Source organism: Manacus vitellinus, unplaced genomic scaffold (genome assembly GCF_001715985.3).
Source record: "Manacus vitellinus isolate BGI_N305 unplaced genomic scaffold, ASM171598v3 scaffold_4_pilon, whole genome shotgun sequence".
In the NCBI taxonomy this organism is placed as follows: domain Eukaryota; kingdom Metazoa; phylum Chordata; class Aves; order Passeriformes; family Pipridae; genus Manacus; species Manacus vitellinus.
Genome location: NW_021940604.1, coordinates 19,087,223 through 19,157,775, shown reverse-complemented (window position 1 = coordinate 19,157,775; position 70,553 = coordinate 19,087,223). Strand labels below are relative to the sequence as shown.

Below are 70,553 nucleotides of genomic sequence, written 5' to 3'. Positions count from 1 at the left end.
TTCATGATATAGATGATCAAAGGAATGTTCCTGTGTCAACGGATTACTGACAGGAATCATGGTACCGATGTGGCATATAATTGGCATAGAATGCAATTTTACTTTTACGTACAAGACCAACAACATTTTAAGAGCTTTTTTAATTATAAGGAAAGATGAAAATAGAAATAGAGATGCAGAGAATTAACTGAGATTGACAAATAACCAGTTAACTCAGATTTTCAACGTTTGTGCCTCAGTGACGGGGTGGCACTTACTGCCATGGTCTAGTTTACAAGATGGCATTAGGTCAAAGGTTGGGCTCAGTGATCTCAGAGGCCTCTTCCAACCTAGTTCATTCTGTGATAAAAAAATCTAAAGAGTCAGAAAAGTTGCCTGCCCGGTTCAGCTATGCTCTTTCTGGAAATACAGAAAGAATGAGCATCTTAAAAAAGCATGTAAATATTTTGGTTTACAGGTTTGCAGGTTTTTTGCACAACAATCGAGAGAAAGCATAAGTAGGAAATTTTACAGATGCTTTGACAGTTATTTTTTACCATACTTACAGCTGTCTGTCTTAATACTGTTCATAACCATTTTCTGTCAGTGCCTGTTAGCCAAGAAAATTATGCAAACAAAATAATCTAGTCCAGTAAAAACCATAGTTCAAAAAAAAAAAGTCAAATCCTTCTGCACAATCCTGAGTGCATTCATGTGTTTAATTGAAGATCTGTGAGACAAATATCTCATTTAAAAAAAGAAAAAAAGAATGTTTAACTTCACTTACCAGAAGATGGGATCAAAGCTGAGAAGATGAACAGTTAAAACTCTGGAAATTCAGCAAATCAAAAAGCATACAGAGGTTTTCCTTACATACAAGTATAAATATGCCAAGTTTATTTGAGTTCTTTCAATGATGTTAAATATACAGAAATAAAAATTAAATGTAACTTTTTCCCACTTCCGCATGTGTTTTACTATTGCTGCAGTGTCCTAGACTGATGATTGTAATTTCTACATGGTTTATTAATGCATTTTGAATGCAAATAAATGCTTCCGTAGCAGAATGATGATATTACGATTTTTTTTTTAATCTTTTGATGTTTTTTCTCATCTGCTCATACTGCTGCTTACACGAACTAAGATGAAATCATATTTACAGAGTCATAGAATAGTCAAAGCTGGAATGTGTGTGCCTTCAGGAGCACACCACAATATCCACTGATTACAGGAGGACACTCTCTCATCTCAACTATTTAAAATTAATTTCTGTAATCAAAAATATATTGCAAAGAAAGTGAAAGAGGAGAACAAGCATAAAAGCAACTGATGATTGTTCAGTTTATCAAAGTTTATTTTTACTATGTATTCCTTCACATTTCCTTTTCTGTCAAACCATGGCCTGGAAGTACTGTAAGTACTGTAAAACTAAAGTCTTTGACACACAATATATGCTTGATTTAAGACAAATATTTCTTCTACACTACCTCCATTATGAATTTTCTTGGTATAAATTTACTGTTTTATGAAGTTCAGTGTAATCATTGGATACAAGCCAGTAGTTCCTAGAAAATAATTTTGAGTAGTGACAGCATTTTGTCTTTATCTTAGCATTAAAAAACCCACAGTGTTTATTAAATATGCTAATTCAAACTGTAGTTACGAAAGTAAATTTCATCTTCTCTGCTTTTACCTTGAATGCATTTGGGAAATGAGGAAACAGTATAATCAGTTATTTTATTATACTTGCTTTAAAGACAGCTTTAATCCCAGAGGCACCATTTATTAACAATTGTCTCGTCTGGAAAAGAAAACAGGTTTGTTACAGGAGGTTGTAGGAGTATAAACTATGGGATATTACTTTATCACAAAAATTATGTGAATCTTGCTCCAGATGAATAGATTCCATTGCTATACGTTCAGTATTCTACCTATCTTTTTCCTAGCAAAACCCAGTATATTTTTTTAATCTTTAATTTTTTAAAAAATGTTTAATTTTTAGTAACTTAATCTTTCTAATAAAATTAATGACCTATGAAGGTTAATGTTGTCCATACTTAGGATAGAAAGAAATTATCTTAGAGACTTGGTAAGTAGTTTACTAGGGTGCTAAAGTTCAACATGAATGGTCTACTTCAGAGACATTAAATCGTATACATATCTCAGTACAGTAAGGGAGAAAACTAAGTAGGTGAAACTCAATGAACCGGTGTCTTTCTTTCTTGACAGGCTAGTGAAGGATGCCCCGTGGGATGAGGTCCCTCTTGCTCACTCCTTGGTTGGTTTTGCCACTGCATATGACTTCTTGTACAGCTATCTTAGCAAGATTCAACAGGAGAGATTTCTTGAAGTAATTGCCAATGCCTCGGGATATATGTACGAAACATCCTACAGACGTGGATGGGGCTTCCAGTACCTTCACAACCACCAGCCTACCAACTGTGTGGCCCTGCTAGCTGGAAGCCTGGTTCTGATGAATCAAGGTATGTGCTAAACCATAGGAATGTTTTTTCTGAAGTGTATCAACTCAAATCAGTCAGTTATGCAGCAAAGGTCAGGATTTGATAAAAGTGCTTCTGAGTGTACAGCAGTATTGGGTTTGCTCTTTCACTGCTTAGTAAAATTTAATTTACTGAATAGAACAAAAGTTTGTGGGCAGATGTACAAGGCCTAATATGTGTGTATATAAATTCAGATATCTAAGTGATTTTGAAATTCTTATCTCACATTTTATAAGAATTAAAAATCCCCTTGTGTACAGTCTGTCCAGTCCAGATTTATAGACAGCATCTTTAAGGGTAGATTATCAGTAAAAAGGGATGCACTTGGTCTCCTAACACAATGCATTGAAAGGTCAGCGGTCAGAAACACCCCACACTTTGAGCTGGGAGCTAGAAAACAGGATAACCTGGAATTTTGTCCAAGACTTCTGTCTCCTGCGAGAGCTGCAAAAGTGTAACTTTACCAACACAAAGGCCACAGCTCAGGACCTTTCTTTCCATCAGTCTTTTCTATGGAGATAAGCAGGACTTTACTTTTTTTCCTCTGAATTCTACCTTTGCATTCCACAACCATCATCCAAGAGGTGTCTGTTCCAGGTGTCCTTTTCTTTTCTTTGGGGACTTAAAACCATCCTTCCCGCTTCCAACTTGAAGACCCTGACCAGTTGATTTGAATGCTCTTCATAGGGGCTATCCCTCTCCTCCTGTCTAAGTGATACACAGTGTAAATGAGAATGCAAGTCACAGAGTCAGTGAGAGAGAGCACGTAAGTGATCCTGACTTTAAACCCCATAGGTACTTCGGCTGAGAGGTGGAAGTCAGCTCCTGCTTTTATAAGAATGAATCAGTATTTTATCAGGTGGTTGTTTAATATGTGCTACAAGTATTTTGAAAACATGATTCCCAGGGGAACTACTTACTTGCTGCAAATCAAGGAAATTGTAGTTTCTGGATACTGATGATGTTGCCAGGCTGTTCAGCTCTGCCAGGCAAAGGCACATCTGCACATCGTTGGAGCTTTCAAATGCCCAAAGAAGTGTGACAAAAAATTGTGGCACCGACTGTATTTGCAGGGTCATCTTCTTGTCAAGTGCTTGTGGGAACAAGCACATTGACTGATATGTATATGCTGAGAAGCATCAAGAGCATGTGTGGAAGTTATTCCCTATCCTCCTGTCTTGCTGTCTACAGATTGAAGACTCAGGCCATGTTGATTCATTGGGTTTTGCTAAATTTCATAAAATTCCATCCTTCCCCAAGCCTTCATTAGTACAGAAAGCTGGCAGTTTGCAAGATGACTTTGCTTTTCATTAGAATATAGACCATAAGTATGCTTTGTGCCAAACAATAGTAACATCACAAAGTTGGGCAATATTTCTTTCACTAAAGATTGGTGAGGGTTATTTGGGGGGAAAATAGAAAGGAAAAAAGCAGCAAATTTATGAATTCTTGAGCAATTTGGAAAATAGTGGTAATATTTCAAATGAAAATAGGTCAATACAGACTGTATATTTCTAAACTAAAGTTCTATTGTTTTCAATATAGAGCAACTTTATTTTTTAAAAAATGGAAACATAAATGAAGTTTTTCTATTGGTCTAAGACAAAAGGAAGATTTTTTAAAAAACTATCATTCCAATATGAAAGGCTTAATCTGAAGAAATTTAAAAAAAGGAATGGGAGAAAGAGAATGAACATAATATACTTCCTGTATCAGGTACATAGCAATTGCAAATAATGTATCCCAGTGTTGACCTTTCTTACAAAAAGTTTAAATTCCAGTTAATAACTTTAAACACAGTTAAGCTATTGAAGCTTCCAGAGACTAAATAGCCAGACTTAATAGATAGACTAAATAGATACACTCATAAGCCTGTAAACATTGCCATAAGACTGAAAAAAAAGAATTTGAATGACTCCTAGCACATGCATGTATTGAAGACTTTATACTCAGACACTCAGATATTCAAAATAGAAACTTGAGTTAGGCCTTGATATATCTAGTAGATACATGGTTTATATCCTGCTAAGTTTAGGTGAGATTAGTTGTGGTTTGTTGTGTAGCCTGACAGAGCATTGAGTCTTTTACTTTTTTTCGTTTCAGGGTGTTCTTTTAGTATACTACGAGTATAGCACTACAGCATAGATGTACACTAAGTAAACAGAACATTAATGCATTGCAGTGGTAAATGCACTGTGCTGAACCCTGGCAAATAACATTCTTGCAGCAGTCAAAAACCAGCTTTTATGGCTGTTATGTCATAAGGGAAAACAAGAGCGAGAACATTCAGGATTTTATTCCAGTAGACTGATGTGCTGCCAACTCCATCAGAGTAATGAAGTAGTGTCATGATATCTGTAAGTAAAGTAAGCGGAAATAAGTAGTATCACCTGTCCCTGTTACTCAGGCCTTCCCCATCATAGTTTTCTTTTTAGCCAGCCAATAAAATTACCATGTTGGACTCAGGTTGTCTGTTTTGTTTAGATAGTGCTATTTTTTTTTTTACTCTGTTGACTGAGCAGGATTTGGCAGCCTTGACTAGCAGGATGTCGGAATTGCTCATCACTCTGCTGAGCAAAAATACAGTATTTGTGCCAATGAGAGGAAACACTTTGTAACAGGATTGAATGTAGGTCCTACTCCTGTAGCCTGGCACATGTGCTTCATTCAGCAGGCACTGCTTCACCACACCATGGGGTAGAATGTTTGCCAGCTGGGCTTTACTATAGGGTGGAATTAAGTCTGGTTAAATCTGTGTTCAGACACTGAGTTGGGAGAACACTAAGTTGCCACATAGAAGCACAAGGCAAATTATCTGTTTAGTCCTACTTTTCTTGCTACTCAATCCAAAAGAAAATAAGAGAAGGCACGTAGCCTTTCCTCTGCTGGGTTCCATGTGCTGACTTCTGCAATACATAAATGCAGTACTGAGGCTGTTGTGCTTGTGTTTAGTGAAGGCAGACAGGGCCTGAGAAGGTTTCTCGTGAACTCTTCCCATCTTTTGATTTGTGTAGAGCAGACCAAAATTGTAAAATTTGTGAAATGCTTTTCTTTAGAGAAACTATAACTGCTTAGGACTTGTATATTTGAAGGCTGAGAATTTACCTAGTTGGAAGATTTATTTTATTCTGGAATTGAGGAATCTGCTTTTGGAAGTAATCATGTAAAACTCTTCCAAAATAAATTATATTTGGATAACCCTTTGGATTGTACAGCAAACTGAAAATGTAACTAGAACAGAGAAGGTCTTAAAATAGAGCATGAGTTAGTAGAATATCAGTTAACTGTAGCTCAAGTGTGAACTTTTTTGCATTTTTAAACTCTAGGGATCTCCTTACCACACTGTCAATCCTGCCAGTAAAAATGACTGATTAGAATTGTTGCATTACTGGAGCCCTCTAGTGGGGCTATGGGTTTGTTTTCATAGGGCTTTAATTTGGAATGCAATAGTCTTGGCTTGGCTCTTCCTTTTTTCATGTCCTGAATTCATTAAAGAAATTTTCATTTTAAGTTGTAAAGCATAATCCTACATTATTAGCAAAAGATGTGTGGTAGATTTTACCCTGCTCATGTGACCTTGCTTTGCTGTGTTTAAGTACTGTGGTTTATATTTCACCCTAGAACTACAGGGATGCTGCAGCAGTAGGTTGTATTATAGAGCTCTAGATTGCAGATTCCTTGCTGTAAAGGACACTGTGGGAGTACAAATGGCACCTTCTATGACCCGTTGCGTTCTAATTAGTTTTGCCAATGTCTTTTTCTTTCAGGCTACCTTCAGGAAGCTTACTTGTGGACCAAGCAGGTGTTGGCAATCATGGAGAAGTCAGTAGTCCTGCTGCAGGAGGTCACAGATGGCTCCCTCTATGAAGGGGTGGCTTATGGCAGCTACACAACCAGATCGCTCTTTCAGTACATGTTTCTTGTCCAAAGGCATTTTGACATCAATCACTTCAGCCACCCTTGGCTCAAGCAGCACTTTGCATTTATGTACAGGACTGTCCTGCCAGGTAGGTCCTTTGGGTAAATGAAGATGAATCTTCTAATTTTTGAAGCATCAATATATTTCATACTTGAAATAGGCCATTTTAAAACAACCACTGTACTTGGATTTTTTAAAATAAACATTTCCTTGGATTTTACCTTCATCATTCATCAAAACAGTGACATCCTTGTTTATCACTGCTTATTAGAGATCAATTCTGTCTTTTAAAATTGGTGGAAATATCGAAACATCAGTTGGGAGAAAAAGCAATCCTTCAGAATTTGATTTCTGGTTTTCAAAGTTTGCTGGGGTTTTCTGTTTGAAAAATAATATTCTTTGAGATTCTTCTTGATTTTTTCCTTTGCCAAGAATTATTACACTGAAAGATTAGTTGAAAGAAATAGTAAATGATTAAGCCAACGTAAAAGTACTAGTAAAGTATAAAATTTTTTTACATGATAACCAGTTTTCCACTAAACAGTAAAATAGATTTTTATGTCACATTTATTAAAATATTTTTATTATACCTTGAAAAAGTTATTTACTCAAATGATAAATTTTTGTGCTCAGTCCAGGGGTACATGAACCATTTTCATTTGTCAGTGTGAGAGTTTAACATAAATATCTGACAATCACTGATGGGTAAATTTTGAAGACTTTTTAGTATTTCTCTTGCTGTATCTCTCCACTGTCTTGCAATGTGTTTCAGCATCTCTGATTTGAAGTCCAAGTTGTGACTGAAAGATGAAGATATGCAAATACAAAACCAGCTAGATTGCTGATTTCTTCTTTCAGAAGAGATTTAGTTTCAGGAAGTCTTGCAAGTTTTTGATGATGGTTTTATCATATAATCATAGGATGGTTTGGGTTGGAGAGGACCTTAAAGATCATCTAATTCCAAGTCCCCTACTGTAGTCAGGGACACCTTCCACTAGCCCAGGTTGCTCAAAACCCGGTCCAGCCTGACCTGAACACTTCTAGGGACAGGGCATCCAGAACTTCTCTGGGCAACCTGTTCCAGTTCCTCACCATCCTCACAGTAAAGAGCTTCTTCCTTATATCTAAACTAGGTCTACCCTCTTTCATTTTAAAGCTGTTACCCCTTGTGTTGCTTATTTTCAGGACAATTCATTAGGAACTTATGTTGCTCAAATTCCTGGTTAAAAAACTGTGATAACTTTCTTGGAACTTCAGATCTATCCATGTGTGGGGGGCTGAGTGCAGCTTTGGCATGCCAGTATAGGCACATAAGGAATTGTGCTGACTCCTTGTGAGACCTCAGGCATCCACTGTGGAGAGGTTCCAAAGAGCAAAATGAGCTCATGCTGACTGTTTCAAAGTGAAGCTGATTTTTTTTCCTTGAGGGCACCTCTGGTTTTTTGCTTTAGAGAGTATAGATTCACATAAGAAAAGTGAAAGCTGTAAAGACAAAGTTACCTCTGCCAGATTTGAGTGAGGAGAAGAAGTATATGGGACATTGTATCTTACATTTAGTGTAGTACATTTTGTGTAGTGACTAGCCCAAAGCCAAAGAAGAAAGGTAAATATGCAAGTCAGCTGCAGCAGAAGGAAACAGCTGCTGTGTAACCTATTTAAGGTTCATTTACAAGCAAGTCTATAAACATCTGAAAAGGGTGCTTCTGTTTTTACCACTTGGCTTGACTGTCATGCTTTACAATCGCATATTTTTTGTTTATTTGTTCTTTATTACATTCCTTTTCGCTTTTTCCCCAGGGTTTCAGAGAACTGTGGCCATCGCGGATTCCAACTATAACTGGTTCTATGGGCCAGAGAGCCAGCTGGTGTTTCTCGACAAATTTGTCATGCGCAATGGCAGTGGAAACTGGTTGGCAGAGCAGATCAGAAGGAACCGAGTGGTGGAGGGCCCAGGGACACCATCCAAAGGGCAGAGGTGGTGCACTCTCCACACTGAATTTCTCTGGTATGAAAGGGAATGAGTGGGCTCAAAAGGAACCTGACAGCTGTTTGCTGTTAGTGATAATTCATTATCTTTAGATTTGTACTGTAGAAGCTGAGATCAGGCTGTCCATGTGCCACCCAGAGTCATTAGGCACAGAAGAACTTCTTCACTTAGCACAGATGCACTGTATGGGTTGCTACAGGGAACACCTTGGTCTTGTCCTACGTCTGCTTTTATGGTTTCTTTCCATTGTCTAGTGCTTTTATAGAATTGCTTGTATTGAATACAGGCAGTTCCAAAGGAACTGAAAATATGCCTATATGTAGTCTTTTTTTTTTTTTATTTGGCCTGTTCTTATGTTTTTTAATCCTGTCGTGTTCTTTTATAATTAATTAGGTGAATATTTAAAGCATAGTTTTCTTTCAAAAGCCTTAAGAAATACTATGAACTTTCTTTTAAAAGCTAAAGTAATGTAAACAGTAAGGCTACTGTTAGCTGGTTTTGCACACTTACTTGCAAGTTATGCTTGAAAAAAAATGCCATGATAGATGACTAGATCCGTATTTTTCCATGTAATTTACAGCTCTGCTAACTTCTATGTCAATCTTCTAAAGGTAAGAAATTAAAAGATCCAAAAGGCCTTAGATACACATATGAATTCTCACAGTTTGTGGAGATAAGTACATTTTTGAGGAGTTAGTGTAGCTCTATTTCTCTCTCTTGCAAGAAAAATATTGTTGAATATCCGTTGTTCTGCATTTATGATATGCACATTAGAATGTGTTTGTTAGGCTTCAAGCAGCCTTCATCTTGTTATTTTCAAAATACAGAGTCTCTTCTCTGCAACCTCATTCCATAATTGTTTTCTCCTGCGTCTTCATGGAAATCCTGGGAATTTATGCTTAAAAAATTCATTTTGATGTAAAAAGGAAAGCAATTTTTAAGAGCACCTGAGTAAAAAAAAAAATTATCTGAGTATGCCAACAGTTGCCTTTGCCCTGTGCTGCAGTGTTGCTCTTGTGATGAGCGTGTCCATTTGCATTAGAGTTTCAGGGAAGACATCTGCTTTTAGAGGAATCTCCACCAAGGACTGGTACATACAGAGCAGGCTCACAGTGCTGGTTGGAATTACCCCAAGCCATATGCAGGACCTGAGCTGTGATGGTCTAGGGCCTGACAGAAGCTCCTGGTTAGATGTAGAGAATAAATCTGATGAGGAACCATCTAACAGAAATATTACTGGGCTTAATGATGAGTTTGTTTATTTTGATTGCTAAAAAACAATGGCAGAAGGTTAGGTTTTCTTTTCCATGATTGTTCTGATTTGTTTTGGTTTTTTGCTGTTTTAACTCCCATAGATGAAATAAAGCAAAAATTTTAAGCATTGTAGCCTTTTCTGGAGTTAAGACCTCTCTTTACACCAAATGTCTTACATCTTCCAACTTATACAAGAAAACTATGTAAATTTTGCTTCAGCCTAGTTTAGAGAAAGCAACTAACATAACTAACTGACATAAATAATAAACATGTATCCTTTTCATTAATTTTTAATTTACTGCTAATTCTGCTTGAAGACTACAGACTTCTGTAATCATCATTTTGGGGAAACAGATACTGTGCTTCTCTTCGTTAAGTAGTCGATAAATAGATGCAAATGTTGATGTCTAGCGGAGAATAGACAGTGTCTACAGCCTGCTTCTAATTTGCCTTTTTAAAAGATCTGTATTGCATTCAGTAGTTTTATGAATATATAAGACCAAACATGGCTAGTTTGAAATTAGTGGTACTCTTATTTTTGAACTGCAGAGAAACTGCTTGCTTTAAATGCAGAGCAGATGCTTTCAGCTGTTATTCTGTAAAAAGTGTACAACAAATTTGTGCAGGGATTAGTATGATAAATATCATTACAACTATATGATTAGGAAGCATAATGAGGGCTTTATATTGTTGGCTTGCTCCTTGATATAACTATTGAATCATTTTTTGAGTTTTGTACAGATTCTGCTAATGGAACTGGTCAAGTGGTTTTTAAACCCATTTTTCTAATCTTTTTGGCAGGTATGATGCAAGTTTGCGCTCCGTACCTCCACCAGACTATGGGGTTCCTAAGCTGCATTATTTTGAGGACTGGGGAGTAGTAACCTATGGAAGTGCTTTACCGGCTGAAATCAACAGGCCTTTCCTTTCCTTCAAGTCAGGAAAGCTGGGAGGACGTGCAGTATATGATATTGTTCATAAGAACAAGTACAAAGAGTGGATCAAGGGGTGGAGGAACTTTAACGCTGGCCATGAGCACCCGGACCAGAACTCCTTTACTTTCGCTCCCAATGGTGTACCTTTCATAACTGAAGCTCTGTATGGGCCAAAATATACTTTCTTTAATAATGTGTTGATGTTTTCCCCTGCTGTGTCTAAGAGCTGCTTCTCCCCATGGGAAGGGCAGATTACAGAAGACTGTTCCTCAAAGTGGCTTAAATATAAACATGACTTGGCTGGCGACTGTCAGGGACGAGTGGTTGCTGCCATGGAGAGAAGTGGGGTGGTTTTTATCAGGGGAGAAGGAGTGGGTGCATACAATCCGAAATTGAAGCTGAGAAAATTGCAACGAAACCTCATACTTCTCCATCCCCAGCTCCTCTTGCTAGTGGACCAAATCCACCTAGAAGATGACAGCCCTCTGGAGGCAGCGACCAGTTTCTTCCACAACGTGGATGTGCCTTTTGAAGAAACGGTTGTTGATGATGTCCACGGGGCCTTTATTAGGCACCGTGATGGGATATATAAGATGTACTGGATGGATGACACTGGCCACAGTGAGAAAGCCACCATTGCCTCAAGGATGTATCCCCGGGGCTACCCCTACAATGGAACAAACTATGTGAATGTAACGACCCTCTTGCGGCACCCGGTCACGAGGGCCATTTACCTTTTCATTGGGCCCTCTGTGGACGTGCAGAGCTTCACCGTCCGTGGGGATTCTCCACAGCTGGATGTTTTTGTTACCACTGGTGAGCATGCCTATGCGGTGTACCTATGGCCTGCCGAGGATGGGTCCCGCTCTGCCTTTGCACAGGTTATTGCAGACCGCCAGAAAATTGTCTTTGACCGAGCCTCTGCCATTAGGAGCTCCGCGGTGCCAGAAGTGAAGGACTACATGGGGATCGTGGAGAGGAACCTGCAGCATTTTAAGCCTGTTTTCCAGCAGCTTGAGAAGCAGATCCTGTCTCGTGTGCGCAACACGGCTAGCTTTAGGAAGACTGCTGAGCGCCTGCTGAGGTTTTCAGATAAGAGACAGACAGAGGAGGCCATTGACAGGATATTTGCAATCTCACAGAGGCAGCAGCAGCAGCAGCGTGGCAAAGCAAAGAAAAACAGAAAGGTAGCCAAAGGCTACAAATTTGTTGATGCCGTTCCTGACATTTTTGCACAAATTGAGGTAAATGAAAGAAAAGTGCGACAAAAGGCACAGACTCAAGCACAAAAAGAGATGCCTGTAGATGAAGACGAGGAAATGAAAGATCTTCTGGATTTTGCAGATATCACTTATGTGAAGCACAAAACTGGGTTGTCAATCAAAGGCCGATCAGGGCTGGCACAGATGGTGACGACTGCTCGAAGTAGTGCTCCATCAATATCAGCTTCTTATACCCGCCTATTTCTAATTCTCAACATTGCTATTTTTTTTGTCATGTTAGCAATGCAGCTCACATATTTTCAGAAGGCCAAGAGACTGCATGGCCAAAGGTGTCTGTATGCAATACTTTTAGTAGACAGCTGTATATTATTGTGGCTGTATTCTTCCTGTTCTCAGTCACAATGTTAGCAGAAGACCTCTACTAGTTGACCAGTTTATGGTCATATATGTCTATGCAAAAGCATTAACCCTAATAGGGCCAAAGTTTATCTTCTTTTTTTTTCTGAAACATTCCAAAAACAGCTGGGCAAAGATTGCTTTCAGAGCAGAAGGGATGAAAGAATAGGGCAAGCAATGAATATCTCAGAAAACTAAGTACTTAATAAGTACTCCTCCTTTGGGTTTTCAGTTGGGCCTCACTTCTGAGAGAATGTTGGACTTTGTTCATCAGAGTTCAGTAATGTAAGTCATAATTAATTTTTTGGTGAGAAGAGCCCTCTTAATAGATTTGTTTCTAAGGACTTTCTTTTTTATACAGAATTTGGTTTGCATGTAGTGAGTTTTCATTTCAGGCTGCTAGGGATGTCTCTGGACATTCTCTTAAGACAAGGACATTCAAACATAAGTGTACAAGTTGGATCTTAGCATTAGACTTCATTTCTCTCTGCCAAACCAAACAATGGTTCAATATGGTATAATTATTCACTCCTGTATAATTATTGCAGACCCTTATATCATGTTATTTCTTCCATGCTTTACAGTCTGGCACAGTGGGAAATGACAATCATGCCAGTACTTGCCAAGTGAGAGGCACAACACCTAGCAAGCAGTAGCAGAAGGTAAATACGGGGTTAACTCAAAGTAGAAAGGAACACAATTCTCAGGAAAAAAAAACCTTTATGTTTTAGCCAAGTCTAGACTGTAGAAAGCTGAATGCTGTAGGATCTGTTCTCCATTTTACAAAGTAGGGTTTCACGAAAGTTTTCTATAGTTTGAAGCATGTCTTAGTAGGGAAATAATGTCCTAGATCACTGCCCTTCCATATGCAATTGTAAAAATACAAACAAAGAACCAAAGCAATCCTGTGATAACCTCAGCAACTGTCAGTAAGGGGAAAAAAGTGTATTATGGAAGTATTTAATGTCTTTTTTCTGTTCACATGGCTAGAAAGAGGACAGTTAAAATTTTGTGTACAACCTGTTCTCTATAAAACACCAGCAAGGGTTCTGCAAGCTCTTGGTGGGTCCAGGTCAATTATTTGGGGATTAGTAGTAAATGGAATCATGCAGTTTATGACAAAAATAAGTTTGACATCTCCACATATATCCCCTTCTGTTCATTAAACTGATTTCAAGAATTCTTAGCTATTTGAGAGAATGGAAGGTCTATGGAATTGGGACATACCTGTATGTCTTTACAGAAAAACAATTCTTCCAGTACATTTGCTAAATAAAAGCTTTATGATTATGTCTATGGAAAAGTTGTTTGATTAAACTAATTTTCCTGGTAGTTACAGTAATGATGTTCATCAGCACTTGGTTCAAATCACAAACATGTTTCCTCTTCTTTACACCATTTAGATATATATTACCTACTTTACTCCTGTTAAGCCTTCTGCAAGTCTGTTTTGAAATGTGATAAGCTTTCCTTGTCTAAACAGCTTCAGTGAAGAGGTTCCAGCTACTGAGCCATTTCTGAGCAGTGTATTCATACATGTGCACATACTGCAGTCTTCAATGCCTGGATTTATTCAATGAAATTTGGTACCTTTGGTCTGAGCAAAGATTTAGGACGCCAGTTAATTTCTGATCCATGCAGTCATTGGAGTATGAAAGCCTACAGATAGTAACTTGGTCCATCTAGGACCTTGAAACACCTTGGAGACATACCTTCCCCTTTTCCCTAAGTGCAAAAGGCATATAAGGTGGTTAATTGTCTATTCCAACTCACCCACTTAATTGCTTAAGGCAAAGGGAGCTGAGCCTGGGAGCACTACCCAGTATAGCTCCACGTCTGTAGTGGTGCTTGCTGAAACAACTAACCTATGACAGGCTGTGGATTGCTGGAAATGTTAATTCTGCCTTTGCACTGTGATGACATGAAGACATGCAAAAATAGATGTTCTTATGTTCAATTTCAAAGACCCTGTTAGTTTCTCAATATTATTGACCACGAAACACTGAAAAGTCAGGATTTTATTTCATGTATTTATTTCATGTCAAGATTTCATTTCACATTTATGCTGTGTCAGTTTGCTATTGCTTTGAACAATCAGCTATAGAAAGCCAACCTGTAGTCCAGAAGACTTTTGAGAAATACCTGCATTTCTTTGCTTTGTAGTGCGGCATTTGAATTCTAGTATGGGATTTGTGTAGCTGTCAAATGAAACTGCAGAATCACAGTCAAAATTACAGCTGTCAAATGAAACTGCAGAGACTAGAAAGTAGTCATAATGGTCATACCCATTAGCTCTCATTTACACTACATTTCTCTGCACTGTTCCAGCAGTGCAAAGGGGAAGAAGTGGTTGCAAGAGCTGCCAATGCTCACAGCCAGGTGTTAAAGCAGCTTTTAAAGTGGACCAGCATTCAAATGAATGGTGTAAGTTCAGTGATACAGTGAAGGGAAATCAAGTGCACTGGTCTGTCCTCCTGAATGAGAGACTAGACCCATTTCAGCATAAAGTGTGCATTCAGGGGTTTTCCAGTCTCTGCCTGGTTTGCATCTAATACCTTTCTGTTGAGGATTTAGGAGTTATGTGTATATAACTGTCATTGCTTGCAGCTCTGAACTCCATTTGCAGAGATGTAACTGCAAATTAAGCCTTAATTGTGCTGAGTGTATTTTGGATACAAAAAGTATCCTGGGTACTTTCTTATTCTTTTCCAGGCTGGAACCTTTAAAAAGTCCCTCTGCAGTGGTTATGTAAGTTTTGTTTCCATTCATTTCCATTCTTGTCCCTCTCATTCATTACCAAGGATTGTAACCTTTTAATAAAATTTGAAACAAATAGAAGAACAGATGGTTCCATGCCGTCAGCAACCAGCAACTTGGACTGTTGGGTCACAGTAAAGCAGCAGTTCAAAGCCTCAGAGCATCAGATGACACTGTACATTGAAAAATCCAAGCTGCCCATGCTTCACTAGGAAGTGTGGTGAGGAAGAGCAGGTAAATGAGATCAGCCCAGGTAGCTCTACTGGCTTGTGGGGGGGGTTGGAGAAAGTTGGTGTTGCTCAACACCTGCTTATACTGGAGAGAATGCTGTCCTTGCCTTTGCATCCTTCATCTGAAATGCAGGAGAGAAGCAGTCTCAGTGAGTTCTGTGTTGATGGCAGAGGCACTTAGCACTAGTTTTATCTGGCTGGGTATACTAAACAGGTTTTGAAATGTCACTGTATGGTACCCAGTAGCAAAGGTATTTTTCACTCCCTATTTTAAATTGAGTCACAAGACTGAAATGTTTCTGGCAGATGCCTCTGCTCACATTCCTATTCTGCTTCTTTTTCCTGTCTAAAAGTGTTAATTTTCTGCCTCTCTGGCTGCAGGAAAAACTGGCTATCCTACAACTGGGTATATACAGATGGGTTCCTGTATTCATCGGAGACCCTGCTGACTTCACTCAATTTCTCTTTAATAGCTGCTGTTCAGTCATGCATGCTTCATTTCAGGGCTGTAGTCTAATTTAGTCTAAAGTTAATTGACTGTATTTTGAGCAAAGTGAATGGCAATTGAACCCACAGTTAGTGGTGTAGATGTTTGAGGGTGGAATCTGGTTCTTAGATTTTTTTTTTAATTATTTTTTTGAGTCCAGCTAAAAAATGGCTACATTATATACATCATTGTGAGTCAAGGAGGCAAAGGGAATGGAGCACGTTACTTCATTTCGTAAAATTCGTAAGATCAAAGCTTAATCTGAAGAGTTATATGTCTGAAATACATCACATTCTTCTGTTGGCCTATATGTTTTCCAGTGATGAATAGTTTTCTCTTACTGTTTGAAAGCATATAGTGTTTGAAAAATAGCTGTATTTCTGCACTGGGACATTAAATTTGCATTTATTTGGTTTGCAAAAGCCTGAGTTGGGATCAAACATATGTTTGTCTAACTTTCATCCCTTTGCTCTGGCTAGTCTGTTAAAATCAGTAGGATAAGTTCAGGCTGGTAAGTCAGACAGCTAATGAAGCCAAGATGTTGTTTTCTGTCCTTTCTTGGCAGCTGACTCCAGGAGTTCTCTGCAGCAGAAGGCCTATGCAATCCAGTGCTGGATATATCTGTACTGTCATCAGTATAGGGACTGTTTTCTAAATGAGTTCAACCTTGAAACAAATAATGCCAAAGCACTTCAAAGAAAGAGCCCTGGAGCCTCTCAAGGAAGGAACAAAACTATTGTCTGCTTGAGGCAGAGAGGAGAGCTGGACCCACCTACACAATAAGTGCAAATACACAAGTGCATTCTAAAAGATATTTTGAAAAACAGGATTATCAATGGGTCTTCCTCAAGCACACCATCAGTCTTTCTCCTGCTAATAACTAATACAGACGGATGACTAATTTAAATTCGTGCTTGCCTTGGTTGCTACTCTACTCTGCATAGCAGCTGCAGCCATTTAATTTAGGAAAACTAATAATTTTGTGAGACTTTAGGTTTTATCTTCAGTTTTCAGTGAAAATGAACATGACTGCCATGGCCATGAACTACTAAGGAGCACATGAATCCATATGTACAAGGCCATATCTTCTCTGCTTTAATTCATATTAATAAAAATAGCAAGAGAACAACAAAAATCATGTATTTTTGTAGCGGTGTTCTTGTGGTAATAGAATTATGCAGTTAAATCCCACAGATTTGTTTTCAAATTTAAAAAGACAAAAAAGAAAGCAGGAGGAAAGATGCTCTTGGTATGACTTTATATGTCCATGCTTTCTGCAAGAATGCCTGCAGCAGTACCAGAATTAGTGTGGGAATCCTCATTATCCTGAAAGACAAATGGTGGGATCCTAATAGTCCCTCTGGGCCTTGGTCATGCTGTGAAACCTCTGTTCTTCTTGTCTGTTCTCGGGTAAGCTTTAGCTTGAAGTCATGAGGTGAGCTGGGACTTCAGAGCTCTTTATATCAGCGTGTAACTCAGGGTCCCATCCATCTGAGCTGCAGATTCTCACCAGTCACAGAAACAAAGAGCACTGTGGGATCCCCTAGGAAAGATAGTGATGAGGAGTGAAATGTAACCACCATTTATCTGTCTGGTAGCCTGCTCTGTGTATGAGAGACCCTTGGGGAAGACATCAGTCTGGCAGGGACTCTGTGACTTGTCATGGTGGTGAAAGCCCTTTTGCAGCTTCCCTCTTTTCTAAAGACCTCTGGCATATGGGCAGACAGCAGCGTACTGATGTTCACGAACACAGTGCACACACAGAAAGGCCAACATGTGTCAAGCCTATTGAACATGAGCTGTATCACGTTCAGTCATTTGACAGTACATATGGTTCAGTACATATGTTCTCCATGACACACATGGGCGTATCCCACTGCAACAGTGAAGTTGGACAATGCCACTTAAATAAGAAAAACTTGCCTTTTACTCATGCATGAGCCTGCTGTAGGCAATGAGCTGTGGCATAGGCATATGCCTCTATGAGGAAAGAAGCTCCCAATCTTCTTACCTTGTCTGCCATTTTATCCCCGTGTATCCAGCCTTTCCTTCAGCTAAAAGCACATGTGGCATTTCCCCCAGATGCTACCTTTCCTGCCAGGTTTCTCAGGTTGATAAAGGAAAACAGCATTCATAGCATTTATGATTATTTTCCAGAAGTTTAGAGACTCGGAGAAAAATTGCTAGCGTTTGAAATGCATTGTTGTATAAGATATTTAGCATGATATTGTGACTTTTCTCCCCTTTGACTTGTGCCCAGTACCACCAATGATTTCATTGGTTTCACTCCTAACTGACCCTGGGACAATCAAGAGGAAAACTTCCCCACTCCAACCCCCAGGGCTGTGCTACTCCAAACAATAATCCATGACAAAACAATATATAAATTTATGACTGTCCCCAAAATATTTACATATATTTTTTTACCAAACATTACATACCCAATCTAGCTTCATACCTGCATTGGAAGGCATTCTTCAAGGAGGTGGAATGATTCTAAAATCATGAGTATAAAAAACCTGGTATCCCACTTTGTCTTCATAAAAACTATAACACAGTAAGATAGGAATGCCAGGAAAGATGGGCCCATTGGATCTGCCTACAGGAAATGGCCGTAAAGAAAACTTGAGGAGGATTGAGGCATGGAAACTTCCCTACATTGTTGACACTGCTGTGAGAGTAAGCTCGATGAATTCGCCCTGTGGCAAAAGGGAATAGGTGATCAGCACATGTATATTTCTTTTCCTCCCTAAAGAACAGAACTGTCCTTGGGATAAGGAATTAAACTATTTGGGATGTGCTAAGGAAGGCCAAGCTGCTCCACGGCTTAGTAAAGATACTGAAGTAGTTATAGTAGGTCTTTGCTATTAATTATAGTCTAGAACTATATCACTTCTCTCATGCTTATCTTTTTTTCTATATGGCATAACTCTTATTTTGATCAAGTAAAATAGTTGTATTCTTTCACTTATTGTCAGGTAATGAAGCAATTGACCCATTGGCAGTTATGATATCCTATTTCCCCAGTGAGTGGTGAACAGTATGCAATCAATTTGCCTTAAAGCATCCTATATCTATCTTATTCCACCTCAGAGGACCCAAGGCTCCGTAGGACATTCTTCCAGTAAGCTGTGTGGAGGATCTGGCTCTGACAGCTGAAGTGGTACACTGGTAAAACACAATCTTGTATGCCTCGTGGAGTTTCCTCTGGTGAACCCAACTGCAGGTTGCTAGCAATGGGAAAATGGACAAAGGAGCAGAGTCCCTGTGGGGGCACTTAAGTAACTCCACCTTTATGTAAGCTAGAGGAATATAGAAGATGTTCAATAATGCTATGAAATACTTATAGCTGCAAATGCCATGGAAATAAAAATGGCAATGATGATGGAGTATTTGAATAAATGAAGGCAGACCCAGAGCCTTGGAAAGTTACTGCTAACATAAAATATAGGCAACTGGGAATGCTTTCTCCTTATGTCCCATATATCATTCTTTCCTTTTGAATCATATCTTCCTGTTAAAAAAAAAATTGAAAGTGCACACAAAAGTGCTGTTGAGTGTAATAGAGTTCAGCCTTTAATACAAGCCAGACATAGTTACCATAGAGCCTGACACAGTTTGCACATTTGTGGTAAACTGAAACAGCTTGGGCATTCTGCAGCTCAGGATTAGATTGATTAAAAAAATATAAGCAATATGAGTAAGGGAGGTTGAGGGTCAGAAGTGAGAAACTTTTCAATCCTTTGACAGCTTTGAAAGGGATAGGGTCTTGACCCTTGTGCTGCCTTACTGTTAGAAAATAAAAGCAACAAGATATGAGCAGCAAAGGAACCTGGGATGGGAAACTGGAGAGAGGAGTGTACTACCATGAACAGAAGAAGTGGTTAATTTCTTAAAGTTTGAAAAGAGGAAGAAGGATTAATTGAGTAGAAAAGTACAGAGCATGTTTTGTAGAATGTGATCAGCCACTATGAGGCCACACACATACGCACACATAGAGTGGAACAGAATCGAATCTATTTAATAGGACAAGGGGACAATCATCCCGAGATGAAGGAGGGCAGATTTAGATTAGATATTAGGAAGAAATTCTTTGCTGTGAAGGTGGTAAGGCACTGGAACAGGTTACCCAGAGAGGTTCTGGACTCCCTGTCCCTGAAGGTGTTCAAGACCAGATGGGACAGGGCTTTGAGTAACCTGGTCTAGTGGAAGGTTCCCTGCACATAGCAGGGAGAATTGGAACTAGACGATCTTTAAGGTCCCTTTCAACCCAAACTATTCTATGATTCTATGACGCTATGAAATCTCAGCTATTCAGCAATTCCAAGGCAGCAAGGTGTGACATACATAATAAAAATATAGAAATATTTAGAGTTTAATGCACTTAAACTCTAGGGCGTTTCATTTTCCATAGTAAATGGAAAAGACTGAGCTTTTCCTTCTTAGAACCAACTAGGTGACTGCCCAGGGTAATATACCTGATTACAAGAGACAACTATGCCTCACCAAGACTCTTTAATTTCATCATAAAACATGACAACTTCTGTCCTTCTAATCCCATGTTTCTATCATATTTTCTTATAAACTCAACAAATAATTGTCACTTAATCCACAGCCAACATTAAAGAATCACACACACTTATTTATGGCTCATATAAATTGTAGATTAACAGTAAAATCCTCACACAGCTGGTTACTGTAGAACATTTGGACTGGGTCACAGGACCCTCCCCATACAGAAATTAGACTTTTAGTGAATCTATAGTGTTAAAAGAGCAGCACTAAATAACAGCAAGGGAAAGTGCCATGGCTTATGTGACTCTGTACCAGAGCTCACCCGTCAGAGCCTGCTTCAGAGCCACGCTTGGTTTTACAGACCTATTTCCTTCCTACCCCCTAAAAATTTGTTTTCAGCCAAAAACTGCTAATAAATGTAATGCCTTAAAATAGCAGTATAAGGTACACAAATGCTTGTAAGCTGTGCAGGCCCAGGCACAGTGCTACTTCTCAGGCTGCTGGTCTACTAAGTATTAGTACTATTAATGATTTATGTGGTGCCGCTGAGCTGTGTGACGCTTCACAAACTTGTAAGAAGGCTGGTTCAGCCATAAAGTCAGAATAACTTCCTTGGTTTCACAAACTGAGGCAATGGGCCTCTGGGGGTGGTCAGTCCACCTGGAGGGTAGGTGCAGATCTGCTTGTGGACAGGACCTCCAACATGTTAAGCATTAATTTCACCTGGACTGAGACAAAAGGCATTACAAGAATTTTCCTGGAATAAAAAGACTTTTCCATGTGTCCTTCTGAACTGGGCACTGAGAAATGCAGCTTACAGCTGCACTTGGAGAAGAAAGTCCAGTCGTTATAAACAGAAAACCAGTGTGGAGGTGCTCTTTTCCATTGCATCTGTGGATGTACAAAATTTTAGAGTAATAATGTGAAGATGAAGTAGAACTTGATAAGACCAATGACAGGAATTTAGGACAGGATGGGCCATGGATGGAGCAGCTAGAAAGATAATGATTTGCAGAAAAACAAAACCAGTCTTTCACTATTCTGAACAAGTAGCAAATGTCCTAGCAAAAAAATAAATAACCTATTGTAAGGACTTACTAAGGTAATGAAAACAAGACCTACACCATACGTACTGGTAAAACCCCTGAGCGCACATGCACGCAGACATGCTGCTTTTAGGACCAGTATTATGCACTTGAGGGAACGACAGAATTAGTCAGACTACAGCTTTTTCCACCTAGAAGATGCCTGAGATTCATCCATCTGCAAATGAAAGCACAGAAATTAAAAACATCAAGGAGAAACTTGATAAAATATTAAACAAGTCCATTTGTTTTCCTCTGACCCCTTCATTTTAATAAATAGTATTAAAAAAAAAGAGGTGTTTCAAATAACAAAAATAAGCATTTTGTTCTAAAAATGTTCATCTTTTTAATTCCAGCATTGTTCCCATCCCCCTTGGAAGGCATAAAATTTCATGCAAATCAATGCAAAACCAAGGATTTGATTGGAATCCTGGGTTCTTTAACAGAAAACTGTTTTTCTGAACACTTTCCATATAATACTTTGCAGCTGTTGTGGCCAGACAAGTGTTAATTTAGAGGGAAAGAAAGAGCTGCCTTGGGAGAAGAGTGCTCTGAGTGAACAAGGGCTCTGTAACTCCCCAGTCCCATGGCTCCTCATATCCCAGAGCTCCCTTGATCCCCCCTCCTCCAGCTCCCAAAGTTGCCACTGGGCTCATCCTGGCCACACCTGCACCCCACTTGGCTCCCAGCATAGCTACTCCCCCACTTCCCAACTCGGGTGGTCTCTCTTCCCTCACCCACCGCTTTCTGTGAATATTTACTGGAAACATGTTTGCTTGGAGGAGGGTTAATCCTTTTTCATACAGAGCTCCACTCCCTTGTCACAGGAAGCTTGTTCCTGAAATCATATTTTATTACAGATAAATAAAACACTGCTAAAATTAGGCTCAGAAAGAGAAATAGCAGCATTTCTTGGCTCTGTTTTTTCCCCTGTGAGGTCGTAATCTGTTCCAGAGAGCTGTCACTGGTCCTTCAGTTCCCTTGTTAAACTAGTGGTTCTTGGAGGCAGCTCAGATCCCTGTTTCTGCCAGGAGGCACCTTTGCAGCAATTTCAACTAGCATTTGTTATTTCTGATGCAGAATCATAGAATCATCAAATTTTGAATTGGGCTTGAAGGGACCTTAAAGATCATCCAGTTCCAACCCTCCTGCCATGGGCAGGGACACCTTCCACTAGACCAGGCTGCTCAAAGCCCCACCTAACCCATTCTGCAACACTTCCAGGAATGTGGCATTTGCTAAGACTTCTTCAGATATGCTGAATTCTGGTTTCAAGGCATGCTAACGATTGTCTCTAGTTGCCTCTAAGTAAAAATCAAGGCAACAATAGTGGCCAACAATACAAAGTTATCCTCAATCTTTAAAAATGAACCTCTGCTTTAAAGAATTGGAGATATACTTTCTTAGCTGCCTGACCAGAAAGCAAAATGGCAGGTCTAATTGTAGAAGAAGTGGTGTTCAAAGTGAAACAAAATCCTGCCTTCATATATACACTGAAAGACTCTCAGTTTACTGAGACTACCCCTCAGGAAAGAGAGGGTTTTTTTATTATAATACGTAGTTTGCTAAAATATCGCCTCAGTGCTTCATGGATTATTACAAAGTAGTTAAAATGCTGGAATTATTGCAAGGAAATAGAAAACAACATCAGTATGACTTTGTTGCAAACTGTGGTTCAGCTACACCTTCAATGCACTGGAAATCTGGTATACTTCCCATTTCCCCTCATGCAAAAAATGATACCTGAATCCTAGACCACAGTTCAGGTAGCAACATGGATTAAAAAATTATACAAAGGAATACATCAGATGAGGAATGACTATATTAGGGGCTCCTCATATGACTATATAAAGGGCTCCTCAGCCTGGGGAAGAGAGGACTATGATGAAGATGTACAAGGTCATAAGTTGAGGGAGACACCAAGGATCCACTGTTTTATGTTTTTCCCTTCCAGATCTTGGGGACATCAAATGGTATGGTGTCAGGTTTGAAAGAAGGTTGAGCACACCTGCAGTACAATATTTTTAGATGTCAGTAAGTCTGCATGGGTTAAGACAGAATCCAGACAAATTTACAAAAGAAATACCTCAACAGGTTTCAGATGCAAAGGAAATCCCTGAAATGCAGATTCACAGAGTATGAGTGCATTCCCAAGCTTCCTTCCCCTGTTCCCTGTGGTCCGTCTCAGCTATTGGCTGTAACCAAGATGAGGTCAGGCTAAGCTTCAGTCTGATTCACTCAGTTTTATATACTTTTTAGTTGTATGTGTTTTTATGATACTGCTGCACAATAACAAAGGATCCTCTAGACCAAGGCAAGCATTTCAGTTAACTGGCATGTTTTCCTCTGCAGTAGCAGCTTGGCACAGAGCACAGCACATCAGGTGTGAGCCTGGCAGCCACTTGAAGTGGTGCTGCCTGTTCTACCACCTCTGTGCCACCTACTCAGCTGCCCAAAGAGCTGAGAGGACCCTTTGGAATGTTTAAATGACTCACAAAGTTCATTGACAGAGCTTTGACAAGCCATTGTGTTTCCACCAGGCTTGGTTTCTGCAGCTCTAGGTGATGCATTGAGTGATACAGGCAGCATCATGCCTGACTGTCTTGCCTGAAGCAGCCAGTATCATAGTCAGTCTGGTCCAGCTGGAGGCAATGTTTGCCTGAGAGTGGGGTGAAGCTCTGGCTTTGTGGTTAATCTCTGTGCCGTGATAATGCCCAAAAAGAATCAGCGCGTTATAAATGACAGCATTTGGATTCTGACCAGGATGAATTCATATTGCTGATGCATCCAGTGAAGCCAGAGAGCTCCCAGTTTATGCAAGAAGCAGGTGAGTTTTTACTCTAAAATCCCATATAAGTGGTTGTGGTAGAGAAGACAGTGACCACCAGCTTCCCAGCTACCTGCACATGTGGGTGTGACAAAAGCAAACTACCTACCTACATCGCCTCAGGGAGCTTCAGCTGCATGACTACAAGCAATAAACAAAGCTTCAACTTCCTTAATTCTGAGCTCAAATTGTCTAGATTTAGACAAGACAAACCTTAGGGGCCTGGTTGATCTCCCTCAGGGAGTGAATGAAACTTCCAGACTCTGAGCAAGTATTTTCACAGGTAGCTGAGTCTTCCATGCCCAGGAATCCCTTCCAGATATTTTTCTTCATTGTGCAAGCCTTTTCCATCATTTTTCCACTTCATACCATCTGCTAAGTTTCTGCTGGTTTAGGAGCGTTCTTGTTTTGTTCTTTTCTGGGCTGCAAAGCTACCACTACCTGGTATGGAGGAGGGAGCCCAAAATCTGATTCCTGACAAACAATATTCTGGTAGCTGGAACTTCAGTGGGTCGTTTGCTTGGTCATTGCTGCATGTGCACTGCTCTAACAACTTTAAAAAGATTGATTGATTATCTTGAAAAATTAATATGATTATTGCTGAATTTTCTTCCATAAGAGAACAAGGCATATTGTATTGCTAATAGTAAGGCAGGATAAAAATCTCTATATAGTTCTGGGTGGTTTTCTCACATTTTATTCCCGCTTTGAATCTGGTGCCTCACTGAAAAGCTTCACTGAAAAGATGATGAGATGTAAGACATTACTAGCTACTATGCATGTATGGACAAACACAAATTATTTTTATAGAAATAAAGCTCTTTGTGGTTTTGCTGTTGAAACACACTATCTTATAACGCTGCTGCTTCTTTTGAGAACGCACGCAGGATCACTCTCGAGGAGAAAAGACAACGCAGAAAGAACTGTATCTTGCCGATACCACCTAAGGAGTCTTTCTGCTGTGCCTTTTGCAACCCGACCTGTCTATCTCGCATTGGCCTTTTCAGCCACCAGCGCACTTGTAGCAAATATGGGTAGGTAGAGCCCTTCCCAAATCTTCATTCACAAAGCCTAGCCATGATGATGTTGAAACTGGAGTGGGTTTCCACTGTGGTTTCTGTTTGACCTTGATGCTGTGCAGTGGGCACGTGCTCTTTTGTTTCCTCTGAGGAGGGCTGTTTCTGTGCTTCACTGCATCACCACCAAGAACAGAAAGTGAAAGCTCTGCAAGCCTCTGTAAGCCGGAGCTCCAGGACATTCAATTCTCTCTCATCCTTTTCTGATGGAGATTTTGCTCTCATCAAAGTAAGAGGAGGGAGAAAATGGATAGATTACGTGGGGCACTGGATTTCTGCATCCGCCACCAAACTGTTCTGGGTTACAGCACTGTGTCCCTGCTGACAGCTGCCAGTGAGCACATCTTCTCTTCTGTGGTGTTCAAGTGTCCCTGCAATTCTGGGAACATGCTGTATGGCTCTGTCTTCCTCATGGTGCCTGCCTTCATCCTCTTGCTGCTCGGCTACATGGTGAATGCCAGGACATGGCGCCTGTTGACAGGCACCTGCCCTCCGGAGAAGTGCCATGACTGCAGCCCCAGGGGAACCTGTGCCCGCTACTGCCAGGTGTTGGTGCCAGTGACAGCCAGAGCCTTGGTGGCTCCACTCACCTGGATAGCCGTGGCCCTGCTCAACGCCAACTTCTACACATGTGCAGCCAGCGGGAACAGCCTGATAAAGGATCTCATCTGTAAAGATCAAGGACAAGAGTGCCAAAACCTGCTGTTCAAAATACCCTGTGATGAGAAGTTATCAACAAATATATCAAGTGAACTTCTTAGCCTTCAGGCACAGTCCCAGGTAAAGCCTCACCTCTCTTCTCCTCACACTCTGGGTTTTGACCCTGGCTCCTCAATGTATACTAGTGCCTGCTGGGGACTGTAAACAGTCCTTCTCTCTTACACTGTATAATATCATGTACCACAGGTATATGACTAGCAAAATTTCATTAGCAAAAAAAACAGTAACAGAAAAGCAATAGGTGTATATTTATGCTACTTTCTGGATTTGCATGTTTGCACTGTCAATTACAAAACCTCATTCAGAGTTGGGCAGGAAACCAGCCTAGAGACTAGGACTTTACACAAATTTTCTTTTCAGTCAACTTAGGCATGGTGCAAGTTCTTCTCCTTTTCCACATTTTAAATCTCTAAATATCTCAAACTTCTGTAAAAAGGCATTAGTTGAGGGGAACCTGAGATCACTACTAAAGGGGAAGCTGATGTGTGATTGCAACAGGGAACTGGCAAGTGAAAAATAAGGACAGCTTCTTTGACTATGAATCTCAACGCTTGAACCTATTAATAATTTTACACCTGTATTCTACCAGAGTAGTTAAAATATATACCTGTCTTGTTAAAGTTTCTTGTGCTGAAGACAAACTGCATGATCAAAAAATAGCACTTGTGTGTGGATTTCTCTCTTTGGAGTGAAATGAAACCTCCAAATTTTGGCAGCATTTCAATTTTGTTTCTAGGTTTGTATGGATCTCATCTTAATTCCAGTAGAAAAATCAGAATTTGTAACTCTTCCTCAGGAAAACATTAAGGCTGGTTAAGGGAATTAAGTTTATAAGAGTTTATAATTACTCAGATTTTTGTAAGTTCCTGTTTAGTACAAATGCTTATTAAAATTAAAAAATGTTTACATTTGCTAAATATTTAGCATGCTCCTTCTCCAAGAAAGAGGCTGACAAGGAGCAAACTCTATACCATTGAATTCAGATAGGGTAAGAAAGGAGAAAAATCAAGGAAGAATGACTGTTACTGATATTGCAATGAAATCTAAAGGAAACATCCAGTCAAACAAAAACAGAAAAAGTATGAGAGCATTTTTCTTACTGACCACTTTTTAATATCTAATCTACTGTCTACAAAATTAAGAACCAAAAAGAACACCAACTCCTTTTTCTTTAGCACTCGATAATTTTTCATTTGAAAAAAAGTCATCCTGGGGTAAAAGGGGATGTTGCAGGATCTCTGCCTGGAGCTTCCAGCTAAGTACCACTTAAAGGACAGATCAGCATCTACTAGGACACCTGGTTTTGATGGGACCTCTGAGACTTATCTAAGGATATTTGAATCGTCTATAAAACAAAAATGAATTCCCATATTCAATAGCCAACTCTGTGTCCTGCCTACAAAATGTACGGGACACAACTTTTCCTGTGTGTTGTGGCCCCTGTTTGTTTTTGCATGCTCAGGCATCAGGGAGAGCAGTTACTGTCCACAATCAGATAGAGCACAGTCAGCAGGAGGTCTGATTTCAAGCATGAGGCACACAGGGTGATTTTGCATTCCCTGTACCATAAATCTGACCACAACTGGAGAAACTCATGGTCAATATTTTGTCTTAAAAGTTAAGAAAGCTGGATATAACTGAGAAAATAACTTCCTTTTCTTGATATTCATCCTTAATCCAACAAGATCAGCTCAGGGGCACAGAAGCTTTGTATGGCTGGCTGAATTGTTTGCATGGAATCCCCTCTTTTGGCAGCAAGCAGACAGTTACATGCACTCCAGGGAGTGTCTTTGTTTACAGTTTTCATATCTTCTTCAATGCTATTTTCTATACTCCTTCATATGACCACGCAAAACCACCATTAACCTATCTCTCTTCTTTCAAGCTGATAGGGTGGTTCCTGATAGCCATCATCACGACTGTGGCACTGATTTCAACATGTGTCAGCCGCTGTTGCTCCCCGGTCAGCTATCTTCAGCTCAAGTTCTGGAAAATTTACTCAAAAGAAGAACAGAAACTCTTTGAGATCAAAGCCAAGGAGCATGCAACCAAGCTGGCAGAAAGAAATACAAATTGCTTTTTTGAAGGCACTGACCCAGCACCATTTCATACTCCCAACAATGAAGACTGGAAGAAGATTTCATTCTTGTATACATTCAATCCACAAGAGCAGTATTACAGCATGATACACAAGTATGTGAACACAAACAGAGGCAACAGCGCCAGCTTTGAGGAAGGCGGTCAAAATCTCACTGTTTTAGGATTTGTTGATGAAACAGATGCAATTGATTCAGGGTTTTAGTGAAACAAATCCTTGCTGGCAGTCTTTTAACCAGAAGAGTCTTATTCTGGTTAAGAGTTCCTCTGTGCTGAAATCTATGCAAACGTTATGTAAAAGATGATAGTTGTAACCCTCAGCAGATTTGGTTTTAAATAGACTTTATTACTTTTGCTTAAATACATTTAAATAAATACATCTGTCACAATGGACTTTTCATATGTTGTTGTTCATTAAGAAGAGCCATATGTTTAAAATTATCAGCATTTGAAAAGGTGTCAGTGCATACTATGTCAGATTATTACCAAACAGCTTAAGAGCACTTGGCAGCTCGAGTGACAATACCAAAACTTATCAAAGAGACAAAAGGAATGGAAGATTTGATCAGAAATTCAACTTAGTTTATTAGCTCTCACTTGATGAGCTTTCAGTGCAGCAGAAAGATATTTACTTTCAGTCAATTAGTTGCTCAAGGCGAGGACAACCTCTTTGAAAATCTGGGAAGCAATTACCATTTTGGAGCTACCTGTGCATAACAAAGGGGTCCATAGAATGATTTCAGCTGCATATCAGTTTGAATTGCTGACCAAATAGCTTCCAGTCATTTTACATCTATGTGCTCAGCAGCTTTGGGAAGTACCCATGAAGCTAAAAGCTCCCATAGCAGTGAATTTTCATTACCTCTGCCTGATCTTGGTCACCTTTTGCAGGAGTCCTTCCTAATTATCTCTACTGCTAATTTCCTGTAATTGTAAAGCTCTCTAATGGAAAAAAATAGGCATTTGAATGAATGCTGCAGGGAAAATACACTAACATTAAACTTACCATTTACATTCTACCTTTTATTTTTCTCAAAAGGACTTAATTCCTATGGGATTTTTAAAAGATATAATCATACGTACAGTGTTTTGGCCCTGGCATCAGTACCTAAGCTATTTAAGCTACACCCAAGCTACATTTGCTTGTCCCTGCCAAATACACTATTTAACTTCATCCAGAATGGAGTCTATCAAAGTGTAAATTAACTTGTCTTGAGGGATTAGGTTTATGCATAACATGGCAGTGTAAGTGAAGCTTATATATTAACAAACATTTATAGCACAACCACATACTTAAGGATATTATAAATCTGTAATCCATATTAGCAAATAATAATATCCTTATCAAAGAACATCAAGTTATAAGAACAAATATATCAATTTTGAGTGAAGAATAGCAAAGTTCAGTTTTCATCTGAAAAGCTTTTTCCTAAGACAGCGTTTAGGAGAGGTGAGTCAGATCGTTTGGTTTGGGCTGTCCTATTACTCTCAGAAATCCTCTCTTTCTGCACAGTAAACTTGGAAACTATTCAGACAGACAGAAAGGAATCCCAAGAAGTTATTTGTTATACTCATTTTCCAAGGAAGAAGGAAGGGAAGAGCCTATTTTAACTAGCTGAATATAATGAAGTTGGAAGATTCTTTCTCTCTAGAAACTGAAAGTATAACATATAAAGGGAAAACAAGATTTAATTATATATGTAGAAAAGAATTTTAAAAATCACTCATTTTGTCACAAGCACTGACTTGCTCAGTGCTCTTTTCCTTCCAAGAAACTTAATGATAATAGAGTACCAAGTGTCCAAATTTGTTACTTGTGTCTTCATGAAGCACAGTTCAGTTCAAAATGTTACCTTTTACCTCTCATATTGAAGACGTAAAAGGTAACTTTTGGCTAGTAGGATGTTGCTGGAAAAAGTAAAAATGGCCTTATAAAGAACATTTTTTGTGGTCAGCCACGTGTCCGTCTCAGCCAGCTAGATATAACCAGCAAAAACTGCACCGAGGGCTCCTGTACTGGCAGTGAAATCAGATAAATTCCACAAGACCTTTTAGCCCTGATTTAAAACAACAACAACAACAACTCCCCCCCCTCCAAAAAAAAACCCAAAGCAAACAAAAAGTACGGAAACTTGTTACTGGCTATAATACATTGTTACATGACCTTGTTACATGCTGTAACTTCTTACTGGTAGCAGATAACAGCAGTTGGGTTGAGACCAAGGCTGGGTAATGAATAGCTTAGTTTTTGTTCTGTACAAAGCTCCATTACGCTTTGCCACCACTGTAAGACACTGTTAAGATATATGAAGGGAAAAGGACTATCATGAAGATTACACAGATCTAGTGGGAATGAACCCTGCAGACCCCAAGGTAAGAGATGCCCCTCACTTAGCAGGATTAAGAGGTAAACAGACTGAGGGAAAAATAGGAGAAGAGGGTTAAAATCACAGTGATAAAATCAGGGTTAACTCTGGGCTTCAATGAACTTAATTGTTTGTACTTCAGTTTAAAACAAGTGCTTTGGTGAGGAGAAGGTGAGCTGGCTTAGTGGGTAGGGTATCATGCTAGGACCAGGGGTTTTGTCCAACCCTCATCTAGATATCTTGTGTTACATGGAAAAACATTAAACCTTTCCTGTAACTCAGGTCTTTGTGAGGCTGCTCCTTCTCTGTTTCCCAGTCATGTTGCGGTAAAAAGTCCAATGCCAAGGGGAAGATGTTCAACAGCTGATGGTGAAGGTCAGGTAAGACCAGACACAATGACCACCAAACCAGTTGTGTGGCAATCTTAGAATTTTCATTCAAGCTTCCTTAGGCAAGTACAGATCTAAAGTGACTACACATGAGATACATCATGCTTTGTTCAGTTTGATCATGAGTGCTCTTGAAGAGAGGGCTGACATGAAAAGGCTTGGAGCAACACAAGCATTGCTGCAGTTGTCAGAAGGCTGCAGCCTGCTGTGCACACAGGACTGAATATGCCAGCAAAACTGCATATGGGGCCTGGAAGAGCAGTAAGGAACCCAACCAGCTCTTGCCATCAGTGAAGCTGCATCTCTCTGTGGAATCAAAGCAGCAGGATGTCCAGCATGGAGGACAGTGAATGGCAAACCACTACACATCGAAACATGCACCTGTGAGCGACACATGGCATACAGCAGCCAGAGCAGATGAATTCTTTATACCTAAGCATGCACAGCCAGGGAAATAGAGCACCTCTTAGCAGCCATGCTTTGAAATATTACTGAAAAACAAAATGGGAAAAGGTCATCATCTTTGTCTGAGAACATTTGATGTCCAAATGAATATTTTGCATCCAGCATGCACTAAATACTGAGACGAAACTTGCATTAAGCTCAAGAGCATGGTTATGTGAGAAGGAAGGGCAGGTCATTTTGATCATTTTAATATCTGTGTCATGACAATTAATATTGCTCTTCCCTGCCCTGCCCTTCCTTTTTACGGTCCAGCTGTCTTCACCTTTCAACCAAGTGGCTGGTGCAGCTGGATCAGTGAAACAATTTTTACCCTGCATGTCTTCTGAAACAAAAGCTGCAAAATATCCCTCAGCAAGGGTTTCTCCCAATATTTCTTTCATTTATTCCTTTTGTGCTTTCTGCCTTCAGGCTTCCTTAAAAATGTAATTCCTATTTCTGTCACAGCATCACCCTTCAGCCTGTCCTGGAGGAAGGTGACTTCTGCTTCTAGGTGAACCTAAAAAGAATCAAGTCTGATCAGTTAAGCGAAGAAATCCCCAGTTTTCCACCCTCCTCCAGTATAAGAGCTTTTTTTTCTCTCTCTCCCTCTTACCACAAGAGGACTCCCTTTTTCAGGTTTCATAAGAAACAGATTTCTAGATTGTTTTAAATTGTCTTTCCCAACTCAGTTAATAAAAAGGAAATTTATATGCACTGGGATTTGTATAATACATTACTCTTCATTCCAGTGCTTTGCTTTCTTCTGAGAACCTAAATTGTATACTTCATGATTTTGTGATCATAGAATTTCCTGGTCACATACTAAAATTTAAGATATAATACTTTTGTTAATTAGTCTTGTATCAGATACCGTAACTCTGAGTCTGATTTATATGCGTAATACTTGCTCAGGTTTATTTTCTCTTGAAATATAAAATACATGCCAAATTAGTTATTGGCAGTAACATAAAGCAGAAGCTCTACTGCTTAGTAACTTTAAAATTATGCCCTCTATTTATTATTTTGTAAAAGTTTTAAATTTAAGAAAAAAATTTGGAATGCCATCTGACACACTTCTGATGCTTTGATTTTAACATTATATTTATCCACATTTTGTTCTCCCTTTCAGCAGGTGCTGCAGTTACCTGAGAATATTACCTATCTCCACATATTTGAACCTGGGGTGAGTATTACTGGCTACAGCTATGGAGGAAAGTGCTATAGGCTCAAGAAGCAGTGAAGGAACCCAGCATGCCCCCATGGCTCTGCATATTACATGTCAGCTGGCTCCCCAATCCCTCCTGGCTTTTGCACCCAAGTCAGTCACTGAAGAGCCGGGCAGAGACAGTGTGGAGGTGAGCCAATCTGTGTGTTTCTCTACCTCAGGATCCAGGGTCAGTTTGACCCTCTTTTATTTAGATATAGACATTTAATCTGAGAGCTTAAACAATACTGTATTTTCATTTATCTGAGCAGGTGGGTTTGCTTTCCTGTGCCTCTGTGAATTAACAAAGAATGGTGAAAACAGATATGCACTTCCTTACCATTTCCAAGGCACCTCTAATCACCCCACAGAGGAGGTTACAGTAGCAAAGTGATGCTCGTTCTGCTGGCAGCTCCTCCACAAAGTCCACTAGTGGGTTTTTGTCCAGGATTAAGGAGAATTCATTTCCTGCAGCACTACTGCAACTCACACTAGGGGTGATCCCAAGGTATGTCTTGAAAGCAACCTGCAAAAGGATGAAACTCTGTTGCCTGAATCTGCTATATACAAACCAGAGGTGAAACTTTAGAATGCAACATCCTGTACACTAGTTTTGCCCCAGGAAAATAGGGGGAAGGGCCAGACAGGCTAGAAATCAAACTAGATTTGCCTTTTCTGTGTTCAGCTTGAGCCAGCAATGCAAAACCAGAGTTATGTGATGCTCCAGGGAAACACAACAGAAGGCTGTCTGTTCTGTCTTTGATGTTCCTACATTTACAAACCCATACAAAGTGGTTTTACCATTATCACTCGTTTGCTTTTAGTCTGCTTTCAGACATGTTATACTCCCCTGGGACCATTAGCCTTTGTATTAGGTCCTTCACTACATTGCCACAACTTTTACCATCACAGTTCAAGATCTCCTGCAACTGGTGTGTGTTTTCAATCTGATCTCCACCTGCAGTCACAAAAATAACAATAACCCAGCAAGAACACGGCTGTCAAGACTGCAAACTTATTTGATTACTTAGAGCATTACTTGCTTGCTTTCTACTACCGCTGAATGTTACTGTAAATGTGCAACATCTGCTCTGCTGGCGGCGGGGTCCGTTCTGCAGGCAGTGACATCACGTTGTTATCTCGGCAGTGTGTGGGCAGGCGGGCCAGCAGCTCGTCCTCGGCAGAGCTCTCCCCTGCTGCAAACTGCTGCGAAGATAAACTGTCTTGGTTTTTACCTCCTTAGTGAGTATCAGACATGGATGGTTTCCAAACAGTCCTAAAGTTCTTCATCGACCGGAAAACTGCTATAGGTTACAGTTTTATGGCACTGCTGACAATGGGAGGTGAACGTGTGTTTTCTCTTGTTGCTTTCAGATGCCCTTGCAGCGGTGAAAACCTCAGGTACGGTTTGGTATTTCTCTTCTCCCCAGCTCTTGTTTTGCTAGTTATTGGATACTTCTTGAACAACAAGACCTGGAAACTCTTTACAGGCTGCTGGGTGAATCCCAGGAAAATATTCCCGAGAGGGAATGTCTGCCATTTCTTTTACGTCTTTGGACAAATCACTTTAAATGCCCTGGTCGCCCCAGTGATGTGGCTTTCTGTGGCTTTGCTCAATGGGACTTTTTACGAATGTGCCATGAGTGGCTTGGACACTCCTGCCTACTTAAAGGTGGTTTGCAACAGAAAATCTGAAAAGTGCTTTGGAGAGCTACACATGGTAGCCTGTGGCAAAAGCTCCATGCCCTTTTCAGAGAGTGATGAACTAAGACGAACACTTCAAGCACAGTCCCAGGTAAGAAAAAATATAAATAAAGAGCATTATGCAAATTGTATTGCTGCTATGATTTATCTGTGAAAGATCCTAATGTCAGATATGTTAAAACCATTGGTTTCATGTAAACAGTGTTTTGGCAAAGTGCAGCCTTGCAAAATACAATCCATCTTTCAGTTCAGTTTGAGCTGTTGCATACTTCCTGAGGGGCCCCACATACTTCCTCAGGGGCAGTGTCAATAAAACCAGAAAACTTTAAGCTTTCTTCCTGAACGGAGAGAGCTCTAAAGAGATAAAAATGACTGAATTGTTTAGGAGGCTGATTTAACAGATGTCATTTCATTAAAGAGGTCTGTTCCAATAAAAAATTCATGCTATACTCTCTTATTTTAAACTATTGTAATGAATGCACATTGTACAATATAGAAGAGTGTGATAACCACATTGAAATCTTAGGTCACTAACAGTAGAAAGGTACTGGAAAACAAGATTTTTGACAGACTTGTGACTGCCTACATAATGTGTTTGTGTTCCTCATATTCGTGATGCCAGATGTGAGCACATTTTTGTCCTGCTTAAAGGAAAGAAGAAATTCTAACATAAAGGAAGCAGAACACGCAAAGCTGAGATTTTATTACATTTTACAATATTTGTGTAATACAGTTCTGCTCACTGCTTTGTAACACAAATAAATTCTGAGACAAAGAAACAAAGCAGTGGATGAAAAAAAAGCCACAGAAAAGGAAAAACACTGGAGCCAGGAAGTTTTTGTCAGGCAATTGTATCCATCTGGAACAATTTCCTCCCCAAGAGCCAGTTTTATTTTCAAGTCCTCATGCAAATAGGAGTGGAATGCAGACAAAGCCTGCACTGTAGACAAAGCAATTTATTTGGGAGTTTTAGAAGGAAATAATAAACAGTGCTTCAGAATTTATGTTGTATGCATAGGAAATAGTGAAAGACCGGTGAATGGGTTTATAGCATGAGAATACATGACTTCATTTTCCAACCTGCAAGAAAGTGAAAATCTGCTAAAAAGAGCAATTTCTCAAACACCCACAGAAATCATCAGTCACTACAAAGTGATTGGGAAAAATAAAAGAAAGCTAAACTATTCTTCCCTACCAGTTCCTAACAAGAGTTGTTTGTCAAGCTTCTCCATTTCACAGCTTTCCTTGAGGAAACTTTCTATATTCCCTCAGCTAAATACAGATTTTTACTGGTGGTTATTTTTTTAACATCAGTGCAAGAGTTCACATGAGAAAGGTTGCAGCTCTCCATTTCATCACCATTAGAGCATGGGAAACAAGTTCCAGTTCATATGGGTCTCTGAAACCTAGAATAATTTTTCCACAGTGGAATATTTTCCACTGTTTCTAAACAAGTATTACATTTTTTTGCAAATGTTACACATTGCAGTAGAGTAGATGAGTAAAACTATTGGCTAGGCCAGTGGAACAAGGCATGAAAAAATTGTCTTCACATCTCTGCTCTCCTTAGAGGAGAACATCCCATAATAACAATTTCAAGCAGATTTTTCCACCGTCATCCCTTGCTGGGGTAGCTCCTTCTTTTAAAATGTTCTTAACAGAATTTTGTCAAACTCTGAAGCTCCTACAGGAAAAAAGCTAAGTGATGGTGCAAAGGCATATTTCAGCAAAAATTAAGTTCTCTGAAAATACAGAAATTGTTTCTAATAAGTGTGTAGATGAATAGGGTTTAATTCCAGTGCTAACGCAGACCTACCAATGCACATAATATTTCTTCTTCGTCATGCCCTCCTGGCATTCTCACAGAACTGGGCAAAAAGATAATTTTTAACTGGTTTTAGCATAAAAATAACTTTCCATTATAAAGGATTGATTCATCAAAGTCAAGAAAGGTTCACAATAATAGCATAGATTCCACTGAATATTCTGCTGAAAGAATTGGGGAACATTTCAAATTGGGGAACACTTTAAATTTGAGAGCATCTTCTATATTCCTGTTAGTTAATGCAGCTGTTGCGTTTGAGGGGTTTTTTAATTAAAAAGAAGTCAGAAAACAATACATCTAAGTGAGCTCACAATTAAAAAGTTGATTGATCTGGGACGAAAGGTCACCCCTTTTGGTTTTGTAGTTCATCATGATTTAAAATTGTGTCTTAATACTAATTTTTGTTGGGTAATTTTATTTAACGCTTTCAGGAGATAGAAAACTTTTTACCACCTAGTGACTGATATTTTATTCTCCAGATGCACTTTTCTCTTTGTGTGGCAGAATACAGAGAGCAATTCCAGTACGCTACATGCCAGATGGTTACGGTTTTGCAATAAACTCTGATAAATATTCTCTCTAAATTACTCAGATACTACTCCTGCTCTCAGGTCTGCTCTCTTCTCTGTATAGCTCTATTCAGCCATTACATTATTTGATAGATCATTTAGACCTCTCGTAGATTTTTCTTCACATACAGTCTTCTAGTTGAGGTCTGATTTGAAATCATCTGTCTCTGAACATGCCACTGCCATTGCACTGGTCATATCTCTTCAGGGAACTGTTATCCAAGTTCCTTTTGTTATAATATGGTCTAGGGAGGCAGTAAGACTCTAGTATGAGCCAACTCTTCTAGACTGTTTCACCTTACACTGTAAAAATCAACCAGCTTTTGCCTTCCTGAGAAAAAGACACTAAAATGAGCACTTTTGAGAAGTCTCAATCTGATGGATTTCTCCTTCCCTTCAGTCCCCGTATGGATGCCCCATTAACATCAATGCCAGCACCAAATGCAAACTGGAATGAGATGCCTGCAGCAGGGTTCCAAAAGGAGTAGCAGGTCCTCCCTACAAAGTGTGGTCACTCAGTCAGACATTCGTGATTTAAGTAGCATTTTCACTTGCGTCTTTTTAACCTGAAACTCATTTCTTTTGCTTTCCCAGATTTTAGGCTGGTGTGTGATAGTTACCACAGCCCTTCTCTCCCTACTAGCCACTTGCTGTGCCAGCTGCCAGTCAAAAGTCAGTCACCTCCAGCAGATGTTCGGGAGAGTGTATGAGGGGACAGAGAAGGAGCAACTGGAGCATATTTTCCAGCTGTATGCCACCAAGCTGAGTGAGCGAAACCTCAAGTGCTTTTTTGAAAACAAGGAACCAGAACCGATTTCCCTGCCAGCTTTTCAGGCATGGGAGGATGCTTCCCAGCTTTACTCTTTCAGCAACAGCAAACAGCATTATAGCACAATTCACAAGCTAGTCGAAGAAGGCCGGAAAGGAACCAGTGAGGAAAGGGAGACAACGCTGGACTTTGTGGAAAGAAGGGAAATACCATAAATCAATTTTCAGCTTTTTTATATCTTGCTAAAATAGCATACTTCTAGCTGGTTTCATCTCTATTTTTTTTCCCACAACAGTCTCTTTCTTCTTCATCATATTCCCTTCCAGTAATACACTTGCTCCGAAAGAATGGAATGAAATTATTTCCCTATGTCAGTGAAAAGGCTGTGGTCCTCCATGTCACCCAGGGTTCATGCTTTACTAATGTCACTGGCTGACAGCAAGAGCTGACAGCAAAAAGAGATGAATAATGACTTCTACAAGTGGGTTTTAACAATATCCCATGTAAAAGGTGTAATAGCATTCTCTATGTAAATCAAGAGACCACCACTAAGTAACATCATTTAAAGTGTGTGAATATGATAATAGAAGATGTGTGTGGCTTTCTGACAGCCCACAGAAAGTAAAGATTTTCCTTCCAAGTCATTTCCAGGCGAATTGCAGGTACAGCCTCGTTTTAAGGCACCAGCAATCCCTCAAGACTTCTCTCTTTGGATATTTTGCCAAACATCTTCTCCATATTATCTTCTCCAACTGAGAATTTCTGTTTGTATGGGTATCAAGTTCTAGTATTGAGTGGGTTTCAGGCACTAGGTGCGGCCTGTAGTGCTATGTAACACTGTTTGTACTGGGCCTACAGCTAGTGTACAACGGAGGGCCTGGAATGAAAATTCCACTTTTCAAGACAAGAAAATATTTTTGCAGAAGACTGATTTTCATTTTTCTGAATATCTTAGAAAACTTAGTGTCGGGAGCAAGAAGAACTGGCAAGTGAGGCAACTGCATAATCAGTGCCTCTGACAAATGCGTTTCACCCCAGAGCCCTATGCTTTACCTCACCCACTAGGAATTCACCATGTGGCTCTCACACAGGATATCCATCCAGAGTATTCTCAAACATTGTATAAAAGGAGAAAAAAGTTACTTTCCCTGGGGTGTCTGGGCAGGCTTTTACGCAGCATTTTACTGCCAGTCTCTCCGAGTCTGCAAAGAATCATATTTTTGCTGTGCTTGAGTCAAGCTCTTATCTACAAACCAGGGTACTCTGCCCAGCTGTTCTCATACTCACTGTGCTTCTTTCAGCAGGTAAAAGTATCTACAGGCATATACAATTACTCTTTATGAAATAAAATCCAAGAGCTAATTCCACTGCCTGCTCAGAATTTTTTCTGTATGTTTTGAATAACCTGTGACCTTTCAGACAATGTTTAAACTACTTTTATCCCAGGTGATTCACTTAGCAACAGACTTAGAACATGTCATACACTCAAATGCTGCAGCTGAAAGCACAGATGCAACACTGTCAAAATGAAAGTCACAACAGCAGACATGTCTGACACTATGCCTGGCATATACACTGGGTTCCTCTCCTGGTATAGCATCCACCTACTTTCAGGGTATATGACCATTCCCGTTTGTCTGGTTTTATATTTCTTTATGAGAGCTGCTCCAACATCTTCTGTTCAGCCCCATTTCACCTCCTCCCTACATGCAAGAGGAGAGGAGACACATCCTGCTACCTGGGCCAACCTTTCTTTTCCAAAACTGTCTTTCCACCTCCTTCCTCAGTGGTACCACAGAAAACCACAGAAAGTAGAGACGCAAAGGGGAGGACATCAAGTAGGTTAATAAGTTGATCAAGGAATATGGGAAACATGGATTGATGTAAAGATAAGGCCTCCATTTTGATATAATATCTGGGACACCGAGTCAAAAGCATAGCTGGTAGAGGGAAGAGTGGAAGGACAGACTGATCACACTCAAGGCTTTTGGCATACTCTTTTCCTTTGGAAAAAAGCTCAAAGCTCTGCACTTGAGAAGTCAGGGCCATATGAAACAGCAGTGCTTCCCTACCTAATCTTCTACTGTGGAGGAACAAAACCAAGGTGCATTCTCCTCTCCTTATCCTTACCCTGCTTCATGTTTGCAGGTAATTCCTACTGAGAGTGTCTCCACCTCCAAGACAGCTGCTGAACAATTCATGCTGCAGTGTGTGCCTGGTAGAAGCCCTCACTGATCCTCATTCCCAGGGCTGTGTGACTGTTTTATCTTACAAAAATGCCTATGACCTAATGCAATTTTCATGTGGATGCTGGAATATTTCCATAAAACCAGACAAAAATAAAAGCAAGTTTGACCCTACATTTTCAACTGGAATCTGTTTTTGGCAAATTTAACCCTGTCCTTCAAGTTGCTATCGCAAAAGCTGTTTTCTATCAACATCGTCCCTAAATTCAGCAGCTACCATGGTAGCTCAGGATGAGACAAAGACTACTGTCAACACTGTCCAAAACAAACTGAAGAGAGAGAAAAAAACCCCAACAAACAAAACCAAACAGCGGAATCAACATTTTCTGCTGCAAAACTTGGATTTTTCATTAAGTCTTACGTCCATCAAAATATGAGTACACAGGAAACTTCTGCTCAGTTCTCTGTGCTCTGTCCCTCAGTTTACTTATTTCAATTCTCTTAACTCTTCTTCCACTACACATCTGCTGCTCCCTCAAACTAAAGTATTTGTTATAAGAATAAAGACGTTTTAACTGTGCTAAGCCATCATACGCTTTCAGTTTAGTTTCAGCTATACTTGGCATTACAGTATGATATATCTGACCTAATTCTATTGTTTAAAACTTCCTGTGTAAATGAGAACTTGCATACATAAAAGAAGTAGCTGGTTTGCAATGGAGCACCAAATTAGGGCAAAATCACAAAGCTATAAAGTGAAAATTGTGAAAACATCTCATCAGGAAAAATAATTGAAGCACATAGATAAGTAATTCAATGAACAGATATGAATATTTACAAAAAAACACAGGCTATGACTGGATGTTAATTACTTCAAAACTACCATTTACAGCTTCTCAGAGAGTAAAACAAAGGTCTTTTCAGTCTTTGTGACTCCAAAAGACTGGAAAGAAAAATGAATGAGCTGTTTTAAAAGTCATAGCCATAAATCTGTTTCATTTCTATTTATGAAATGAAAGAAAAAAGAATATTTATTTAGACATGTACACAGGCTTGCCATCGAAATTATGCCCATATAAAGCAAAATCTCTCTTTTGAAAATGATACTAGCAGCTCTATGAAATTATATATTGTTTAATGTCAAACAAGAAATCTATGCAGTCAGAATTAAATACGTACCACTGACCTTTTCCAAAGTCTCAACCAGCATTCCCTCTCTCTCAAGCAGCAAGAATAAAATTCATTAACATTTTGATGATGCTCAAACACAGTCTAGAATTACCGAAATACTTAGGAAGCCACTAACTTATCAGTCCCGTTACATACTACTGAGGACTTTTCACTACAAAATGTTTTATGCATAAGTAATGACAGAAAGTAAGTAAGTACAGACTGTTAAATAAGTGAAAACCATAATTTCAAATGGCATCATAACAAGATTAAGGAAGGACCAGAATTAATCTGCTTAGAAGGGAAAAGCAGCCAAAATAATATTTCTCCTAGCACACATTTCATTATTAGTATTTTTCAGTCAGTGTTTGGTAAGGCAAGTTGCTTTACAGCAGCTGATTCCAAACTTTTCTCATAAACTTTTCTTTATTCTTTACAGTACAGCACTTCATTTTTCAGTTTACTGTCTACCACTTAGCACAGCAACCTGCTGTATGCATTTCTCTCTTACCACTAAGGTCTGGAAAAGAACATTTAACTACTTTGTAAATTCTGCTAGCTTCTGTCAGACTTTCAGACTGGCCAAGGGACCTTGTGTGGCAGCACCTTCCATGACAAGGGGAATTACATCTCTTGTCCTACAGCTCTGGGCTTGGGGGTGACATGATTGGATTACCCCATCCCTTGTTGTCCCCAGGGACCTCTCTTCAAAGAGCTGCAGAGACTTAATTTTCTGCATTCATGGGGTACTGAGCATCGACAATAAAGCCCATCTCTGCAGTCACTGCTTTTCAGCAACAGATGTATCCTTAGGCACAGCACTGCTTAGTAGAGCAATGGAGGCTGTGAGCCAGCACTAGCTCAATGTGAACCAGAGGGTGTGGTCTGGCTGCTTCCATCTCTGGCATGCACAAACACCTCCTGGGGCTGGAGAAGGTAACACTAGGATTAGATCTAAAACCAGAAGCTGTATATTTTTTGCACGTTATTTGAATGATGTCAAGGTTCTGTGAGGAGGAATCGAAGTAAAAATTTGTCTTTGTAGGATTATAGACCAAAATTATCACCCTTATCCCAAAAGTATCTACTTAGTTATACTCAGACCCAAATTCTGAATCCAGTCTTGGACATTACTTCTTCAGCTGAGCTTTGTTCTTAATACCATTCCTCAGTTGGTTTCCATTTTCTCACCCCAGTTTGCCAGTGAGAGCCAACTTTATACGGCCTATTTTATCTTTTCTTTATTCAGTCCCCAACTGTAACCATGCCAAGTCACAGGACCAACATGAGAAGTCAGTCAGCACCATGAGAACTTAGAGTAGAAGGGCTCTTCTCCAGTTCGGTATAAGGCAGCAGTAAATCCCAGGCTTTGCAGTCTGAAACAGTGATTGAAGTTTTAAGCCCTCAGTCATTGCCTTGGGTGCACCTTTCCTCCATCTTTATTTCTTAATATGGGAAGGTGGCTTTGTAGTCCTCATTTTACGTTTTTTTGTTTTGTGTTGTTTGGTTGATCTCTTTCCATTTCCTCAGGGATCACCCACAGCCTGACCTTCCAGACTTTTCCTGTGTTTTGCAAAAGACTGCTGGATAACAACTATGCTTACAGGACATTTGGCTCTAAGTACTTGAAGTACTTAACTGTCTTTATTTACTTTAACTTTGAACTGGTTCTACTCATCCTCAAACAGATTTATACCTCAGAGGACTTAGTACACCTGAGTATTTTCGCATTTTCTCCTGGCTGAGAACCTACTGCTGAGGAGTTAAAGGCATTATGTAAACAGATGAGTGATTCTGAACAGAAAAATTTAAGAGTGTATTTGCAGTTACTTGCTGGATCACTTTACATATGTTTTGTTGGTATGTGCCTCAGACAAATGTGCTTGAAGAGCATTTAAAAATGTTTTGCCAAAGAAATGTGAAAATGCTTTCCATATCACATTTTGCCTCAGAAATGCTATACTCCTACTACAAAACTCCTCTTTTAGTTTGCTAAAAATAGTCCTTTCAAGAGACTGTGTGTACTTTAAAGTTAGTTCAAATCATTCCAAGTAATCTTTTATTTCTCTTGGTAAGTCTCTTTTGAAGTACAACCTGCAGAGGAATAGTGTCTTTTTCCTTACTTAGATCATTAATTTTGCACCGTATTGTGCTGTTGAATCCCCTGTACTTAAGAATGGTGGTTCAACTGTAATAGGGCATTTGTAAATAGAAACATGAAGAATAAGACCAGAAAACCAGATATCTCGCATATACATGAAAATAAAGTACCAATATCTCCTAAAGTAGAATGTAAAAGTGAACAAAAATGTGATTTTGCAGCCTGGTATCCTTCTTTTAACGAGACAGTGTATTTTAAAACAGTGATTGAAATGCTGCTTGTCTCATGGGTTTCATTCAGCTGCCCTTATTATCTCCAATGGATCCTCTACCCCAGCTCAGCTGATCCACAGGACAAGCTTTGTTATATATCATCCTGATTTGAGACTCCAAAATAGACTTTACTGAAGTAAGAAATTTAGTTTCGACTCTTTTATGAGCTAATGGGCTCTGGCTGGCTTTTAGCACTGTCACCTGCTTCTCCTCTAAACTTTGGCAGGTCATGGTGTACATGTGTGTTTTGCACATGTGCACCTTATAGCCGTGCCAGCAGAAAGAGTTTCTCCATTTCTGTCACAGCCATCAGCTTCTCTATGATAAGCATCTTAGAATAATAATGTAACTTCTGTCCCTCCATCTGAGTCCGATGCAATGTAGGTATTTCTCACGGAGTTAATGTGAGCAGGACCACACACCATCTGGCAATATCCACACACACTTTGAACTAAGATACTCCTGTATAACTAGCACATCCTGGTGCCTTAGTTCGCTACATAGAAAGTCTGCTGCTTCCCAGTTCTATGGGTTACACATAATGATCACATAATGAGATCACATGCTGCTGAAAATTCTCAAGCAATCGAAAAGTACGGCAGGCATACTTTTGCCTCCTAAAATGAGCCAATGGAAATAAATCTCTGTTCAATTAACTGATGCCCTGATCTCTCCTCTTAGAATAAATGATCACATTGTAAATTTCTCTGGCATAAAGTGTGGTTAATTTTTGCCATTGGGAAAGGCCAGGCATATCTTCACTGGCAACACTTCATAGGTGGGAACCATAGAAGATAGAAGGGATCATTCATCATGACCTGAGCAGGTGTTAGACTGAGCTAACTCAGTATCTATGAACTACCACCTCCTTTACAGTGACTCAGCAGTCTAATGAGGCTAGATGTCTTAAGAATTTCTCTTTGAGCTTCCCCAGGAATTCTGACTTGCCCATGGGGGCAAAAGTAGATCTTTAGAAACCCATATATTGCCACTAAATTTCCTCCTAGATATTTCTTTTCTGACAGAAGTGTGAGCAACTACTCAATAAAAGGGAAATTTCCATCAAAGAAGGTGAAAATACACACTGATTTTATGTTTTTAATTTTATTATTAGATTTGTGGGTAGTCAGGAAAATGTTCCTCTCATTTTCCTTTCTTACAGTTCTTCTTTCCTACCACTGAGATTTTCTTTTTGCAGAAAAGCCTACGGCTTATTCTTAATATTAATTACCATTTTAAAGTTAAAAAACACCTAAGATAATTATGGAGATGATGAGGAGAGTCAAATGGCAGAACTAAGAATATTGAAATTTAAGATCTGTATGAGATGGTTAAGGCTTATGCTCCTAGGAAGAGAAAACAGTGAGGGAATATATGATTGGAAGTTTGTTAAAATGGGATCATTTTTTTTTGTTTATTGCATTCTCCAGCAAGTGTAGAAGAAATCAGCTTAAGCTGTGACAAACAAAACAAACCCCCACCTCTTTATTTATTCTAATGGCAAAATGCCTCATTGGCTGCTAGAAATAGAAGAACTCTAATTTCAGCTTAGTAACTGACTTTAAGGTCAGTTTATGTCAGGGGCTGGCAGCTTCTTACAGCTGGTATCCCATTTTGTGTTATGTGTGATGGAGTTGTAGATAAGGAAAAGGCTGTATTTCATCCAGTGGAAGCATGGATGTGACTGTGGAGTGTTTTTTGTTATGACAATCACGATACAGCAGAAAATGTAGGCAACTGTTCTGGAGTAAACTGATAGAGGAGGATAAAACTAAGACCACTGAATCTGATGAAGCTTTAGAAAATGCGAATCTTATTTACCTGTGCAATCATGTCTGCAGTTTCCGAATAACTGCGGCATTTTTTAACAGCTGAACGAGCTAAAAAGTCATCAATCAGCCTTACACCAATGCCGTATCCCCTAGAGAGGAAACAAAGAAAGTTAACATTCAAAATTGGAAGCTTCTTACCATCTCTCTAATGTGTCTCTTGTGCTTTCTCGAAAAAATAGATGCATGTTCCATATTGGGTGGCTTTGATGATGACAGATTTTTCTGGTCTACATTCTTTTTTCTACCACATTTTGCAACACAGTGGGATTGCTGTTCATGTAGTCATTTAAGGAATCATACTTCTTTAAGCATGATACTCCTGGCAAGGATGATATGAATTGTCTATACAATTTGTCTTTACATTGTATATACATATATATATACTTACATTTACATGTATGAATAAATATTAGATAGTAGATACATAAGCTTAATATATAACTAACATCCACAATATACCTGATTAATACTGCTTTGTCACTAAAAAGAGGATAGGATAAAATAGCACAGTTTCCACTATTCTTCTGGGATACCCGGTGTTCTTCTCACACTGTCTCTGTAAGGAGAACAAAGCAACTGTCCCTTTGGGTCACAGCCTTCATCTCTAGGCTGGTATGGAGTTCAGCAAATCCTGGGCACACTCATTGCAGCATTCAGGTGCCAGGAGAACCCATAGGAAATGGACTCACACCTGATCTCTTTCACTTTCTCCTCTTATCTCTTCACCTCATTTTTCTCTCTTCCTCCACAATTCCCTCTTCATCTGTTTTTCTAACATGTTCTCTCCCCTCATCTAACTAGGAAAAAATCAGGAAAAAATCCCAAAGCTGCTAGTTAACATGGAGTTTCAGTACACCACCATCTTCATTTTGTATTTAAAATACTAAAATTTTTTAAAAAAATGAAATAAAAAAGGATGGAAGATAATGGATTTTGTTAATAAAAAAAATACTCATTCCTAGTTCTTACACATTAACAAAGGTCAGTAACTCCACAATGTGCGAAACAGCTGTGCTCCCAAGCATTTCCAATAAAAGGAAAGAGTTTGACACGTATCTTGTGAAAGAATGCACACTCAGCTCAGAAGTGCTTTTAGGGAGTTTTTCATTTCCATTTTTTGTGGATGTTGGCAGCCTCTGCCTGTTTGTCAGAGGCCCTACATCCTCAGTGAAGCAGTCCGAAATAAATGGAGTCTCTTACCAGTTTCTGTACCACATCTTTGTCAAGAAGCCAAAAAGAAATCTGATGTCTAATGTGATGACCACAAAGTGGTTTTGGCAGTGTGAAGATTAAAATTGCAGTAGATCATGCATCTAGAAACAATGAAATATTTATCTATTGCCTAAGTATCAATAACATTGGCAAGTATGTCATGAGCAATTAGCAAGGTATGTATTGGTGATGTACAAGACTACTTAGATACTTTTCAACTTTTATGCCTCAGATTTGCAAAGTCAAATTAATAATAAATTGACAAGCAGTTGTTTGGCAACTGCACAGTGAAAAACACCCTTCTCATTATGGACTATATATGTACAGAGAGAGACAAGAATACCATCCCCACCTGTCACAAGTCTGCTGATCTACAAGGTTTCTTCCTGAAACTAGGTTGTTTTCATAATCACAGTAGAAAAGAACAGACATATTGTTTTAATGAAACCTGTAATTATATCATCAAGTCCTCCTCAAAACAAAAAGATTTTATAGAATCAGCCATAATAATGAAAACATAGGTAGCAAAATCTGTCTCCACACATTCTTCCAGAAGTCTGTGCACTCTTTAAATGTATGATTTTCATCACAGCTGAATGAGAGATGGCTACAAAATAAATATCTGAGGGATGTTGTCCCTCCTAAGTTTGTTAATAAATTACTTTTCTTTTTTCCAAATAATGATTTTTTAACTCACTCTTGTGGATAGTTATTGGACTATAGCTCATTTGCAAACTTTCAGGTTAATAGTAAAGTGGTCAGTTATTCTGTCCACTGTGATTGCTGCAAATCCATTTTGCATGTCCATTTTGGCTGAAAGCACAAGCCTTACTGTTCTGCCAAAGATCTTAGTATATCATGTTAACTAGCTCAAAAACTGTTTCTTGCTGATTTTCCATGATATCTTTATATTAATGGCAGTAATGCCCAGGAATCTCAGTCAGGATGACAGGATCTTGTAATCACAGGATCTTCATTTTCCAAAGAGATTATCCACTTAAAAATCCATTCTCATTGACTTTTTGTGCTATCTCACTATTAAGAGACCATTGCTATATGGTCTCTTAAAGGTGAGAGGCCCATCTGCTCTTAACCCAATGAGGGGGGAAGCTGAAATGAAATACATGGATGTAGGAGATGAAATTTAGAAGTTTATATTGTTAATTAGTATAACAAAAAGATCAACAAGGAACAAGTGTAAGCTATGAAAACGATCCTGACACCATTCTTCAGAGAATTCAAAAGCTAATTGTCGTTCTTAATTCACAAATTAGCATTATTTCTGTTGACAGAATATCAGACTGCATCCCTGTCATCTGTGTAATCCTAGACAGAATGCTGGAACTCATAAGATAACAAACAGAAAGCTGAGAGGTAACATATAGCTGGACAAACAGCATTATGGATAGAGCTGAACATTTCAAGCAGTACTTACATTCTATCTAAACAGGTGTTGACATCTTCATCATTTTCATAGTCCTTGCACAGCTGGGCTACCAAAGCCCCATATGTCAGTACAAAAAGTTCTCTGCTCTGCCAGGAAATCAAAAGTGAAGCAAACTAGAATTAAACTTCTCCAAATTTTTAACTGCTACTGGATTAACAGCAAGGAAGAATAACATTTGCATTAATAAAGAAACTATTGTCTATGGATGCATAATCGCTGAAATCCACAATGCATGTGTGACAGAACCTGAATTGATTGTCACTTGAGTCTGTACAAGGATTTTGCTTGTCAGAAATACCATTTCTTGGGATGCTTGCAGTTACTTTCATCAAGTGCATTCTTGCATCCTATAACTTCATGTATGTATGCTGGATTGATAAATGCTGTCCAATGCATCGAAGAATAATGACAAACATTTAGTTGCAGGAAGAATAATAGAGGCAATGAGCTATTAATTCTTTTGCAATAGGTACAATAGTTTACAAAGGTAGGGTTGATCTGATTCAATTCATCAGCTGATTTCTCCAAAAATAAAAAAACTAAAAAGCAGATAAAAAATTAAATGCAAAATAGTGGAAAAATACTATAATTCAACACCATTGTAACAAATAGTGACAGGATGAAGGGGGCGGGTGAGGATTACAGCTGCTTGCCCAAGGAGCATGGAGAGCAACTGAACATGCCAAAGGCCTAACTTTGCAGAGATTCTGTCTAAAGTGCTAGACTGGGATCTTCAGCTGTGGAGGAATTAATTAAAGGAAGTACTCTAGCCCTGTGGCATATGATTAGACTAGAGGCACTTTTCGTTTATAGCCTGTGGAGAAATTAGTGAATAACAATGAAAACAACAGAACAAATCACATGAAGAAAGGAAGAACAGCTTGGTGGAAAGACCTATTCCTGCTTTCCTTGCTTCAAAAGCTTGGAGTTTAATATGCAGCCATTTCCTAAATTCACCTTAGTGATAACTTCTGTTTACAAAAACATTGGACACTTGGCCAAATTCTCATTAATGAGTTTTTAATGGAGTAAATGGATGTCATACAAGTTCTGTATTGTTGTATTATTATTGTTCAGCAAAAAGTCTGTGTTGTAATAAGAACAATACTTTAGAGAAACCCAAGCATATTATATCAACATAATTGTATTTATCATCCACTCTTGCAATCCATTGGAATACTTTTTGCCCATAAACTTACGTACATGAACCTAAATTATCTTATATTCTTCTGTTTCTTTGTCAGTGGAGACCTCTGTCCCCTTTTCAGAAATTACCACAACATTGCTGTAAAGCCTTCTGGACCTTCTTCACTGCCTGAACTCCTGTCAGAAATTGCCATTCACCATACAGAGAGCCCTAAGGCTCTAAGTTTCTGAAAAAAGGTTTATGTGGATTTGAACCACTCAAGCACTAACAGAGATCTTCTCTCTGTGTTTCATTTAGAACTGTCTAACCAAGGAGGCAAATAAACCTGGCATTCCTATCTTTGACCATAAATCACCCAAAGCACTTAAACTTCTGTTTCTGAACAGATCATAACCTCAGAAAATTTGTGCCACTCTTTCCTAAGCCTGTTCAGAATCTCAGCAGTAGGGATAGTAGCCATGAATGCTGCCAGCCCCTCTGCTCTTGTACCGACAGACTCATCCCCATCCTTTCACTACTTTCAGACTGTTCAGAAATATGACTGCATAATATACATCAATACAGTAATAGCTTACTCTTACTCCATGCACAATTTTAAACACACATTACAAAAATGTCTTACTATTTTGTGGTTCTCCGGCTTTCTTCCTGGTGACCGAGACATGTTGCTTATGTAATTCCTGATGTATTCGATTGTCAGTTTATGTCTGTTCTTCCTCAAGCAGCATAGTTTTCTCTCAATCACTGTATTTCCTCTTTCTCTTCTCTAAAGTTTTCTCCTCTCTGCTCTTCTGCCTTTTGCATGAGATGTGTTTGCTGCAGTCTGTAATGCTATTGATGCTCCTCCTATCCTCTATGTGTACTGAGCCCTTTGGGAGGAATTTGACCAGCAACAGATCTGCCTCTGTCCACAACATAAATAACCACTTCATCCATGAGAATGATACACAGTGAACATCCATGAGAAGTCAAATCAGGCAGCCCCAAGACATTCACAGGTTTTTAGAGACAATAAATTAATTCTGTTGTTTCTATCAGACTTTGGTGTTTGAAGAGCTAATGAAAGCTTCCTTTCTGAAGAATAAACACACAGTTGCAAGACACTGCTGCAGAAGGTAATTAAAAATTGACAATTTTCAACCTAAAGGAGCTATAGTCTCATGTCAGCTCTGACTGCTTTAGTCTGGTGAGTTGATGTCTGCCTAAGCAGGGGCAGTGTGTGTTATAAGGCACTGCTACCACCATGATTCTGCAAAGCTGGCAGGACAGATATAGAGAACTTCCAGCTTCCCAGAGTAATGAACTGTGTACCTGGTACAACTAGCAGCTTGTGCAAATGGCACTTTCATTAACAATGTTCCTTGGGGGTGTTCTATCATTCTTAGCCTGTTATAGCCCCTATTTGTAAATATCCTTGCTATGAACATCCAGGCTTATTTTGCCTGTTTTCCTTTGTAGTAAATTTGGCCTATATGGTTAGCTTAGATTTGTGATAAATTTCAACTATTCTCACAGGTGAATTTAGAAATTAATCAGATAGCTGTCATTCCTTATAGGACTTACTTGCACATGTAGTCCCACTGAGCCCTCTCAGGAAAGGAAGGAATAATATATGGCCTCATCTGAATGTCATGCTGTTACTAAATTTATATTAATTAATAGATTCAATGTTAGAGTAAAAATACATATATTTACTACTCCAGATATATGAAAAGCATTCAGATGTGATTTTTTTTTTTGCAGGTGTTTTTCTGGCCCTGTAAAATCCTACTCCATTTTATAGGTGAAACTATTGTAGGTACTTCCAACATCTAAATTTAAATAAATTTTAAAAGCCAGTCATTGCAAGTATCTAGATAGTTACTTGCATTTCTAAATTGAGTCTGCGATGGGTTGGTTTCTCCAATTGTCCCCAGCTGGCAAAAAGCATCAAATATGTCTCACATTGCAAGTCATCCCATATTCCACAAGAAAGTGTACTGCACTGTATTTTAAAAAAATTGTAAAAGATTATTATTGCCATCATTTAACTTCAGTGAGGCCATTGAAAAGCACTTAAGGCTACCCATAAATGACCACCATTTTATTTATATGGTTCTGAATATGTGGATGAATTACTTCAGCCTGCATTATTAATACTATAATAATGAAGGAACACTGTGAACCAGACAGTGCAATGTATCATAAGGACACGTCATTATTCTTTGAAAATACATATGTGCACACATGTAAATTCCCACACGAGTTCTTATACTCAAATCCCAGTTTGGCTGCTGCTTTGTCAATGTTTCTGAACAAAGCAATGCTGTTGCTGCCTCCTTGCCTGCAGAAGCATTTTCAGTGTGACCTGCTGAAACTTCTTTGGTTATAGGTTACACCTCTCAGGAACTGTTTTCAAGAGGGTCTTTTGGGATTTTAGTGCCTACTTTCTGCTGAAACTCTCTGCAGGAACCAGAAATGTCATATAAATTTGCCTATAAAGCACAGGTAAATTCCGAAGCAAAATATGTAAGCTAAACAAAAAAATCATTAACTGGTTTCTATTCTTCCCTTAAAGCTTATTATTTTTCTCATCGGTGCTTGTCCTAAATAAAGGGAGAGGACCTTCTTCCTTAACCAAGCCAAAGAGACCATGAAAATGACTTGGCAGCCTGAATCCCACCTGTGAATTGGCAGAACATAGGACATGGACAGTGCTCCCCTCAGCTCCCAAAGGAAATCTGTCAGGCAGGCACTTTCACAGCATGCTTTCTAACATGCACAGGCAGGCTTGACATCCATGCAAAAGAGAACTCAAAATGCACCTAGAGGGGCCACAGAACATCAGCCTTTAGGCTGCTAATTTAGCAATGAAAACACATGAACAGGACCAGAGAGACCAGGGTTCAGTCTCCTCCTCCTCCAAACTTCACAAGAAGCAACCTTCAGACGGAAAACAGAAGAACACTTCACTTTCTCCCTACGTTTTCCTGGCCAGTAGATTACAAAATCCTAATCTTTTTCTGATCCAATAAGTATCAAAATCCTCTCTGTGGGGAAACTAAGTGCAACTGGAAGAACGGGAAAGCTGGAAAACACAGCTTCTTTGCACCACAGTCACATCACATTACTAATAATAACTGAGATTTTGGAAGAAAGAGATGAGTGAGTTTTTAGTAGATCAGGTGGAGAAGGGGGCTGAAATCAATCTCTACCCTCTGCCATGGTTGCTTTATTTCAATAAAAAGAAAACAAGAGAATAAAACTTGTTTGCTGTGTATGGGAGGATAGGAAGGCATAATATGTCTTCCAATAACCATGTTTAAAACAAAAAAGACAAATCATTCTCAGTTCTTAAAAAAAAAAACAATTTTTCTCATAAGCGAGATTACTGGCAGTGAGTTCAAGCTGACAGAGCCCTGCAATATGACAAGCAAAACCATGGCTAAGGTTTACTCATGCATCCTATTTGTCTCAGATGTCAGATGTAAGCATCTCTGCCTCAGAGGCCAGCTGGCTGGCACCTCAGGTAGTGCTGTTTCAGATTGCATTCAGTCCTAACTCTTCTCGGGAATCAAATAAAGAGCCTAAATGTCTACCCCAGGACTCTGGGTTCCTCTGCAAACGCAAGTACTTAAAAGTCTGATGTGCCGCCCAAGCTCTTAATTGGATTCAACCCTATGATTTCTTCCATAATGGGATGACCCAGCAGGATCACTTACAGCAGAGCACGAAAGCAAGTGCCAAAGAAGTGAAAATGCAGAAGTGCAAAGTTGTAGTATTGATTGTTTAAATTACCGCATTCAACAGCCTTAGGCTGACTATGAATATTTCAGTATTGTACACCATTTCAGTTTCACATCTAATGTGTTTCTGGAGTAAACAAGTGATGCCTGGGAAAGCCTTCCTTCCTTATAAACAAAATAAGACAAGGGTTCCCAAAGAAAAGTCAGAAGCAGTCAATCAGAGATTTTAAAACAAACTGAGGCATAATGGAAGACTCGTTAAACATATCTTCAAAATAATTCTGTAATAGCCTAATGGGTTTATTTCACTGATTTTTTTTTCAAAATACAATGCCACTAGTACAAAAAAATAGTTGAAAATCCTGTCATACTGAAAGAAAATTAAGGTTCAAAATGGCAATGATTACACAGCACGGGGATTTTGTTGTGCTACTGCGCTGTCCAAACACCTAAACACTTAAACAACAAGCTCCAGAAAAGCTGTGGCAAAGTGCTGCTGGATGTTTCAGCATGTTTCGCTACTGCTTTTAATTTTGTGCAATGGTGTCACATTGTTTGAGAACCAGTTACTGGCAAAGACCTCTTTCACAGATGGTGAGTGGGGATGACACAAGCAGGTGTCTGCCCTAGCAGAGAACTGGAGGAACAAGGTCTTGCATAGAGAACCAGCAAGGCACTTATAACATGACATCCATTTGTATAACAGCTGAGAGAGTGTCTCTGCTATACAAGCAGATACCATGGGTGCTAAAACTACTGTTTCAGATAAAACTTATTATTAGCAACCCTCTATGTAAGGGGAGGGAAGAGGTTGTGCAGACACTATTATATCATACAATCAAGTCCGCACATGCTGGAGACAGAGATCTGTAATGGGAAGACAATTTTCCCCATAGACTTTCTGGCTGAATTTCGCTTTCTGTTCTTGGTAAAAATGTTTATATTACAGACAGTTGACTTCTCAGTACTTAAACAGAAGTATTTGCATAGTCAGATCAGCCTAGGTTATGCCACGTATAGAACTACTGGATAGCATGGCCATAGAAAAAATGCAATCCAGAGGAAATCATACAGAGTAAAATGTTCTAAATTTTTCAGGCCTCTACTTAAGGCTTGATTTGTGACCAATGCCCAGAGCCCAGACTATATATCTGAATATCCAGAAACCAGTTCTGGAAATGCTTAATTGAAAAATTTCTATCTTTCTCAGCCCACAGAATGGGACTGACCATACTTACAAAAAATCTTAAAACTTGTAATCACAAGTATACTATATAAATGCCAGCTGGCTTGACACTGTGTGAAGTGAATAGCAGATTATACATTACCAAAAAAACCCAAAACCCAAAAAACCCACCTTTCCAAAGGAAACCAACACTATCAGGAAAAGACATATGCCCGCTTCTTGCCACCTACAGGTGAAACACTAAAATCCTCGTAGTTCAGCAGATAATTATGTCTCAGACTCCAGTTTGGAGAGCAAATTGCCCCAGAACTGACATTAAATACAAACAGCACAGGGATTCCAAATGTTGTGCCACTTATGGAATATTTTATGGGTTTATTTTAAAGTGGAAGCATTTTAAATTTTAAATACTTCATTTTTTTATTATCTGTCCAGTTGTCAAGTCTTTCTTTGTTTGTTCTTTTAGGGAGAACAGCTGAAAGGTCTCCTTTTTTCCTTTTTCTTTTGTGTCCTAGTCTTATGCCATGTTCCTGCTAATTACTGTTGATTAGCAAACAGCTTGGCAATTAATCCTGGCAAGTTAGTCATCAGTTTGATAGCACTGCACGTCATCCAAAAGGTAGGGGGAATTTATTGTTAGTTTCAGTCAATTAGCAAGGGGCTGGCAGAGCTCACAACTGCCTAAAAGCTCAGTGTTCCAGAACTGCTGAGATAAATTACTGAATCAATTAAATCACATCAGTGGATGTCTGCAAGCATATTTAAAGCTAGCAAACAAGCTACTGAGAATTAGTGGGAGGAGAAAGACTAGCAGGAGGTTTTTTTGGTGTTGTGTTTGGTGGTGTTTTTCTTAAGCTGTGTTTGGTGGTGTTTTTCTTAAGCTGTTGGAGCTTGTTCTGTTCTGCCATTAACATTAGTTAAATATAGCTAAAAGTTGGTGTTGACTTAAAGCAAAATAATCTGGTAAAGAGTAAGAACTAAAATGGCTTTCCTTCCAAAGTGGTTAACTTTTCTGAAAGGCAAAGAAGTTGTTATTGCTAATGCTATAATTGCAATACTGACAATTGGGGGGCAGCAGCTTTTCTCTTTTTTCACGTTCAGCTGTCCCTGTCACGTTGGACAGAACCTTATTTATGGGCTGGCTTTCCTAGGAGTTCCTGCACTGATCCTTCTGATTGTTGGCTATGCCCTGAATAACCAGACTTGGAGGCTGGTTACAGGCAAAAGATCTCATTTTGAGAAGGTGACTATGTCAAACCGGTTCCTGAAATGCAAATTGATCTGCTTTGTCCTGTGTAGCATCACTGGGAGAGCACTGGTTGCTCCAGTAACATGGCTAGCAGTCACCCTGATAAATGGCTCCTATTATGTCTGTGCTGTGAGTGAGTATGTCCCCACGTATTATTATGGAGCTAATCCTAATGTTACTGCTAGTGAACACAGAAGGATACTGGCTACATTTCCATGCAGTCAGTTAGTTCCACCAGAGATGACCCGGGCAAGAGATGAAGTGATTCTCCTACTCCGATACCAGTCGCAAGTGAGTAACTCATGTTGTTTCTGTTGCCTCTGAACCTAATGATGAGAGGTAGAGTTAATTCAGCAGGCAAAGTGTTAGGATAGAAAAAGATCAGTGCCTTGTGTCCTGAGTGCGAAATCTCTGTGTGTTTTGACGCCTGCTTTTTTTCTTCTAAGTGGAACTGAATTTTAGGTATATAAATTACTATGTCTCGTTGTCCCACTTGTTACCTGTTATGAGAGGATATATTCTTCCTTGTGTAGTATCCTGAAAAGTACTATCAAGTAAAACAAATGAAAGTCAAAGAGCCAGGGAGGGTATTAAGTTTCTTCATTAAAGCATAAGAAATGTGTGGCTAAGGGGCTCAGGCTATCGGAGTTTCATGGGAACCAAGATCAGACTCGATTCTAAAAGTTTACATACTGGGTAAATAATGGGGTGAACATAAAGTTGACACTTCAGAGAAAACTGGTTTTAAACAGGCCATAAGGTAATACAGTCTAGAAGTTATGTGGCTTCTCTTCTAACAACAACAGCTGTTAGAGCAATATACTTAAAGTTATATAACAGAACTTCCTTAAACTTCACAAGAACAAGTGACTTTACTACACAGCTGCCTCCAGTAGGCAAAGACTGTGTTTGGTGGCAACAGACTTCTTCCAGGCTTATACCTTGTTGACATTATTATTTAGGAAAAGCAAGTAAAGATCACATGGATTTTCTGGTGCTCAGAAGTTACCACTGTATTTTCAGCTGTAACAGTTCTTTACTTTTTCTTTGTAAGGTGGCTGGCTGGCTTCTGATTGCTGTGGTAGTCATCACTGTCTTCCTGTCTTACTGCCTGGCAAGCTGTTTCTCCCCGCTCAGCTTTCTACATCTCAGATACTGGAGCAGCTATGTCCACAATGAGCAGGAGCTCTTTGATGAGGCAACGGAGCAGCACTCCAGGCTCTACGCCATGCAGCATGTAAGGAAGTTTTTTGGCTTTGTCCCAGGAAGTGAAAATGTAAAGGAAATTCGCATCCCATCTCTCAGAGAGTGGCAAGCCATTTCTGGACTGGCCTTTCTAAAACAAGTGGACGAGGAGCACTATGATTATAGTCTTCTCCATGACTGGGCACTCAAGGAACGTGCAAATGGAAAATACTTGAAGACTGATGAGGACCCTTTGATCAAAACACAGCTCTGAGGATCCAAGCCACCACACCACCTTGCAGAAATGCAGGACCCTGTCTAGCTCTGTATCAGACCTGAGCTGCTCTGGAACTTTCCAATGCATTATTACATTGATATATAAAGTATGTGAGCAAGTACATCTTGTTAATGTAGTCCTTCAGCACACACAGATGCCTTTACTGATGGCATCTGACTCCTATGGGATGTGATCTATGTCTAGATTAGGGTGGGCTGTTTCAAGCTGCAGCTCTCTGCTTTCTAATAGTTATGCTAAAAGGATAAATATGTACTGGGAAAGTTATTTGCAAATGTTTTTTTAAAAATTTTTTTCTTCCTATTAAAAAGATTTTTAATAGCTTTGACTGGATCCTCTGAGTTAGTGCATTCTGTATAGAGCAAAAGCAGCAATTCAGCTTTTTTCTTAGTGAGCCCTAGCAGAAATTACTTATGTCTCCTCTTCCATTTTTTTTTGTATTGTATGAATAAACTACACTGAGCTAACTAACTACAAGTTAAGTCTGTGGCTACAGGAGCACAGAAGAAACATAGGGGAAATCTTATTGTCAAAGGTTGAGTCTAGTTACAATGATGAGAGAACTTTCAATTCTGGTAAGGAGAGAAAATTCCCACTGAGGCAGAGGATGGAGGTGTCTAACATGGAGCAGCAAACACTTGGCATTTGGTAGACTGAGTTGAAAGGTGTTCTGGCTGAAAGCAGTAGCAAGATCAGTCTCATTTTTAGAAACACTTCAAAATCTCTAAGGTGTTTATGTGCTTGCCCACTGTACAAATAGCAAATCAGGATAGGAAAAAAAATCTCCCTTTGTGCAGTAAGGTTTGCTTTGCCTGCAAAGATCTTGTAATTTAGACATTCCACTGGGCCCATGAATGTTATTGTGATTAAAAATTACTGAATTTAGTGAAAGAAGGATTAATGATGTTTTTGTGTTAATTCAGTGTGGTATGATGTGATGTTACTCATCTCCTCTCTAACTCCTTGTGCAAATGTTTCTAACTCTAAAAGGGGTTAGGGGGAAATGCATACCATAATTTTTCTTAATGCTTCCTGTATTGCCTTGTAATGTACATATACACATGTTGTATGCTCCAAAGCTATATGCTAAACTATGGGATGCTATCTGTTATTAATAAATGACCCCTGGTGGTTGAGGAGGAGAAATATAATTATTTGGTATGTTTTACTAGAAAATGTAAGAGCCAGAAGTAAGTTAAATTGCAGATCTGGGTAAATATGTACGGTCTTGGAGATTTAAACTTCTAAACAAAAGCAAGCATTTTAGCAAATGCAAACAATGTATTTGTTGAATAACAGGAAACTAGGCATATTTTACATCACTTTATATCATTAATTTGAACCCGAAGCTTTTGCATAGGTAGTGGGTTGACCCTGACTGGACAACAGGTGCCTACCAAAGCTCCTCTGTCACTCCCCTCCTCAGCTGGATAGGGGAGAGGGAATATAAAAAAATTCTCATGGTTTGTGATAAGGACAGGGAGGGATCACTCACCGTTTACTGTCACAGGCAAAATACATTCCACTTGGAGAAATTATTTTATTACCAATCAACTCAGAGTAAGACAATGAGAAATAAAAATTACAGTACATTTGCCCCCTGCCTTCCTTCTTCCTGGGCTCACCTTCTCTCACAAATTTTCTACCTCCTCCTCCTCCCAGCAATACAGGTGCAGGGTGAAGGAGGGTTGCGGGCAGTTCATCACATGTCTCTGCTGTTCCTTCCTCCTCAGGGGAGGGCTTCTCACATTCTTCCCCTGCTCCAGCGTGTGATACCTCCCCATGGAGAGAGTCCTCCACCAGCACCTTCCAATTTCTGGCAGAAATGGCATTCAGCTGCCTTCACGGTACCCTTCTGTGATACCTAGAGCATCGGTTTTGAATCCTCTTCAGTTTGCTGATCCCTGTAAGTTTTCAATGGAAGAACGTCCAAGAGTGAACACCTGCCTAACAGCAATGCGCTCTTTATAGCGACCCTGAAGCTGCGGGGAAGCAGCGCACGTGTGGAGCGGAGCATGGCAGAAGGATTCCTCCTGCACGTCAGGTACAGGCGGGCAAACACGCTCAGCCCGGAGCTGAACGCCAAGCAGCAACTGCTGGAATTTGCTGAGCAGAGGGCACCGCACCTTATGCCTCCCCTGATGATGAAGAGGATCCAGGCCGGCTCCCCGCCCCTTCACCGCCGCCTTTCGCCCGGCCCAGCGATGGCAACAGCACCGCCGCCCCGCCTCCCTCCCTCTCCCCCCTGCAGCCCAAAGGCATCCAGCGCCGAGCGCGAGCGCTAGGCATGCTAGGAAGGGAAGGCAGCGGGCGGGCAGGACGCAGGCGCGGGCGGGCGGGGAGCGGCTGCGGGTCGGGGTCGCTGCGGGGCCGGCGGCCCATGGCCGTGGGCGGCGGGCGACGATGACGGACTTACAGCGAGGAGCAGCGCAACGAGCTGGAGGCTCTGGAGTCCATCTACCCGGACTCGTTCACGGGTGAGCCGCGGCGGGGCCGCGCCTTGCCGGCGGGACGGGCGGGAGGCCGCGCCGAGGCTGCCCCGGGGCTCCCGAGCCCCCCAGCCTGGGTGGCTTTTTCGGGCTTTTTGTTTGCTTTCCCTGGGGAGGAAAAGCAAAGCACTCGATGGCTCCCGTCGCCAGGTAGGTGCCGGTGCGGTGCGCGGCGCTGCCTCCGCCGCGTTTGGCGCCGTGGCACAGCTGCCCAGCGTGGGGACCCGCTCCTCTATCCCATCCCGGGCTGCGGCGGGAGGAAGGATGCCCTTTGGAGAAACCTTTCAAAAGATGCGGCCCTAGATGGCAGTTGGGGAATTGGCTCGTGTGCCGACTGGTTTTCCTTTTCGGTAATAGCTTGTCACGACCGTGTAGCACGGGCTGTTTTGGGGCACGTAAAGATGCTGTTTTCTCCGTAAATGTGCTCAGCCAGTACTTTCCTTATTCTGTTGCTGTCTTGTGGTGGAAAAAAGGAAAGCTTTAGTTCCTTGGTGGAGTATGTTGTATTACTGAAACTTTTGTAGGGTGGATACGTTGGTTCATCAGTTTTCCAGGACTTCCAAGTTACCATCAAACAATTAAGAGTATCTACCATGTTAGCTATTCCAACATGGTTTATGTTGCTCAGTATCCAAAGAATTTTAACAGTGGAAAAAACAGGGCATTTTCAGTTCCCTTCCTGCACAGTGTCTACTCTGCCCAAAGTCCCACAGTATCTTATTTGAAAGCAACTTCATCACACAGTTGTTTGTCCATTGCTTCAGTCTGAAAATCTTTTTGGTTCTTCAGTTTTATGTTAAAGATTAGTTAAAGATATGTAAATTGATCTATGCTTACTCCACAGTTATTGTTCATTCATGTAATGCTTTTATGCCCAAGAGAAGAAGAGGAAATAAAGACAGCAGTAGTACATTAGCAATTAGGCAAAATTCACATAATCCTTTGAGAGAATGTATACTAGTTTGGGCATAGGTTGTAACAGTGATACAGAGCAATCCTTATGTGAGGATATGATCTGCAACCCACAACTGTGCAATGAGGTTTTCAGCCTCACACAGATCATAGCACTTGCATTCTGTGCGTCTCCACAGGAGCCGCTTTTTGTCTGTCTTCTAGCTGCCTAATTTACACATTCTAGTACATTACTGGGGTAGTACAGTCTTGAAGGAAAACCCTTCTTTTTTTGTTTTAAGAAGCGTTTTTTACAGTAAGCTGTCCTAAATATAGGTGCAGACATACTGTAAAAATAGTCCAGGGTCAAGAGTACACTGGGTGCTCATCACACATATCTGGCGCAGTAAAGCAAATTAGCTTTGGGAGCTTTCTGAACACATTCCAGGCACTAACGGAAGTCATTTGATGGTAGGTAGATTTGTACTTTCTGGAAAAGTGAAACTGCCAGAAGAGAAAGTTTTCCTAAGGAGAAATTTCTTGATATTTTTGGTGTTATATGCGCTCATTCAAAGAGTACTCCAGGCATCACATCATATGGAAAGTAGCTGTTAATGGAAAAGTATTTATTAATAAGGTAAAAAGGCCCTTAACACTGTATCAAGAGCTTCCTTTCTTCGTTAGTCCTTGGCAAGTTTTAGTGATGTGAAGAAGTGGTTGTCTGATTTAAGGACTCTCTCACTGACTTTTTTTTTTCCTTTGAACAGTATTGTCAGAAAAGCCAACAACTTTCACGATCACTGTGACATCTGAAGCTGGAGAAAATGATGAAAGTAAGTTGGTCGTGTCTTAAACATATATAGGAGGAGTTTCTTTGTAGGCCTAATTCTATCACCAAAAACTATGTGTATCTCCATTTAAGTCCTCTTAAGGGCCTGATGCAGCAAACACTCCTCAGCAAATGAAATTCAGGGATTTTGGTGGTCCTTGTTTAGTTTACAGAAATGTGACTGCTAAGTCTGCTTTCTGCTGAATCTCAAAGGCTTTGTAGCGTATCTTCAAAAAGTATGGGTTATCATCATCCTTGTAGCAGCCATGTGAGGGGATTTTTTTCCTAGCAAGTCTATGTATGCCAGCCACAAGGGAAAGTTGAGTTTGTGGGCTTTGAATGTGCAACCCTTAAGGAACAGTTCCAGAGCAGAGGGCTGTGGGTCCCAAGTCACTGTGTATTTGTTGGGTGTCCACAATTGCATGGGCATGATGTAAGCAAGCCTTGCTCCAATCAGGTTTGGAAACTGCTATTCTGGGTTACTGTAACAGAAGGAATAAACTGGTGCTGTCTTATTAAGTTTTAAAGGAGTAAGTCCTGCTTGGAGCAGGTGTCTGTGTTGAAGAGACTGCTGGGCTGCCAAGAACTGTGAGTCTGGAACTAAGGGAAGGCTTCTCCTTGGTATTCTGTGAGGATGTGTAAAAGGACCTTGATTTTCTTCTACTTGTTTCCATGTTATCCTGGCTCTGGGCAGCTTCAGCTTGAATGTGTTTTCCTTAGGTGGTTCTTTGCTTAATACCTCCTACTGGACATAGTGTTTTTGTCATAAGATTTATAGGAACTTTGGAACCCAACACAGAGATTGATACTCCAACCAGGCACACAGAATTTAAAGTACTAATATGTTGAGACTCTCTTTAGGTCTATTGTTAGGACTCTTCACCATTTTCCAGCTTTAAGTAGAATATGAGGGAGAAGAGATTACTGCTCTGGTATATGCCATACCACAGAAGGTTTTCCAGTCTTCCTAAAGACCTTTCAGACGTGAAAGGTCCTAAAGACCTTTCAGACATGAATAGGTTATAATAGTTTGTGCAAGTGTAAACTTTTTCATAATCTTAATTTCTCAGAACTTGTGGTTTATGTTTAAATCTGTTCATATTATTTTAACATCTGTGTAAGAAGACTGCTTTTAAGGCAAGAATATTTTATATTTTATAATCTTTAGACTGTCGATACAATAGAAAAATATACAATAAATTTATATAGAGTTACCACCATAACAATGTATGTTTTTTATCTTGTAGCTGTCCAGACAACCCTTAAATTTACCTATAGAGAAAAATACCCTGATGAAACTCCACTTTATGAAATTGTCTCACAGGAGAATCTTGATGATAATGATGTCACAGACATTATAAAACTGCTAGAGCAGCAGGTAAGGAAAATGGAATATCTTGATACAGCTTGATATCACTTCGCACTTTAGCCAGAACTTCTCTCTCAAATCAGTTGTTTTCTGAGGTATGTGCTACTGATCTGAAGCCTATTCCATACTATAGGGATTGACTGTGATGTTTGAGTTTGGTAAATGACAGTATTGAGGTAAACTGTGGTAATGAGGTAAAATATAGGGCTAATTCAGTGTGTATGATAATGAAATGGAAGTGCACTAGAGCCTCCCCTCATTTGCAGTTCTATCTTAAGGTGAATTTGTTTAACTGTGCATGTAGTATTTACGAAAATAAGCCATTTCAGTTTTATTTGGAAATATTGAAAAATGCCACATTGATGCTTGATTCTCTTTAATAATGTAACTGTTTGGGTGGTGGGGGTGGATCTCTTCAACCTTTGGGACCAGTGAGAGTGCATCATGAAGGAATGAGAAGGAAACCCTTCTTTGGTTTCAGGAACTCCTGACAAGTCCTCCCTGCCCTAAAATTGACATAATATGTTCAGTAGGCTTTCTTTCATTTCACTTTACTTCGTATAACCTTCCATCAACTGATGTTTTTTGGTTTTCCTGGGAAACTGTCTCACTTCAAAGGAGCATGTAATAGGATTAAGGAATAAACCTACAGGAGAGGTTCTGAGTGACTCTCGTCTCTTATGACTTATAATACTCAAATTTTAGAGTTGTATTTCTACTACATATTTTATTTTGTTCATGAAAAAGCTTTCCACATGTCTATAATGTGTTGACAACCTGAACAAGGGTGTTCAGCTTTGTGTTTTGCTGCACACCCATGTGGGGATTACTAACTGAATTAAATGGCCAATTGATTTGGATTTTACAGCAAGCTTTTGAGACTGGTGCAGAATGCATCAACTGTGCTGTCTGCATTTGCACGGCATCCTGCTTTCTAAATGCACTTAACGCATTCATCTGCTGAAGGTTCGAGGTTCTTCTGTTTGAAGTTGCCTTCTTTGTGTTGTAGGCAGAAGAAAATTTAGGAATGGTAATGATCTTCACTCTCGTCTCAGCAGTACAGGAGAAATTAAATGAAATAGTGGATCAAATAAAAACACGAAGAGAAGAGGAGAAGAAACAGAAAGAAAGAGAAGCAGAAGAAGAAGAGAAAGTATGTAAAATAATGTTTTCAAATAAAAAGACTCCCTACTTTCTTAGAATGTGTGGGTTTGAAGAAGGAGCAGTGTGGTAGCATTACTTCCTAAGGAAGTGGCAGGGATTTTTCCCAAATGAAGTCAAAGTTGCTGTAAACAGGTTTTTGCCTGAAGAAGCAAGAGGGGATGGGAGGCAAGAAAGGCCAGAATGTGTCATGCTGCGCACAGACTCTATGGTTTGAGGAGGGCTCTCTTCCTTGGTAAACTGAGTGGATAGGGTGGAAGCAGTGGGACCAGTCTTCAACACTGGTTTGTCCTCCTTGTACGTGTCCATTCAATCAACCACTGTAGAATTGTTTTTCCATTCATTGTAAGTCCAACTAATGAGTCTTCACTTACTTCCTGAGAAATAGCTAGAGGGTGATGGGACTTGGAAGGTTTAGTATTTCTGAAAGTGGCTGAGAAACAATGATCCTTTTTTTCTGTTTCAACAACATAAAAGAGTTAGTGTATTTTAATGGTAAATATTTAAGTGTAGGTTGCACTTAAGGGTTGATAAGAAGTGCTGCCTACTTATAGATAACTTGTATTAGTGATGCATTTTGAACTATTGCACTCTAAGGTCCAAAAGTAGTATGCAGGGTTTTTCCATGAGAGTTTCCACCTCAGTATAGTTCTCTGAAGGGAGTCTCAGAGAAAAAAGTGTGGGTTTTGTCTGTTCTCAGAGTTAGGATTAATTTCTCAGAATATTTGACAGTAAGCAATGCTTTTGGAATGTTGAAGTTTAAATAAATAAGAGAATGCTCATCTTCACCTATAGCTTTGCAAGTTGTGTTTGCAGCCTTGTTTTCTGTTCTTTCAGCAACGTTTTCATGGCACTCCTGTTACCATTGAGAATTTCCTGAATTGGAAAGCCAAGTTCGATGCAGAACTCCTAGAAATAAAAAGGAAAAAGATGAAAGAAGAAGAACAAGCAGGCAAAAATAAATTAAGTGGTATGTTTTAATTCTGGTTATGAAATTTCTGCAATGTTACCAGACTATAATGATAAGTCTAAAAGTAATTTTTGCTATGAAAGATGATGGTAATAAATAAACTCTTAATGCAGTATCTGATTATTGCCCTCCATGTTGCATGAAGTCTTTCTGAGTGCTGATTTTGAGCTAAATAGAAAGCTGATAGATACAAGATTTCTGTTGAAATCATTAAGATTTCCAAACTGTGTGTTTAAGCCAGTATACCACTTGGAGCTGCTGCTATCAGACAGAAATAGTTGGGGTTTGTTAAGCAACAGGACAAATCTACATCAACAGTTTATTGATTTGGCCTTTATTACACTGGATTGTACAGTGACTTCAGATTATCTAAGCACATCTAGGAGTTTGGGATGCTGTTGCAGGACTGAAGGAACACAGTGGCTGCTGCATATGACAAACTTACAATGACTAGTGAGAATGGCTCTGATATTTTGGGGAAGAGCTTGTCCTGGCAGTGGTTTGGGGCTCTTTGTTTTGCAGATCGCAGTTCGTTCAGTAGAAAGCAAACTGTATCCAGTGAGAAAAATGTGGAGGAAATTATTTTTCTTATGAGAACCTCTAGGCAAGAATTAGATCTTGGGCATCCTCCTCTACAGTCTGCATGGCTTAGCTTCAAACTGGTTCCCCTATGATGTTGGATCTGCTTTCTAACCCGATTACCTGAGAAAGCATGACCTATGGGATTGTGCTGTATCACTGTTCTGTTTTCTCCTCATTTCTGGAGGCTTTGGAAACTTTTGGCTAGTTTTGATGAAATTTGACAAAGATGGAAATGTTAATGGTAGTAAGTTTCATAAAAAGCTGTGCAGGGCAGGGGACACACTTGATTCCTCTCCGACAGGAATGCATTTGGGAATCTGCGAAGATGAGATAACAGAAATGAGGCTTCTAGTTTTTCTGTTCTTAAAAGTATTGTTAGTAAGTTTTTTCTGTTTTCCTCCATACAAATGTAGTTTATAAAAGCTCCCCTTTACAAAACCAAAACAAGGCTTATTCTTGGATGCCAGTAGTGTAACCCCAGTATTACCAACCAGTCTTGTTTGTAGAAGCTTGCGTAAGCAATGCAAATGTACATGGAAGATGGGTGATTTACATGGAAAGAGTCCAGAGCTTTCCATGTAAATCATGGAAAGGATTTGGAGGGAGGATTCACAGATGTGTGTTTGTGTTGGAGCTGGTGATTTGTGTGTAGATGCAAGTTCCTTTTCAAGTGAGAGGATATATGGAAACAGATGGGGGAGTCAGTTAATTTCTTTTCCAGTTCCCACAGAGAATTTCTTGTGGAATGCAAGATGATGACTACAGCAATAAGGACTGAACACAGGCTGTGGGGCAGTGTGGTGTAAATTTTTTCTGCCCCCCCCCATTATTAAAGCCTTAATAACATTAAAGTGACTTTAAGAAACACTGACCCATTTCACATGTAAGAGGAGGAAGCTTGTTGGCATGGATGAATCCTGGATGAATAGTCATAAAACCACAATGGGGAACTTAGAGAAACAAGCAGTTAAAAAAAAAGTCTCCTAGAATGAGTTAATATGAAAAGACTGAAATACATGTGGTAACTATTGTTGCCTTAGGTTGTTTCAGAATTCTACTTGCTTATATATTATTTTTTATTTTATTTCTAGGTAAACAGCTGTTTGAAATGGATCACAACCTTGACACTTCTGACATCCAGTTCTTGGAGGATGGTAAATTTCTGTTTGTTTCCACAACTGAAAGACAATGGCTTAATGTAGATCAAAATTTCTAAGCAAAATCTGTGTTATATTTCTGACTTAACATCTTTCCTCAGTATCACTTTTACATTGGAAGAACTTTCTGAGAAGTACTGTTTTTCAAAGTGAAGTGATTTTAAGTCTTTATAAACACAAAGGAAATCTTTTCAGAATTATAAAGCATATTCATTTGTAGCTTTGAGCTTGAGTTGATCTTATTTCCATTGCTTCTATTCAAATGATTTGACTGGAAGCAAAACAAACAAAAAAAAGAAACCCAACCAAACCCTACTTTTAGGTTTGTTTTTTTTTCCTAATAGCCAGCCTTCTTACCCCTGATTTAAAGCACAGATCTTGAAGTTCTGTCTCCTCTCTGAACCTCAACACCAATAGTAAATATCTTACAGGTCAAAATAAATGCTTTTTGCCTCTGTGCAATCCAGTTCTTCATGGCTTCTGCACATTTGCCTGTTATCTTGCCTAAAATATCAACCTAGTGCCAACTGAAAGTTTTGTAGGACTGTGCCAAAAAAATTTTAAACTTGGAAAATCTGTGGGAAGTAAAGCAAATAAATCCACTCATAGTCACATACCTATTTAACTTGCTGTACCACCTTTTAGTGTCCTAGTTTGAAATACATGATTTTTGAGTTAAGGCAATTCTTTCGTGCAGCCACATTGTGTACTGGTAAAACACAGTCAGAAGAGAATCAAATATCTTCTCTGCAAGTAACAGTTAAACAAACTATTTATGAATGTCAGCGAGCATAAACTTGAAATGGCAGTAACGAGGGAGTTTAGTTTCTTTTAGAAGGAATAATTTAACCTTGTCTTCCTCCAAAATGCGTAAAATGAAGATGGTTTGTTGATGGCACATTTGGCTGCCTCAAGGGAGGACCAGACCTCTGGGCTCTGTGCCCAAATGATTTGCGGTTAATGTATTAACTTTTAATCCTGTTGCTATTGGTGATTAAAAACTCCCGGTTTTATTGCTGTTTGCATTCTGCCGTAAATGCAAGAGGTTACTAACTGTATTGTAACATTATAACAGTGTTTAATGCTAATTTTCAGAGCATAATGGCATTATCTTTAGATAGAAATGGTTATAAAGGCTCTTTCAAATCCAGTGAAATAATAGAAACTTATTTGGTGACCAGAAGATGTCACTGTTGGTGCGTGCAAATAAAATAGCAGCAGTCCTCAAGTTTTATCTGCAGATCAGCAGCACCTCTTTCAGAAGACAATGTGACACTATGCAAAGCTTCATCTTGCTTGTCAAATTTAAATCTGAAGGCAAATATATGTATGTAGGCATATGGTGTGTAAGGAATATTTTATAAACCCGTGTTTATGTGATTATGATAGTTGTAACTATTCCAGCTGTGAGGTCCTGAGCTCCTACTCTGGCAGTGCTGGGGAGAAAAGATCTCTGCTTCTGGCAACTATAAATTTTAATTTCATTCTCCCAATGAATTCTGAGGTCCTGTGTCACGTTTCTTTTGAATGCGTTTTGTTATGAGGGGAAAAATAGCAACACTTTAGCTGTAAAAAGATAAAATGTCATGTTTACTTTTCGGTATCTATTTGATATATAAAAAGTAAGTTAGCAGCTACCTACGTTGAAGAATTAATATGAAAAAGTCTTGTGCATTTTGTTGTTCAGTTACTGTTTCCTAGTTGCATGAAAATAAATTATTTTTCTGTTCTTTACAGCTGGAAACAATGTGGAGGTTGATGAATCTTTATTCCAAGAGATGGATGATTTAGAGTTGGAGGATGAAGAGGATGACCCTGACTACAACCCTGTTAATTTAGATAGTGATTAGACTTATTTGAACTGATTCTGTCATCAGTATGGACATATGTGAGGAAAGAGGGGCAGGCAGGAAAGCCACAGCATCTGTGGTTTTTGTAATGCGTATTAGTTTTCTTTCTTCTTTTTTTTTTAATTATTTTTCCAAAGAAAAAAACAAAAATATTTTAAATCCAGGGGAATGGTCTTCTGATGGCTTTCACTATAAATAAATTTACTTTAATATTTCAAATGGAAAATTTGAGAAATATTGATGTGTCTGGAAATGCTTGTCTACTTTCTCTTATTTTTTTTTCTTCCCACTTCTGTAATTGTCCTTTGAAGAGATGTGGCAACAAAGCAAGATGGAAAGATGTTACAGCAAGCACGAAACACACCTGCGTCTAAAGGCTGAGCAGCTGTTCTGCTGTCTTCCACCTGGAATATACATGGGCAGCTTCAGTGAATAAAAGGGATCACATACTATGCAGTTATTTATTTTTTGGTTTTTTTCCCTCCTGTGAAGTTTTTTAATACTTCAGGTCAGTTCTGATGCCCCAACCTATCACTTGTAGATAGACAGCACTAGTCACCTTTGTTGTATAGCCTTATTAAACTTTAATGGAAACCATTTCCATACAATTAGAGTAAATTTTTTTGCCATCATCATGAATAATATTTTCAAAATGACTAGTTCAAGTCAGTAGGCAAAAAATCAGAATGTGATCAAGTCCTCTTAAAGTTTGGTTGATTTGTTCAGAGAGGGTTTGGATTTTTTTTTTGAATGAGTGCATCAGTGAACTTCCATGAAAAGTGAAAACCCACCCTAGAAAAATTAGTTTGCTTTTAGCAACAGACTGTGTCAAAACAGTATCAGTGAGTGCAGATTACACTTATAGAGTGCTTTTAGGCTTGAATGTAATGGGTGTAGTTTTAGAAGCATCTTGTTGGCAGCCTCTGAAGTTTAGGACAGCACGCAGTAGAAACTACACATCAACTTGGGGATGTTACCCATCCTGCAGAGTTGCTTCTGGAGCTAACAGATGTTAGACTCCTCCCTTATCATCTTCAAAAAACTCCAAGCACTGCAAGAACTGTGGTGTTTAAACATGGTATGTTTGAAACTGCATTACTAGAAGGATGATGGTATGGGTGAAGGTTTCAAAAGAGAGCTCTCCAAATAGAGATACAGGCACCTCAATGATTAAACACTATGTGCTGAATTTTAAATACTGTTAGTAGACTGCCTTAACTGTGCCAGCTTCAGTCTTTGAAGAGGGTTGCACTAAAATACCACATTGCTTAGAGGAATAATAAATGTATGAATTTTAATATTTGAAAATTCCATATTCAAAATGACAAATTTAGTTCCAGAAATAATTTAATGGGGTGTAAGATTCTCTGCTCATATCGCTTGAGAATATCTGTTTAGGATGATCTCCTTTAACATGTTTCAGTAGAGGTTTTTTTGGTTTCTTTTTGTATTCAAGATGAATTTCTAGTAGATAGAAATAAATGTTCGAGTACCCTGTAAATACTTTTATAAATTAACCATGTGCCTTTGTTCCTAGTCTTCTCCTTGATCTTTTTAATTTTGGCGACTAAGAACTCTAGATAAGCATCTAGGTTTCAATGATAATGTTTTATGTTTCAAAGCAATAAGCAGGATCTCTGTTCCAGCAGAGTTACCAAATACATTAAAAATTGTGAGCTAATGTGATATTAAATCTGACTTTTCCAAAGATATGGTTGGATTGAAAACTTGATAGTTACTACATCCAGCTTCCTGTGTAATTACTAGGATACTTTAAAATGCTCTTCAGTATTGAACCTAATTTACTTCTGGTATGTCTCAATTGAGCTGCATAAAAAACCTATTTAATTCCTAAGGCTGCTTTCCATTTTCAGCTCTGTATGTTTATAACTGGCATTTTTTTCATAAAAGGAGAAAATTAGTTCTCTTTAAATTTGGACCTAATCCAAGAATGCTGTAGTCTGTGCAAAATGTGGTAATCAGAAAATTTTCCAAGTGCGTCACTGAAAAGAATAATCTACATATGAAAGAAAGTTTCTCATTAATGATATTTGTAGATTAGTGAAATTTTCTAGTCTGTTTTCACACTAACATATTTATTGGTTTTCATGCAGAGGATGTAGAGCTTAAAAAATGTTAAAATTATATAGAACAAAACATGAAAATATGTTTTCACTGTTGTATTTCAAAGCAGAGGAAATAATAAGGGTTGAAGTGACAAACAAATTGCATAAAGTCTGTTCCTCCAGGTCTTTGGAACAAGTTTCAGTGACTCAATCTGAACTGCAGATTTGTTTAGCTTTGTTAGCAATTAACATCTGTGAAATAAAAGGGAATTTGACTGAGAGTAAGCTTGTCTATGTGTGTGTGTCTTAGTTTCCTGAAGTGGACTGAGATAAGGGTTTTTTGGCAGCAAAAGTTCAGGTGGGATATTTAAATTTGCTTACACACTTGGGATTAGATTGAAGTATTTTTACTAATTTAATAAAATCCCATTGATAAACTTTGACAGAATTACAGTAATTCAAAATCATGGCACTGTCAACCCTTCTTGTATCTTGCTCTGAACTGCCCAATTCCAAAGCATACACTGTGATGCACGTAGGGAGATAATAATGAGATGCAACACTAAACTATGACCAGAGCTAATATAGTTGTGAAGATGCTGAATGTCTTGAATAGTTGGTGCCTGAGCTCTATTAAAATTCAGAGGATGGTACCTACCACATCAAGATGCTGTAGGAGTACAATCTTGAGCTACAATATCTAGCTGCAAAGCCTAGGATTTTGCGTCCAAATTATGGTTGCATTATTGGTATCTCTTTTTTACTTTCCTTCCTTCCATCTGATTGAAAAGATCACTGATTCTCTTGTTGGAAGTTCTAAGTCAGAGGTCAGGGGATGCAGTGGTTACATAAGTCACATAAGGGTGTTTGGGGGTTTGGTATTTTTGGTTGGTTGGTTTTGGTTTTGTTTGTTTCATTCTGCTT

At 39.3% G+C, this 70,553-nt stretch overlaps 5 protein-coding genes across 8 annotated transcripts in view; 4 read left to right on the top strand and 1 right to left on the bottom strand.

Moving 5' to 3' along the window:
• Positions 1–13,484, top strand: part of DSE (dermatan sulfate epimerase) — a 22,004-nt gene extending 8,520 nt beyond the window's left edge. Inside the window, exons 2-5 of the mRNA XM_029962860.1 lie at positions 2,209–2,462; positions 6,248–6,487; positions 8,197–8,404; positions 10,442–13,484. Of these exons, the coding sequence (XP_029818720.1) occupies positions 2,209–2,462; positions 6,248–6,487; positions 8,197–8,404; positions 10,442–12,206 (2,467 nt within the window). The 3' untranslated portion in view covers positions 12,207–13,484. The remainder of the gene's footprint in view (positions 1–2,208; positions 2,463–6,247; positions 6,488–8,196; positions 8,405–10,441) is intronic.
• An 11,861-nt stretch (positions 13,485–25,345) lies between these two features.
• Positions 25,346–28,193, top strand: CALHM6 (calcium homeostasis modulator family member 6). The gene is made up of 2 exons (XM_008931415.2): positions 25,346–25,951; positions 27,777–28,193. Exons 1-2 carry the CDS (start codon positions 25,418–25,420, stop codon positions 28,191–28,193), a joined length of 951 nt encoding a protein of 316 aa, XP_008929663.1. The 5' UTR covers positions 25,346–25,417.
• A 3,339-nt stretch (positions 28,194–31,532) lies between these two features.
• Positions 31,533–49,477, bottom strand: TRAPPC3L (trafficking protein particle complex 3 like). Of its 2 annotated transcripts, none has more exons than XM_008931403.2 (5): positions 49,248–49,477; positions 47,467–47,564; positions 44,809–44,908; positions 32,732–32,917; positions 31,533–31,704 (listed from the first exon to the last, which is right to left on the bottom strand). In XM_008931403.2, the coding sequence occupies exons 1-5, from the start codon at positions 49,287–49,289 to the stop codon at positions 31,585–31,587; spliced, it is 546 nt and encodes a 181-aa protein (XP_008929651.1). In that variant the 5' UTR covers positions 49,290–49,477; the 3' UTR covers positions 31,533–31,584. The 2 variants fall into 2 exon arrangements, with proteins under 2 accessions (XP_008929651.1, XP_017925986.1); XM_018070497.1 differs by having other exon boundaries at positions 47,467–47,559; positions 49,248–49,308.
• On the top strand, positions 33,580–56,368 carry LOC103764488 (calcium homeostasis modulator protein 5). Of its 3 annotated transcripts, none has more exons than XM_018070495.1 (2): positions 33,580–34,186; positions 55,840–56,349. In XM_018070495.1, the coding sequence occupies exons 1-2, from the start codon at positions 33,647–33,649 to the stop codon at positions 56,242–56,244; spliced, it is 945 nt and encodes a 314-aa protein (XP_017925984.1). In that variant the 5' UTR covers positions 33,580–33,646; the 3' UTR covers positions 56,245–56,349. The 3 variants fall into 3 exon arrangements, with proteins under 3 accessions (XP_017925984.1, XP_008929648.1, XP_008929652.1); XM_008931400.3 differs by lacking the exon at positions 55,840–56,349 and adding an exon at positions 37,084–38,954; XM_008931404.2 differs by lacking the exon at positions 33,580–34,186 and adding an exon at positions 54,405–55,076 and having other exon boundaries at positions 55,840–56,368.
• A 2,207-nt stretch (positions 56,369–58,575) lies between these two features.
• RWDD1 (RWD domain containing 1) lies at positions 58,576–69,910 on the top strand. The gene is made up of 7 exons (XM_018070474.2): positions 58,576–58,742; positions 60,413–60,478; positions 61,722–61,852; positions 62,853–62,996; positions 63,842–63,974; positions 65,648–65,710; positions 67,451–69,910. The coding sequence occupies exons 4-7, from the start codon at positions 62,871–62,873 to the stop codon at positions 67,561–67,563; spliced, it is 435 nt and encodes a 144-aa protein (XP_017925963.1). The 5' UTR covers positions 58,576–58,742; positions 60,413–60,478; positions 61,722–61,852; positions 62,853–62,870; the 3' UTR covers positions 67,564–69,910.
• The last annotated feature ends 643 nt before the right edge of the window (positions 69,911–70,553 follow it).

Coding starts and splice junctions, on each gene's coding strand:
- LOC103764488 (XM_008931404.2), top strand. CDS start 54,519: ATGGCTTTCCTTCCAAAGTGGTTAACTTTTCTGAAAGGCAAAGAAGTT. Junction 55,077..55,839: donor TACTCCGATACCAGTCGCAA/GTGAGTAACTCA, acceptor TTTCTTTGTAAG/GTGGCTGGCTGGCTTCTGAT.
- RWDD1 (XM_018070474.2), top strand. CDS start 62,871: ATGGTAATGATCTTCACTCTCGTCTCAGCAGTACAGGAGAAATTAAAT. Junction 62,997..63,841: donor AAGCAGAAGAAGAAGAGAAA/GTATGTAAAATA, acceptor CTGTTCTTTCAG/CAACGTTTTCATGGCACTCC. Junction 63,975..65,647: donor AGGCAAAAATAAATTAAGTG/GTATGTTTTAAT, acceptor TTTTATTTCTAG/GTAAACAGCTGTTTGAAATG.
- CALHM6 (XM_008931415.2), top strand. CDS start 25,418: ATGGATAGATTACGTGGGGCACTGGATTTCTGCATCCGCCACCAAACT. Junction 25,952..27,776: donor GCCTTCAGGCACAGTCCCAG/GTAAAGCCTCAC, acceptor TCTTCTTTCAAG/CTGATAGGGTGGTTCCTGAT.
- TRAPPC3L (XM_008931403.2), bottom strand. CDS start 49,289: ATGTCTCGGTCACCAGGAAGAAAGCCGGAGAACCACAAAATA. Junction 47,565..49,247: donor AGCCGGAGAACCACAAAATA/GTAAGACATTTT, acceptor ATTTCCTGGCAG/AGCAGAGAACTTTTTGTACT. Junction 44,909..47,466: donor AACACCTGTTTAGATAGAAT/GTAAGTACTGCT, acceptor TTTCCTCTCTAG/GGGATACGGCATTGGTGTAA.